The 71,379-nt window shown below is 54.4% G+C and overlaps 1 protein-coding gene and 1 long non-coding RNA gene across 2 annotated transcripts; both read right to left on the bottom strand.

The window, feature by feature from the left end:
• Window positions 1-31,171: 31,171 nt before the first annotated feature.
• Window positions 31,172-45,470, bottom strand: LOC139685247 (uncharacterized). The gene is made up of 5 exons (XR_011700061.1): window positions 45,185-45,470; window positions 44,374-44,609; window positions 43,481-43,525; window positions 36,125-36,233; window positions 31,172-31,488 (listed from the first exon to the last, which is right to left on the bottom strand). It is a non-coding gene; the product is annotated as an uncharacterized lncRNA (long non-coding RNA).
• Window positions 45,471-46,783: 1,313 nt separating this feature from the next.
• Window positions 46,784-63,545, bottom strand: LOC139685249 (PAX3- and PAX7-binding protein 1-like). The gene is given in 14 exon segments (XM_071581906.1): window positions 46,784-46,938; window positions 48,112-48,242; window positions 48,644-48,790; window positions 49,041-49,107; window positions 49,365-49,441; window positions 50,001-50,122; window positions 50,269-50,371; window positions 50,373-50,414; window positions 52,491-52,537; window positions 52,540-52,689; window positions 55,049-55,164; window positions 55,550-55,649; window positions 58,173-58,312; window positions 63,048-63,545. Coding segments are annotated over 12 exon segments (1,239 nt in total). The 5' UTR covers window positions 55,639-55,649; window positions 58,173-58,312; window positions 63,048-63,545; the 3' UTR covers window positions 46,784-46,790.
• Window positions 63,546-71,379: the final 7,834 nt, after the last annotated feature.

The following is a 71,379-nucleotide window of genomic DNA, read 5'->3' as shown; positions in this document are numbered from 1 at the left end:
TGATCTCCTGAGCGGGTCATAAAAGGGAATCATTGCTGTCTCTGGTTTTTATCCTTTGTAACAAGTTTATATGTGTAAACATCTATGTAAGAGGGCAGCAATTGTTAAGAAACAAATTGTCTTGTGTTCTCTGTTTCCTGGTGCTTTATGTGGTTTCTCCTTTTCTTTGGTCACCATAGGGTGATAAATCATTCTAAGACATTTTCTCTAAATGTCACACTAACAGGTTTGGAATGGTTTTGCAGAAAATGATGATTCCTGAAATCCAGAAAGAGTCTGGGACAAGTTGAAAAGCAGATCCGTGCTGTTGGCATCACCAAGACATTAACAGAATGTCCTCCCGTGATGGACACTGAGTACCCCAAGCTGTGGTAGGTGCCACACTTCTTCAGGGTCTGCTGGTGATGCTGTTGGAGGTCTGAAAAGTAGGAGCTTTCACCAGAATAGATCCCTCCAATAAACTCCTTTGGCATTTCTTCAGGCCCACTGTTGTGGTGAGACTCAGCTTGAGGCTTTTCATACCTTTTCATCCTTCACTGCACAAAGGGAAGTGTGTTTTCAAAGCAAATGGCAGAGCTGGTTTGAGCTGTGTTTGAGCCTGGATTTGGCTGAGTAGAGCTCCACTGAAGGGAATTAGGCTACTGTCAGCTTGCATTCCTTCTGGAAAGCTGGGCCCACTTTTGACTTGTAACTGTCCTAGTCAGGAGGCCTGAGAATACTCACAACCTGACAGGCTGTAGTGTCTTAGCCTGAAAGTGGAATCTGGGGGAAAGCTCTGGAGATTGAAAGGCAGTCCAGCAGTCTGGGGGCTCAGGTAGCCCAAATTGAATGACAGTAACCGGATCCAGGACTAGAACTCTTTTTGAATGTACTTAGAGAAAAGCTGTAATCTGGAAAAGAATTGCTATTCTTGGGTTTGTATCACAGCAATTTGAGCTGCTAAAAAATGAGGGCATTGCTGATGCTGTTAATATGAGCAGCTGCATTGTGCCTGGAAAGGACCCAGACCCACAGTCCTAGTGCAGCTTCCCTGGGACAGGGACGGTGCCAGGAGTTAAGCAAGTCCCTGCAAAGGGGTTCCAGGTAATCTGAGCGTTCTTGTGAAGCACAGGCTGTCCTCACCTGTTCACTGTTCCCCTCCCCTCTCCCCCCAGGATTCCTTTGCTGCAGGCCCTCCCTCCTTGGCTTGTTTGAGCTGCCTGAGGATGGCATGACACGACCCCTGACAAGGAGCACTTCATTGACACAGAGGATACTCCAGGCTATCAGACTGCATTCTCCCAGCTGGCCTTTGCTGGGAAGGAAGAACATGATCCTGTGGGGCAAATGGTGAACAATCCCAGGATCCAGCTGGTTCACAGCGTGCCCAGGCAGGGTAGGTGGCTTGGGCTCTGCATCCCTGGGCTGCATTCAGCAGAGAAGAAATGCCTCTGTGAGAATGGTCTCTTGCTAAGGTTTGTTAATCAGCAAAATGAAGTGTGTTGTAGGCAGAAGGCAAGATCTTGCTGTGTCTTCTTGTTCATTGGAACTTGGCTTTTGTAAGGTTTTCCTGGTAACCTCAGAAAGGCCTTATTTTTCACAGCACTTAGTTTAGCAATCAGCTCAAATATATGCTATTTTAAAGATGAAGATTTATCCCCTTGATGGCCTATAACTAATGGTTGTCTCCTGTTCAGTTGCATGGACGTGGGAGATTCAGGCAGCTCATATAAAATTAGACATTTTGAGTGCACAGCTAACTCTTACCCCAGATAGTGTTTGTTTTGTTCAAGATTTGGGTAAGTAAAGATTGTCTGAGAGATGAGCTGTTTCTCCCTCCATAACTGCTGCTCTCAGAGTGTCTGAGCTTGTGCCCTGTGCATGAAGAGCCATGGCAGTGGCTGAGTGTCCCTGAGCCCTCTGCTGTGTCTGTGCTGCTCTGTCTGTGCCTGCTGAGTGTCCCTGAGCCCTCTGCTGTGTCTGTGCTGCAGGTTCTGTGCCTGCTGAGTGTCCCTGAGCCCTCTGCTGTGTCTGTGCTGCAGGTTCTGTGCATGCTGAGTGTCCCTGAGCCCTCTGCTGTGTCTGTGCTGCTCTGTCTGTGCCTGCTGAGTGTCCCTGAGCCCTCAGCTGTGTCTGTGCTGCTCTGTCTGTGCCTGCTGAGTGTCCCTGAGCCCTCAGCTGTGTCTGTGCTGCAGGCTCTGTGCCTGCAAACTCTCCAAAAAAGGAGAAAAATTAATGTAAGTACAAAAAAATCAATTTAAAAAATCAAAATTTAAAAAGGTAAAGCTAACAAGTGTGACAAAAGAGCAACCAAAAATGACATAAAATAAAAAATAAAATAAGAGCTTTCGCTATTGGGCGACGGTGGGAGTGGAAGGCGCGGCTGCAGAGAAAGAGCCGCTCCCCGGCCCGTGCAGCGCCTTCGCCGCTCGGGTCCCGGCGGGCATTCGTGGTGGCGGGGGCTGGACTGCGGTGCAGTTCCCGGCCGTGTCCGCCAGGCGGCGCCGGCGAGGCAGACGGGGGCGGCCGAGGGAGGGATTCGAACCGGCGATTGGGGAGAGAGAGCCGCGTCCCAGGCGGGCGCCTTGACCGCTCGGCCAGCGGGGCGGGGGCGTGGCCAGCGAGGCGGGGGCGTGGCCAGCAAGGCGGGGGCGTGCCCGCCCTGCACGGCCCGTAATGGTAAAAACGGAATAAAAGAAATAAAATTAAAAATAAAATTAAAAATTTGAGGAAACCGACATGAAAAAGGAATGAGTCCCGGAAGCGTCGGTGGAACTCAGAAGGCTTTGCGGCGCCTCGTTTTATTTTGAAGGCTTTGTAATATAAAAAATACAGGAAAGTATGCAAACCAAATCCATAAAAAAAAGGAAGTCCCGGTAGATCCCGGGGGCTGTTTGGCGTCTCTGGTGTTCCTTCTGTGTCCACGAGTGTCCCAGAAGGCTTCCGGGAGATGGTGGGAGTCCCTGGGGGGTCTCCTGGGGGCGTTGGGGGTCCTTGGGGGTTCCCGTAGGACCATGGAGGTACCTGGAAGTCTCGGAGTGGGACGGGGGCGGTGGGGCGGGGAGCGTTTTAAGTCCCTGCGAGAATCGTGGCGGTCCCCGGGAGGTACTCGGGGTCTCCAGTTCTCCCGGGGCAGCCAGAGTCCAGCTGTGTTCTGCAGAGAAGAAATGGAGAGCTGGGGGAGGCCCGAGCAACTTGCAATGTTAAGCTGCCCCGAGGGGCTCCTTGGCTGGGCCCGCCGCCCGCAGCCCCCTCGTTCCCCGGAGCGCCGGGCCAGGGCCGCGCCGCGGAGGCTTCGGGCCCGCTCGGGCCGCGTGTGGCGGGGGGGCGGAGGGGCGGGGGTAATGCCGGGAGCGAGCAGAGAGGGCAGAGCGGCGAAGCCGGAGGCGGCACAGCCCCCAGCTAGCTCCGCCTTCCCGCCGGCAGAACGGCACCCACCGGCGGGCGCGCCTGTCAGTCTCGTCGGATCCAGCCCTCTGCTCGCTCCCCCTCCCCGCCGGCGGCGCGGCACCCCACCGGGGGGACTCTTAGATTTTTCATGTAGTTTTCGTCATATTTTTTGAATGTTAAAGGGCGCGAAGCGCGGTGCCGACCCCCCGTGACCGCGCCCATCCCGCACCGGCTGCACACGCCCCACCGTGACCACGCCCCCGCCCCGCTGGCCGAGCGGTCAAGGCGTCCGCCTGGGACGCGGCTCTCTCTCCCCAAACGCCGGTTCGAATCCCGCCCTCGGCCGCCCCCCGTCTGCCTCGCCGGCGCCGCCTGGCGGACACGACCGAGAACTGCAGCTCAGCCGAGCGCCTTCGTTCCCCCCCCCCGCATGCCGCCCGGGGCCCGAGCGGGAAGTCGGTGGATCGACGGGCGCGGGGGAAACGGCGCTTTTTCTACAGCCGCGGCTTCCACTCCCGCCGTCGGCCACCAACAAAACCTCCTATTTGATTTATTATTTTATGTTATTTGTATTGGTTTCTTCGTTACCATTTTTAGGTTGATTTCGGCTCTTCTCACCTGGTCTCCAGGTTCCCGTGCCAAAGCTCCCACAAGCAGTGCCAGTCAGGAGCCGCCCGGCCTTTACCTCCCCCACACAGACTGTTTGCTGTCAGCACCAGCAGCTTTTTTGGCTGACATGTGCAAAGTCGGCCGGCACCCACGGAATTGCCTTTGCTCCCTTCCTAAAGGAACAAAGCTTCCCGAGTTGCAGCCCCAACAACTCCTTCACCAGATGAGTTTATTGAAACAACTTTTCAGAGCAGGCATTTCTGAGCGTACTCCATCAATCCCAAGAGTTCAGAAAAAACACTGTCCGCTGTCCAAAGGAACTGTGCATGTTACAAAGGGGATGTTTTTACATCCTCATTTAAACCATCACATGAGCATAAATGGCACTCATTATGCAAATTGCTATAACTACCCTAAAAAAAGTAGGGCACACGTGGAAACAGCTCTTTACCCGAGGCTGCTACAGCTGCCCCATGCCTTGGACCCCAAGATCGAGTCACTAGTGTAAAGATGAACGAATCAACAGATTTTCTACAGTTTTCTTCTTTATTGACCTTGAAATTCCATGCTTTTTTGAAAACAATATTCTTACACGGTATTTAGTGGAGAGTGCAGCCTTTGACTATTTACTACAATATAAATGCTTCAAGATTCTTTTCGCCCTCATTGTTCTTGACATCTGTAGCCACGCTAATGTAAGGCATGACAGCAGAAAACCAACCAAAAAAACCTCAAAAAAGAACCCAGCAGAAAACCCTCTAAACCAAATCCCTACACAGAGTGGATTTAATCAACTAACAAAAGAAAAGAAGATCCAGAGTTCAGGGGGAAACCATTACTAGAAAATCGCAGGTATTTGGAAATTAGGAAGTGCTGCCATGAACACGTGCACCATCAGCACACGTTGTCATTGTAAAGAATTCAGCATTGAGTTTGGAGTTCCCTTTTGAAAAACAGTCTTGAGTTGATATTCTGAACGCAAACCACTTTTTACCTGCTCCACTTGGAGTGCAGCCCAGCTGCTTCTTAAAGGTCAGGTTCCATTCCAATGTGCGTACTCTTGAGCTCACAAAATTTTCACACAGTTGAATGTTTTACCAGTCCTTTGGAGCGAGATGATCATTTTATTGTCAAAATAAGTAACCTTGATGAAAGCCAATTGCAACAGTACATCTTTATACCCAGTGTCAAAGCAACGTGATGTTATAAATAATTGCATACAATGTATTACACAGAAGAAGTTATACACATTCCAGGTAACCATGGAGCAATTGACAGCAGTAGAGGACTACTGAGCATGGGCACAAAGTATTTTTCAGAACAGGATTTGTGGAAACTTAAAGGAAAAACTAGCCTCTGGAAAGATGACAATCTTTGCATAACATTTTTGTTTTAAATGAAGTCAATGATTTTTATTTTTCAGATGCTCTTTATAAGAACACAATTTCTATTTAAACAAACATAAAGGCTCTAAACTTAAGACACTCTATATATGTACATAATTTACACATCAGGAATGGTTTTCTTATTTGCTTGAGTCTCTCAGTGCTCCACTTCTTCTCTGCAGAGCACAGCTGCACTCTGCCAGCCCCAGAGACCCGGGGACCGCCAGGAACTTACAGTGTCCTAGAGAAACCCCCAAGAAGCCCCAACATCCTCAGGGACCCAGTGACACAGAACAGGAGTCCAAGAGAAACCAAGGGACCAAGGCTACAGGTGGGCCACCGAGAGGCTTTGCTGCCTCCTCGGAAAGAAGGGCTGAGGCTAGCCTCTGCTCTCTGGCCAGCCTCGAAGCCCCTCCACAAGCCAGGCCAAGTCTGAGAGCATTGCCTTCTGCTGCTGTGAAGTACGGATGGCACCCCACAGCTTGCTACACAGAGCCCCTCTTTCCCTCCTGGGAAGCCTAAGCTACGCTACCTGCTTTTCTAGGGGGACCAAGGGACACACTCGCTCTCTCACTCACACTGACAAAGACAAGACAGAGACACAAAGGGGCAACGTCCCAGGAGAGGGAGCAAGCTCTGAGCAGCAACCTGTGGCGAGCCATTCCTGACGCCCAGCAGCGGGAGAACACGGCCTCAGACTCGCGCTGGCCTGCCCAGACACCTCAAGCCCCTGACTACGCAGGGCGGCTTCAAGGCTGGACAACGAACACAGGCTGTGACATGCCCAGGCTACAGGGGGGTCACCGTGGCCAGCAGCCGCCACCAGGCTCAAGGTGCCAAGGCAAAGAAAAAAAAGCCCTGTTGTTTACACGGTGGGCTGCAGTCCGGAGACCTGCATTCGCCTATCAGGTGAGGCCAAGCGGACTCTCACCCTCCTTCCAAGGTCGCCCCCTCTCTATGGGCAGCCAAAGGAGAACCGTGGCAAAAGGCCAATAACACCAAACCCCGTTTACATGGAGAGTTGCCCAGCACAAAGCCACCCTGAAGGTGCCCACCGCACTCCTATGTGTATGCCTGTCCCGGTGATGGCCGGGAGAGTTTGCCAGAAGAGCATTTCTTGTGCTCCCTCTTGACCTCGACGCTGCTGATCCTCTTCTGAACTCTTTTGCCTCGCCGTCCCACGCTCCTGGCTCTGCTTTCTTCTCGGATGGCTTCCGTCAAGCAAAGAGAATAACACAGTTGAGTCCGAGAAGCTCCAACTCCTTCAAGTCAGTGAAACGGGCACCCAGAGCGAGCTCCCCAAGCCACCATCACCTGCCCACTCCCACCACACCCCCCCACGGCTCCACACAACGCTCCAACTTCCACTGGTGTCACCTCCGCGTTTTCCCACGTCAGCACTGCCGTCCGCACGATGCCGCCGCTCTCTTCTCCCATGGTTTCTGCAAAGGAAGGAGGACACAGGCAGGTGTGAGAAACACCAGCTCCTCCGTAGGAAGTAAACCGGGACCCTACATCCCCAGAGGGAGACCTCCAAGTCACTCCAAACCCACCCACAGAGCCCCCCACTGACACAAACCTCTCCAAACCTCACTTTGAGTGGTCACGGCGATGCCCCGTCTGCTGCTGGGAGCCAGGCCCTCTGGGCAAAGGAAGCTGGGCATACAAAGCACTGGCCAACGAGGCTGCACCTCTGACTACAGAGGGCTCGAGACGCTGCTAGTCTGCAAAGTGCCCGGGACTCCAGGGCACTGGCCCAGACTTACGGGCGGCCCTGGGCCCAAAGGCCTGCGGAGGCTCCTTCTCTCCGCCTCGAGGGCACCCAGACCCGCTCCCCGCTAACGGGGCGGTCGCCCCGCACAGCCTGCCAGCTGAGGGAGCACCGAGGCTCCCAGACCCGGACCCCGATTACGGGCGGGTGCACACCCAGGGAGCCACAGGACTCGGCTTTCCCCTGCACTAATAGCGATAAGATTCCAGTACCAGGAAAAACAGCTAACGGCCTAAGGCCTGGGGGCCTTCCTCCACGGACAGGGAGCTGCACACCTCCCGGCCCTGGACCTCGGAACGGCCAGGGCCAGGAATACCCACCTGATTACAGGGGCTCCCTCCAACCGCCCGCCGAGCACTGGGGTCGTACAAAGCCCCGCTTACAAGGCTGCCCCTTCTAGGCTCGGCACCCCCAACAATGCCCTCCACGGCCTAAGGTCGCGAGGACAGGGCCCCAGCCCTGAAGACAGGGCGGGCACATGCTGGCACGTCACCAGCAGCACTGGCACAGACCCAGGCCCTGGCTACAGGCGGGTCACCGAGAGGCTTTGCTGCCTCCTCGCAAAGAAGGGCCGAGGCTGGGCCGTGTCTCTGTTTGTGGGTTTTGAGGGCACGCCCCGGTTGTTGCACACAGCTCCTCTTTCCCTCCTGGGAAGCCTACGCTACGCTACCTGCTTTTTTAGGGGGACCAAGGGACACGCTCGCTCTCTCACTCACACCGACAAAGACAAGACAGAGACACAAAGGGGCAGCGTCCCAGGAGAGGGAGCAAGCTCTGAGCAGCAACCTGCGGCGAGCCATCCCTACCGCCCACAAGCAGGAGACAACGGCCTCAGACTCGCCCTGGCCTGCACAGAGGCCTCAAGGGCCTGACTACGCTCAAGGGCTTCACGGCTGGCCAAAGAACAGCGGCTGTGACGCGGCCCAGCTACAGGGGGTCACAGTGGCCAGCAGCCGTCAGCAGGCACAAAGGAGCCAAGGCAAAAAAAAAAGCCCTGCCCCGTTTACAGGGTGGGCTGGGGTCGGGACACCTGCATTCTCCTATTGGGTGTGGCCAAGGGGACTCTCCCTCTTCCTTACAGGGTTGTCCCCCTCTTTCTGGGCAGCCAAAGGAGAACCGTGGCAAAAGGCCAACACTACCAAAGGAAAGACCCAGCCCTGTTTACAGGGGGGGTCACCCAGCGCAAAGCCAGCGGGGGCACCCTGAAGATGCCCTCCGCACTCCTACGTGTATGCCTGACCCCGTGATGGCAAAGAGGTTCATTTGCCCAGAAGGCCTTTCTTGTGCTCCCTCTTGACCTCGACGCTGCTGATCCTCTTCTGAACTCTTTTGCCTCGCCGTCCCACGCTCCTGGCTCTGCTTTCTTCTCGGATGGCTTCCGTCAAGCAAAGAGAATAACACAGTTGAGTCCGAGAAGCTCCAACTCCTTCAAGTCAGTGAAACGGGCACCCAGAGCGAGCTCCCCAAGCCACCATCACCTGCCCACTCCCACCACACCCCCCCACGGCTCCACACAACGCTCCAACTTCCACTGGTGTCACCTCCGCGTTTTCCCACGTCAGCACTGCCGTCCGCACGATGCCGCCGCTCTCTTCTCCCATGGTTTCTGCAAAGGAAGGAGGACACAGGCAGGTGTGAGAAACACCAGCTCCTCCGTAGGAAGTAAACCGGGACCCTACATCCCCAGAGGGAGACCTCCAAGTCACTCCAAACCCACCCACAGAGCCCCCCACTGACACAAACCTCTCCAAACCTCACTTTGAGTGGTCACGGCGATGCCCCGTCTGCTGCTGGGAGCCAGGCCCTCTGGGCAAAGGAAGCTGGGCATACAAAGCACTGGCCAACGAGGCTGCACCTCTGACTACAGAGGGCTCGAGACGCTGCTAGTCTGCAAAGTGCCCGGGACTCCAGGGCACTGGCCCAGACTTACGGGCGGCCCTGGGCCCAAAGGCCTGCGGAGGCTCCTTCTCTCCGCCTCGAGGGCACCCAGACCCGCTCCCCGCTAACGGGGCGGTCGCCCCGCACAGCCTGCCAGCTGACGGAGCACCGAGGCTCCCAGACCCGGACCCCGATTACGGGCGGGTGCACACCCAGGGAGCCACAGGACTCGGCTTTCCCCTGCACTAATAGCGATAAGATTCCAGTACCAGGAAAAACAGCTAACGGCCTAAGGCCTGGGGGCCTTCCTCCACGGACAGGGAGCTGCACACCTCCCGGCCCTGGACCTCGGAACGGCCAGGGCCAGGAATACCCACCTGATTACAGGGGCTCCCTCCAACCGCCCGCCGAGCACTGGGGTCGTACAAAGCCCCGCTTACAAGGCTGCCCCTTCTAGGCTCGGCACCCCCAACAATGCCCTCCACGGCCTAAGGTCGCGAGGACAGGGCCCCAGCCCTGAAGACAGGGCGGGCACATGCTGGCACGTCACCAGCAGCACTGGCACAGACCCAGGCCCTGGCTACAGGCGGGTCACCGAGAGGCTTTGCTGCCTCCTCGCAAAGAAGGGCCGAGGCTGGGCCGTGTCTCTGTTTGTGGGTTTTGAGGGCACGCCCCGGTTGTTGCACACAGCTCCTCTTTCCCTCCTGGGAAGCCTACGCTACGCTACCTGCTTTTTTAGGGGGACCAAGGGACACGCTCGCTCTCTCACTCACACCGACAAAGACAAGACAGAGACACAAAGGGGCAGCGTCCCAGGAGAGGGAGCAAGCTCTGAGCAGCAACCTGCGGCGAGCCATCCCTACCGCCCACAAGCAGGAGACAACGGCCTCAGACTCGCCCTGGCCTGCACAGAGGCCTCAAGGGCCTGACTACGCTCAAGGGCTTCACGGCTGGCCAAAGAACAGCGGCTGTGACGCGGCCCAGCTACAGGGGGTCACAGTGGCCAGCAGCCGTCAGCAGGCACAAAGGAGCCAAGGCAAAAAAAAAAGCCCTGCCCCGTTTACAGGGTGGGCTGGGGTCGGGACACCTGCATTCTCCTATTGGGTGTGGCCAAGGGGACTCTCCCTCTTCCTTACAGGGTTGTCCCCCTCTTTCTGGGCAGCCAAAGGAGAACCGTGGCAAAAGGCCAACACTACCAAAGGAAAGACCCAGCCCTGTTTACAGGGGGGGTCACCCAGCGCAAAGCCAGCGGGGGCACCCTGAAGATGCCCTCCGCACTCCTACGTGTATGCCTGACCCCGTGATGGCAAAGAGGTTCATTTGCCCAGAAGGCCTTTCTTGTGCTCCCTCTTGACCTCGACGCTGCTGATCCTCTTCTGAACTCTTTTGCCTCGCCGTCCCACGCTCCTGGCTCTGCTTTCTTCTCGGATGGCTTCCGTCAAGCAAAGAGAATAACACAGTTGAGTCCGAGAAGCTCCAACTCCTTCAAGTCAGTGAAACGGGCACCCAGAGCGAGCTCCCCAAGCCACCATCACCTGCCCACTCCCACCACACCCCCCCACGGCTCCACACAACGCTCCAGCTTCCACTGGTGTCACCTCCGCGTTTTCCCACGTCAGCACTGCCGTCCGCACGATGCCGCCGCTCTCTTCTCCCATGGTTTCTGCAAAGGAAGGAGGACACAGGCAGGTGTGAGAAACACCAGCTCCTCCGTAGGAAGTAAACCGGGACCCTACATCCCCAGAGGGAGACCTCCAAGTCACTCCAAACCCACCCACAGAGCCCCCCACTGACACAAACCTCTCCAAACCTCACTTTGAGTGGTCACGGCGATGCCCCGTCTGCTGCTGGGAGCCAGGCCCTCTGGGCAAAGGAAGCTGGGCATACAAAGCACTGGCCAACGAGGCTGCACCTCTGACTACAGAGGGCTCGAGACGCTGCTAGTCTGCAAAGTGCCCGGGACTCCAGGGCACTGGCCCAGACTTACGGGCGGCCCTGGGCCCAAAGGCCTGCGGAGGCTCCTTCTCTCCGCCTCGAGGGCACCCAGACCCGCTCCCCGCTAACGGGGCGGTCGCCCCGCACAGCCTGCCAGCTGACGGAGCACCGAGGCTCCCAGACCCGGACCCCGATTACGGGCGGGTGCACACCCAGGGAGCCACAGGACTCGGCTTTCCCCTGCACTAATAGCGATAAGATTCCAGTACCAGGAAAAACAGCTAACGGCCTAAGGCCTGGGGGCCTTCCTCCACGGACAGGGAGCTGCACACCTCCCGGCCCTGGACCTCGGAACGGCCAGGGCCAGGAATACCCACCTGATTACAGGGGCTCCCTCCAACCGCCCGCCGAGCACTGGGGTCGTACAAAGCCCCGCTTACAAGGCTGCCCCTTCTAGGCTCGGCACCCCCAACAATGCCCTCCACGGCCTAAGGTCGCGAGGACAGGGCCCCAGCCCTGAAGACAGGGCGGGCACATGCTGGCACGTCACCAGCAGCACTGGCACAGACCCAGGCCCTGGCTACAGGCGGGTCACCGAGAGGCTTTGCTGCCTCCTCGCAAAGAAGGGCCGAGGCTGGGCCGTGTCTCTGTTTGTGGGTTTTGAGGGCACGCCCCGGTTGTTGCACACAGCTCCTCTTTCCCTCCTGGGAAGCCTACGCTACGCTACCTGCTTTTCTAGGGGGACCAAGGGACACGCTCGCTCTCTCACTCACACCGACAAAGACAAGACAGAGACACAAAGGGGCAGCGTCCCAGGAGAGGGAGCAAGCTCTGAGCAGCAACCTGCGGCGAGCCATCCCTACCGCCCACAAGCAGGAGACAACGGCCTCAGACTCGCCCTGGCCTGCACAGAGGCCTCAAGGGCCTGACTACGCTCAAGGGCTTCACGGCTGGCCAAAGAACAGCGGCTGTGACGCGGCCCAGCTACAGGGGGTCACAGTGGCCAGCAGCCGTCAGCAGGCACAAAGGAGCCAAGGCAAAAAAAAAAGCCCTGCCCCGTTTACAGGGTGGGCTGGGGTCGGGACACCTGCATTCTCCTATTGGGTGTGGCCAAGGGGACTCTCCCTCTTCCTTACAGGGTTGTCCCCCTCTTTCTGGGCAGCCAAAGGAGAACCGTGGCAAAAGGCCAACACTACCAAAGGAAAGACCCAGCCCTGTTTACAGGGGGGGTCACCCAGCGCAAAGCCAGCGGGGGCACCCTGAAGATGCCCTCCGCACTCCTACGTGTATGCCTGACCCCGTGATGGCAAAGAGGTTCATTTGCCCAGAAGGCCTTTCTTGTGCTCCCTCTTGACCTCGACGCTGCTGATCCTCTTCTGAACTCTTTTGCCTCGCCGTCCCACGCTCCTGGCTCTGCTTTCTTCTCGGATGGCTTCCGTCAAGCAAAGAGAATAACACAGTTGAGTCCGAGAAGCTCCAACTCCTTCAAGTCAGTGAAACGGGCACCCAGAGCGAGCTCCCCAAGCCACCATCACCTGCCCACTCCCACCACACCCCCCCACGGCTCCACACAACGCTCCAGCTTCCACTGGTGTCACCTCCGCGTTTTCCCACGTCAGCACTGCCGTCCGCACGATGCCGCCGCTCTCTTCTCCCATGGTTTCTGCAAAGGAAGGAGGACACAGGCAGGTGTGAGAAACACCAGCTCCTCCGTAGGAAGTAAACCGGGACCCTACATCCCCAGAGGGAGACCTCCAAGTCACTCCAAACCCACCCACAGAGCCCCCCACTGACACAAACCTCTCCAAACCTCACTTTGAGTGGTCACGGCGATGCCCCGTCTGCTGCTGGGAGCCAGGCCCTCTGGGCAAAGGAAGCTGGGCATACAAAGCACTGGCCAACGAGGCTGCACCTCTGACTACAGAGGGCTCGAGACGCTGCTAGTCTGCAAAGTGCCCGGGACTCCAGGGCACTGGCCCAGACTTACGGGCGGCCCTGGGCCCAAAGGCCTGCGGAGGCTCCTTCTCTCCGCCTCGAGGGCACCCAGACCCGCTCCCCGCTAACGGGGCGGTCGCCCCGCACAGCCTGCCAGCTGACGGAGCACCGAGGCTCCCAGACCCGGACCCCGATTACGGGCGGGTGCACACCCAGGGAGCCACAGGACTCGGCTTTCCCCTGCACTAATAGCGATAAGATTCCAGTACCAGGAAAAACAGCTAACGGCCTAAGGCCTGGGGGCCTTCCTCCACGGACAGGGAGCTGCACACCTCCCGGCCCTGGACCTCGGAACGGCCAGGGCCAGGAATACCCACCTGATTACAGGGGCTCCCTCCAACCGCCCGCCGAGCACTGGGGTCGTACAAAGCCCCGCTTACAAGGCTGCCCCTTCTAGGCTCGGCACCCCCAACAATGCCCTCCACGGCCTAAGGTCGCGAGGACAGGGCCCCAGCCCTGAAGACAGGGCGGGCACATGCTGGCACGTCACCAGCAGCACTGGCACAGACCCAGGCCCTGGCTACAGGCGGGTCACCGAGAGGCTTTGCTGCCTCCTCGCAAAGAAGGGCCGAGGCTGGGCCGTGTCTCTGTTTGTGGGTTTTGAGGGCACGCCCCGGTTGTTGCACACAGCTCCTCTTTCCCTCCTGGGAAGCCTACGCTACGCTACCTGCTTTTCTAGGGGGACCAAGGGACACGCTCGCTCTCTCACTCACACCGACAAAGACAAGACAGAGACACAAAGGGGCAGCGTCCCAGGAGAGGGAGCAAGCTCTGAGCAGCAACCTGCGGCGAGCCATCCCTACCGCCCACAAGCAGGAGACAACGGCCTCAGACTCGCCCTGGCCTGCACAGAGGCCTCAAGGGCCTGACTACGCTCAAGGGCTTCACGGCTGGCCAAAGAACAGCGGCTGTGACGCGGCCCAGCTACAGGGGGTCACAGTGGCCAGCAGCCGTCAGCAGGCACAAAGGAGCCAAGGCAAAAAAAAAAGCCCTGCCCCGTTTACAGGGTGGGCTGGGGTCGGGACACCTGCATTCTCCTATTGGGTGTGGCCAAGGGGACTCTCCCTCTTCCTTACAGGGTTGTCCCCCTCTTTCTGGGCAGCCAAAGGAGAACCGTGGCAAAAGGCCAACACTACCAAAGGAAAGACCCAGCCCTGTTTACAGGGGGGGTCACCCAGCGCAAAGCCAGCGGGGGCACCCTGAAGATGCCCTCCGCACTCCTACGTGTATGCCTGACCCCGTGATGGCAAAGAGGTTCATTTGCCCAGAAGGCCTTTCTTGTGCTCCCTCTTGACCTCGACGCTGCTGATCCTCTTCTGAACTCTTTTGCCTCGCCGTCCCACGCTCCTGGCTCTGCTTTCTTCTCGGATGGCTTCCGTCAAGCAAAGAGAATAACACAGTTGAGTCCGAGAAGCTCCAACTCCTTCAAGTCAGTGAAACGGGCACCCAGAGCGAGCTCCCCAAGCCACCATCACCTGCCCACTCCCACCACACCCCCCCACGGCTCCACACAACGCTCCAGCTTCCACTGGTGTCACCTCCGCGTTTTCCCACGTCAGCACTGCCGTCCGCACGATGCCGCCGCTCTCTTCTCCCATGGTTTCTGCAAAGGAAGGAGGACACAGGCAGGTGTGAGAAACACCAGCTCCTCCGTAGGAAGTAAACCGGGACCCTACATCCCCAGAGGGAGACCTCCAAGTCACTCCAAACCCACCCACAGAGCCCCCCACTGACACAAACCTCTCCAAACCTCACTTTGAGTGGTCACGGCGATGCCCCGTCTGCTGCTGGGAGCCAGGCCCTCTGGGCAAAGGAAGCTGGGCATACAAAGCACTGGCCAACGAGGCTGCACCTCTGACTACAGAGGGCTCGAGACGCTGCTAGTCTGCAAAGTGCCCGGGACTCCAGGGCACTGGCCCAGACTTACGGGCGGCCCTGGGCCCAAAGGCCTGCGGAGGCTCCTTCTCTCCGCCTCGAGGGCACCCAGACCCGCTCCCCGCTAACGGGGCGGTCGCCCCGCACAGCCTGCCAGCTGAGGGAGCACCGAGGCTCCCAGACCCGGACCCCGATTACGGGCGGGTGCACACCCAGGGAGCCACAGGACTCGGCTTTCCCCTGCACTAATAGCGATAAGATTCCAGTACCAGGAAAAACAGCTAACGGCCTAAGGCCTGGGGGCCTTCCTCCACGGACAGGGAGCTGCACACCTCCCGGCCCTGGACCTCGGAACGGCCAGGGCCAGGAATACCCACCTGATTACAGGGGCTCCCTCCAACCGCCCGCCGAGCACTGGGGTCGTACAAAGCCCCGCTTACAAGGCTGCCCCTTCTAGGCTCGGCACCCCCAACAATGCCCTCCACGGCCTAAGGTCGCGAGGACAGGGCCCCAGCCCTGAAGACAGGGCGGGCACATGCTGGCACGTCACCAGCAGCACTGGCACAGACCCAGGCCCTGGCTACAGGCGGGTCACCGAGAGGCTTTGCTGCCTCCTCGGAAAGAAGGGCCGAGGCTGGGCCGTGTCTCTGTGGGTTTTGAGGGCACGCCCCGGTTGTTGCACACAGCTCCTCTTTCCCTCCTGGGAAGCCTACGCTACGCTACCTGCTTTTCTAGGGGGACCAAGGGACACGCTCGCTCTCTCACTCACACCGACAAAGACAAGACAGAGACACAAAGGGGCAGCGTCCCAGGAGAGGGAGCAAGCTCTGAGCAGCAACCTGCGGCGAGCCATCCCTACCGCCCACAAGCAGGAGACAACGGCCTCAGACTCGCCCTGGCCTGCACAGAGGCCTCAAGGGCCTGACTACGCTCAAGGGCTTCACGGCTGGCCAAAGAACAGCGGCTGTGACGCGGCCCAGCTACAGGGGGTCACAGTGGCCAGCAGCCGTCAGCAGGCACAAAGGAGCCAAGGCAAAAAAAAAAGCCCTGCCCCGTTTACAGGGTGGGCTGGGGTCGGGACACCTGCATTCTCCTATTGGGTGTGGCCAAGGGGACTCTCCCTCTTCCTTACAGGGTTGTCCCCCTCTTTCTGGGCAGCCAAAGGAGAACCGTGGCAAAAGGCCAACACTACCAAAGGAAAGACCCAGCCCTGTTTACAGGGGGGGTCACCCAGCGCAAAGCCAGCGGGGGCACCCTGAAGATGCCCTCCGCACTCCTACGTGTATGCCTGACCCCGTGATGGCAAAGAGGTTCATTTGCCCAGAAGGCCTTTCTTGTGCTCCCTCTTGACCTCGACGCTGCTGATCCTCTTCTGAACTCTTTTGCCTCGCCGTCCCACGCTCCTGGCTCTGCTTTCTTCTCGGATGGCTTCCGTCAAGCAAAGAGAATAACACAGTTGAGTCCGAGAAGCTCCAACTCCTTCAAGTCAGTGAAACGGGCACCCAGAGCGAGCTCCCCAAGCCACCATCACCTGCCCACTCCCACCACACCCCCCCACGGCTCCACACAACGCTCCAACTTCCACTGGTGTCACCTCCGCGTTTTCCCACGTCAGCACTGCCGTCCGCACGATGCCGCCGCTCTCTTCTCCCATGGTTTCTGCAAAGGAAGGAGGACACAGGCAGGTGTGAGAAACACCAGCTCCTCCGTAGGAAGTAAACCGGGACCCTACATCCCCAGAGGGAGACCTCCAAGTCACTCCAAACCCACCCACAGAGCCCCCCACTGACACAAACCTCTCCAAACCTCACTTTGAGTGGTCACGGCGATGCCCCGTCTGCTGCTGGGAGCCAGGCCCTCTGGGCAAAGGAAGCTGGGCATACAAAGCACTGGCCAACGAGGCTGCACCTCTGACTACAGAGGGCTCGAGACGCTGCTAGTCTGCAAAGTGCCCGGGACTCCAGGGCACTGGCCCAGACTTACGGGCGGCCCTGGGCCCAAAGGCCTGCGGAGGCTCCTTCTCTCCGCCTCGAGGGCACCCAGACCCGCTCCCCGCTAACGGGGCGGTCGCCCCGCACAGCCTGCCAGCTGACGGAGCACCGAGGCTCCCAGACCCGGACCCCGATTACGGGCGGGTGCACACCCAGGGAGCCACAGGACTCGGCTTTCCCCTGCACTAATAGCGATAAGATTCCAGTACCAGGAAAAACAGCTAACGGCCTAAGGCCTGGGGGCCTTCCTCCACGGACAGGGAGCTGCACACCTCCCGGCCCTGGACCTCGGAACGGCCAGGGCCAGGAATACCCACCTGATTACAGGGGCTCCCTCCAACCGCCCGCCGAGCACTGGGGTCGTACAAAGCCCCGCTTACAAGGCTGCCCCTTCTAGGCTCGGCACCCCCAACAATGCCCTCCACGGCCTAAGGTCGCGAGGACAGGGCCCCAGCCCTGAAGACAGGGCGGGCACATGCTGGCACGTCACCAGCAGCACTGGCACAGACCCAGGCCCTGGCTACAGGCGGGTCACCGAGAGGCTTTGCTGCCTCCTCGCAAAGAAGGGCCGAGGCTGGGCCGTGTCTCTGTTTGTGGGTTTTGAGGGCACGCCCCGGTTGTTGCACACAGCTCCTCTTTCCCTCCTGGGAAGCCTACGCTACGCTACCTGCTTTTTTAGGGGGACCAAGGGACACGCTCGCTCTCTCACTCACACCGACAAAGACAAGACAGAGACACAAAGGGGCAGCGTCCCAGGAGAGGGAGCAAGCTCTGAGCAGCAACCTGCGGCGAGCCATCCCTACCGCCCACAAGCAGGAGACAACGGCCTCAGACTCGCCCTGGCCTGCACAGAGGCCTCAAGGGCCTGACTACGCTCAAGGGCTTCACGGCTGGCCAAAGAACAGCGGCTGTGACGCGGCCCAGCTACAGGGGGTCACAGTGGCCAGCAGCCGTCAGCAGGCACAAAGGAGCCAAGGCAAAAAAAAAAGCCCTGCCCCGTTTACAGGGTGGGCTGGGGTCGGGACACCTGCATTCTCCTATTGGGTGTGGCCAAGGGGACTCTCCCTCTTCCTTACAGGGTTGTCCCCCTCTTTCTGGGCAGCCAAAGGAGAACCGTGGCAAAAGGCCAACACTACCAAAGGAAAGACCCAGCCCTGTTTACAGGGGGGGTCACCCAGCGCAAAGCCAGCGGGGGCACCCTGAAGATGCCCTCCGCACTCCTACGTGTATGCCTGACCCCGTGATGGCAAAGAGGTTCATTTGCCCAGAAGGCCTTTCTTGTGCTCCCTCTTGACCTCGACGCTGCTGATCCTCTTCTGAACTCTTTTGCCTCGCCGTCCCACGCTCCTGGCTCTGCTTTCTTCTCGGATGGCTTCCGTCAAGCAAAGAGAATAACACAGTTGAGTCCGAGAAGCTCCAACTCCTTCAAGTCAGTGAAACGGGCACCCAGAGCGAGCTCCCCAAGCCACCATCACCTGCCCACTCCCACCACACCCCCCCACGGCTCCACACAACGCTCCAGCTTCCACTGGTGTCACCTCCGCGTTTTCCCACGTCAGCACTGCCGTCCGCACGATGCCGCCGCTCTCTTCTCCCATGGTTTCTGCAAAGGAAGGAGGACACAGGCAGGTGTGAGAAACACCAGCTCCTCCGTAGGAAGTAAACCGGGACCCTACATCCCCAGAGGGAGACCTCCAAGTCACTCCAAACCCACCCACAGAGCCCCCCACTGACACAAACCTCTCCAAACCTCACTTTGAGTGGTCACGGCGATGCCCCGTCTGCTGCTGGGAGCCAGGCCCTCTGGGCAAAGGAAGCTGGGCATACAAAGCACTGGCCAACGAGGCTGCACCTCTGACTACAGAGGGCTCGAGACGCTGCTAGTCTGCAAAGTGCCCGGGACTCCAGGGCACTGGCCCAGACTTACGGGCGGCCCTGGGCCCAAAGGCCTGCGGAGGCTCCTTCTCTCCGCCTCGAGGGCACCCAGACCCGCTCCCCGCTAACGGGGCGGTCGCCCCGCACAGCCTGCCAGCTGACGGAGCACCGAGGCTCCCAGACCCGGACCCCGATTACGGGCGGGTGCACACCCAGGGAGCCACAGGACTCGGCTTTCCCCTGCACTAATAGCGATAAGATTCCAGTACCAGGAAAAACAGCTAACGGCCTAAGGCCTGGGGGCCTTCCTCCACGGACAGGGAGCTGCACACCTCCCGGCCCTGGACCTCGGAACGGCCAGGGCCAGGAATACCCACCTGATTACAGGGGCTCCCTCCAACCGCCCGCCGAGCACTGGGGTCGTACAAAGCCCCGCTTACAAGGCTGCCCCTTCTAGGCTCGGCACCCCCAACAATGCCCTCCACGGCCTAAGGTCGCGAGGACAGGGCCCCAGCCCTGAAGACAGGGCGGGCACATGCTGGCACGTCACCAGCAGCACTGGCACAGACCCAGGCCCTGGCTACAGGCGGGTCACCGAGAGGCTTTGCTGCCTCCTCGGAAAGAAGGGCCGAGGCTGGGCCGTGTCTCTGTTTGTGGGTTTTGAGGGCACGCCCCGGTTGTTGCACACAGCTCCTCTTTCCCTCCTGGGAAGCCTACGCTACGCTACCTGCTTTTCTAGGGGGACCAAGGGACACGCTCGCTCTCTCACTCACACCGACAAAGACAAGACAGAGACACAAAGGGGCAGCGTCCCAGGAGAGGGAGCAAGCTCTGAGCAGCAACCTGCGGCGAGCCATCCCTACCGCCCACAAGCAGGAGACAACGGCCTCAGACTCGCCCTGGCCTGCACAGAGGCCTCAAGGGCCTGACTACGCTCAAGGGCTTCACGGCTGGCCAAAGAACAGCGGCTGTGACGCGGCCCAGCTACAGGGGGTCACAGTGGCCAGCAGCCGTCAGCAGGCACAAAGGAGCCAAGGCAAAAAAAAAAGCCCTGCCCCGTTTACAGGGTGGGCTGGGGTCGGGACACCTGCATTCTCCTATTGGGTGTGGCCAAGGGGACTCTCCCTCTTCCTTACAGGGTTGTCCCCCTCTTTCTGGGCAGCCAAAGGAGAACCGTGGCAAAAGGCCAACACTACCAAAGGAAAGACCCAGCCCTGTTTACAGGGGGGGTCACCCAGCGCAAAGCCAGCGGGGGCACCCTGAAGATGCCCTCCGCACTCCTACGTGTATGCCTGACCCCGTGATGGCAAAGAGGTTCATTTGCCCAGAAGGCCTTTCTTGTGCTCCCTCTTGACCTCGACGCTGCTGATCCTCTTCTGAACTCTTTTGCCTCGCCGTCCCACGCTCCTGGCTCTGCTTTCTTCTCGGATGGCTTCCGTCAAGCAAAGAGAATAACACAGTTGAGTCCGAGAAGCTCCAACTCCTTCAAGTCAGTGAAACGGGCACCCAGAGCGAGCTCCCCAAGCCACCATCACCTGCCCACTCCCACCACACCCCCCCACGGCTCCACACAACGCTCCAGCTTCCACTGGTGTCACCTCCGCGTTTTCCCACGTCAGCACTGCCGTCCGCACGATGCCGCCGCTCTCTTCTCCCATGGTTTCTGCAAAGGAAGGAGGACACAGGCAGGTGTGAGAAACACCAGCTCCTCCGTAGGAAGTAAACCGGGACCCTACATCCCCAGAGGGAGACCTCCAAGTCACTCCAAACCCACCCACAGAGCCCCCCACTGACACAAACCTCTCCAAACCTCACTTTGAGTGGTCACGGCGATGCCCCGTCTGCTGCTGGGAGCCAGGCCCTCTGGGCAAAGGAAGCTGGGCATACAAAGCACTGGCCAACGAGGCTGCACCTCTGACTACAGAGGGCTCGAGACGCTGCTAGTCTGCAAAGTGCCCGGGACTCCAGGGCACTGGCCCAGACTTACGGGCGGCCCTGGGCCCAAAGGCCTGCGGAGGCTCCTTCTCTCCGCCTCGAGGGCACCCAGACCCGCTCCCCGCTAACGGGGCGGTCGCCCCGCACAGCCTGCCAGCTGACGGAGCACCGAGGCTCCCAGACCCGGACCCCGATTACGGGCGGGTGCACACCCAGGGAGCCACAGGACTCGGCTTTCCCCTGCACTAATAGCGATAAGATTCCAGTACCAGGAAAAACAGCTAACGGCCTAAGGCCTGGGGGCCTTCCTCCACGGACAGGGAGCTGCACACCTCCCGGCCCTGGACCTCGGAACGGCCAGGGCCAGGAATACCCACCTGATTACAGGGGCTCCCTCCAACCGCCCGCCGAGCACTGGGGTCGTACAAAGCCCCGCTTACAAGGCTGCCCCTTCTAGGCTCGGCACCCCCAACAATGCCCTCCACGGCCTAAGGTCGCGAGGACAGGGCCCCAGCCCTGAAGACAGGGCGGGCACATGCTGGCACGTCACCAGCAGCACTGGCACAGACCCAGGCCCTGGCTACAGGCGGGTCACCGAGAGGCTTTGCTGCCTCCTCGGAAAGAAGGGCCGAGGCTGGGCCGTGTCTCTGTTTGTGGGTTTTGAGGGCACGCCCCGGTTGTTGCACACAGCTCCTCTTTCCCTCCTGGGAAGCCTACGCTACGCTACCTGCTTTTCTAGGGGGACCAAGGGACACGCTCGCTCTCTCACTCACACCGACAAAGACAAGACAGAGACACAAAGGGGCAGCGTCCCAGGAGAGGGAGCAAGCTCTGAGCAGCAACCTGCGGCGAGCCATCCCTACCGCCCACAAGCAGGAGACAACGGCCTCAGACTCGCCCTGGCCTGCACAGAGGCCTCAAGGGCCTGACTACGCTCAAGGGCTTCACGGCTGGCCAAAGAACAGCGGCTGTGACGCGGCCCAGCTACAGGGGGTCACAGTGGCCAGCAGCCGTCAGCAGGCACAAAGGAGCCAAGGCAAAAAAAAAAGCCCTGCCCCGTTTACAGGGTGGGCTGGGGTCGGGACACCTGCATTCTCCTATTGGGTGTGGCCAAGGGGACTCTCCCTCTTCCTTACAGGGTTGTCCCCCTCTTTCTGGGCAGCCAAAGGAGAACCGTGGCAAAAGGCCAACACTACCAAAGGAAAGACCCAGCCCTGTTTACAGGGGGGGTCACCCAGCGCAAAGCCAGCGGGGGCACCCTGAAGATGCCCTCCGCACTCCTACGTGTATGCCTGACCCCGTGATGGCAAAGAGGTTCATTTGCCCAGAAGGCCTTTCTTGTGCTCCCTCTTGACCTCGACGCTGCTGATCCTCTTCTGAACTCTTTTGCCTCGCCGTCCCACGCTCCTGGCTCTGCTTTCTTCTCGGATGGCTTCCGTCAAGCAAAGAGAATAACACAGTTGAGTCCGAGAAGCTCCAACTCCTTCAAGTCAGTGAAACGGGCACCCAGAGCGAGCTCCCCAAGCCACCATCACCTGCCCACTCCCACCACACCCCCCCCACGGCTCCACACAACGCTCCAGCTTCCACTGGTGTCACCTCCGCGTTTTCCCACGTCAGCACTGCCGTCCGCACGATGCCGCCGCTCTCTTCTCCCATGGTTTCTGCAAAGGAAGGAGGACACAGGCAGGTGTGAGAAACACCAGCTCCTCCGTAGGAAGTAAACCGGGACCCTACATCCCCAGAGGGAGACCTCCAAGTCACTCCAAACCCACCCACAGAGCCCCCCACTGACACAAACCTCTCCAAACCTCACTTTGAGTGGTCACGGCGATGCCCCGTCTGCTGCTGGGAGCCAGGCCCTCTGGGCAAAGGAAGCTGGGCATACAAAGCACTGGCCAACGAGGCTGCACCTCTGACTACAGAGGGCTCGAGACGCTGCTAGTCTGCAAAGTGCCCGGGACTCCAGGGCACTGGCCCAGACTTACGGGCGGCCCTGGGCCCAAAGGCCTGCGGAGGCTCCTTCTCTCCGCCTCGAGGGCACCCAGACCCGCTCCCCGCTAACGGGGCGGTCGCCCCGCACAGCCTGCCAGCTGAGGGAGCACCGAGGCTCCCAGACCCGGACCCCGATTACGGGCGGGTGCACACCCAGGGAGCCACAGGACTCGGCTTTCCCCTGCACTAATAGCGATAAGATTCCAGTACCAGGAAAAACAGCTAACGGCCTAAGGCCTGGGGGCCTTCCTCCACGGACAGGGAGCTGCACACCTCCCGGCCCTGGACCTCGGAACGGCCAGGGCCAGGAATACCCACCTGATTACAGGGGCTCCCTCCAACCGCCCGCCGAGCACTGGGGTCGTACAAAGCCCCGCTTACAAGGCTGCCCCTTCTAGGCTCGGCACCCCCAACAATGCCCTCCACGGCCTAAGGTCGCGAGGACAGGGCCCCAGCCCTGAAGACAGGGCGGGCACATGCTGGCACGTCACCAGCAGCACTGGCACAGACCCAGGCCCTGGCTACAGGCGGGTCACCGAGAGGCTTTGCTGCCTCCTCGGAAAGAAGGGCCGAGGCTGGGCCGTGTCTCTGTGGGTTTTGAGGGCACGCCCCGGTTGTTGCACACAGCTCCTCTTTCCCTCCTGGGAAGCCTACGCTACGCTACCTGCTTTTCTAGGGGGACCAAGGGACACGCTCGCTCTCTCACTCACACCGACAAAGACAAGACAGAGACACAAAGGGGCAGCGTCCCAGGAGAGGGAGCAAGCTCTGAGCAGCAACCTGCGGCGAGCCATCCCTACCGCCCACAAGCAGGAGACAACGGCCTCAGACTCGCCCTGGCCTGCACAGAGGCCTCAAGGGCCTGACTACGCTCAAGGGCTTCACGGCTGGCCAAAGAACAGCGGCTGTGACGCGGCCCAGCTACAGGGGGTCACAGTGGCCAGCAGCCGTCAGCAGGCACAAAGGAGCCAAGGCAAAAAAAAAAGCCCTGCCCCGTTTACAGGGTGGGCTGGGGTCGGGACACCTGCATTCTCCTATTGGGTGTGGCCAAGGGGACTCTCCCTCTTCCTTACAGGGTTGTCCCCCTCTTTCTGGGCAGCCAAAGGAGAACCGTGGCAAAAGGCCAACACTACCAAAGGAAAGACCCAGCCCTGTTTACAGGGGGGGTCACCCAGCGCAAAGCCAGCGGGGGCACCCTGAAGATGCCCTCCGCACTCCTACGTGTATGCCTGACCCCGTGATGGCAAAGAGGTTCATTTGCCCAGAAGGCCTTTCTTGTGCTCCCTCTTGACCTCGACGCTGCTGATCCTCTTCTGAACTCTTTTGCCTCGCCGTCCCACGCTCCTGGCTCTGCTTTCTTCTCGGATGGCTTCCGTCAAGCAAAGAGAATAACACAGTTGAGTCCGAGAAGCTCCAACTCCTTCAAGTCAGTGAAACGGGCACCCAGAGCGAGCTCCCCAAGCCACCATCACCTGCCCACTCCCACCACACCCCCCCCACGGCTCCACACAACGCTCCAGCTTCCACTGGTGTCACCTCCGCGTTTTCCCACGTCAGCACTGCCGTCCGCACGATGCCGCCGCTCTCTTCTCCCATGGCTTCTGCAAAGGAAGGAGGACACAGGCAGGTGTGAGAAACACCAGCTCCTCCGTAGGAAGTAAACCGGGACCCTACATCCCCAGAGGGAGACCTCCAAGTCACTCCAAACCCACCCACAGAGCCCCCCACTGACACAAACCTCTCCAAACCTCACTTTGAGTGGTCACGGCGATGCCCCGTCTGCTGCTGGGAGCCAGGCCCTCTGGGCAAAGGAAGCTGGGCATACAAAGCACTGGCCAACGAGGCTGCACCTCTGACTACAGAGGGCTCGAGACGCTGCTAGTCTGCAAAGTGCCCGGGACTCCAGGGCACTGGCCCAGACTTACGGGCGGCCCTGGGCCCAAAGGCCTGCGGAGGCTCCTTCTCTCCGCCTCGAGGGCACCCAGACCCGCTCCCCGCTAACGGGGCGGTCGCCCCGCACAGCCTGCCAGCTGAGGGAGCACCGAGGCTCCCAGACCCGGACCCCGATTACGGGCGGGTGCACACCCAGGGAGCCACAGGACTCGGCTTTCCCCTGCACTAATAGCGATAAGATTCCAGTACCAGGAAAAACAGCTAACGGCCTAAGGCCTGGGGGCCTTCCTCCACGGACAGGGAGCTGCACACCTCCCGGCCCTGGACCTCGGAACGGCCAGGGCCAGGAATACCCACCTGATTACAGGGGCTCCCTCCAACCGCCCGCCGAGCACTGGGGTCGTACAAAGCCCCGCTTACAAGGCTGCCCCTTCTAGGCTCGGCACCCCCAACAATGCCCTCCACGGCCTAAGGTCGCGAGGACAGGGCCCCAGCCCTGAAGACAGGGCGGGCACATGCTGGCACGTCACCAGCAGCACTGGCACAGACCCAGGCCCTGGCTACAGGCGGGTCACCGAGAGGCTTTGCTGCCTCCTCGCAAAGAAGGGCCGAGGCTGGGCCGTGTCTCTGTTTGTGGGTTTTGAGGGCACGCCCCGGTTGTTGCACACAGCTCCTCTTTCCCTCCTGGGAAGCCTACGCTACGCTACCTGCTTTTTTAGGGGGACCAAGGGACACGCTCGCTCTCTCACTCACACCGACAAAGACAAGACAGAGACACAAAGGGGCAGCGTCCCAGGAGAGGGAGCAAGCTCTGAGCAGCAACCTGCGGCGAGCCATCCCTACCGCCCACAAGCAGGAGACAACGGCCTCAGACTCGCCCTGGCCTGCACAGAGGCCTCAAGGGCCTGACTACGCTCAAGGGCTTCACGGCTGGCCAAAGAACAGCGGCTGTGACGCGGCCCAGCTACAGGGGGTCACAGTGGCCAGCAGCCGTCAGCAGGCACAAAGGAGCCAAGGCAAAAAAAAAAGCCCTGCCCCGTTTACAGGGTGGGCTGGGGTCGGGACACCTGCATTCTCCTATTGGGTGTGGCCAAGGGGACTCTCCCTCTTCCTTACAGGGTTGTCCCCCTCTTTCTGGGCAGCCAAAGGAGAACCGTGGCAAAAGGCCAACACTACCAAAGGAAAGACCCAGCCCTGTTTACAGGGGGGGTCACCCAGCGCAAAGCCAGCGGGGGCACCCTGAAGATGCCCTCCGCACTCCTACGTGTATGCCTGACCCCGTGATGGCAAAGAGGTTCATTTGCCCAGAAGGCCTTTCTTGTGCTCCCTCTTGACCTCGACGCTGCTGATCCTCTTCTGAACTCTTTTGCCTCGCCGTCCCACGCTCCTGGCTCTGCTTTCTTCTCGGATGGCTTCCGTCAAGCAAAGAGAATAACACAGTTGAGTCCGAGAAGCTCCAACTCCTTCAAGTCAGTGAAACGGGCACCCAGAGCGAGCTCCCCAAGCCACCATCACCTGCCCACTCCCACCACACCCCCCCCACGGCTCCACACAACGCTCCAGCTTCCACTGGTGTCACCTCCGCGTTTTCCCACGTCAGCACTGCCGTCCGCACGATGCCGCCGCTCTCTTCTCCCATGGCTTCTGCAAAGGAAGGAGGACACAGGCAGGTGTGAGAAACACCAGCTCCTCCGTAGGAAGTAAACCGGGACCCTACATCCCCAGAGGGAGACCTCCAAGTCACTCCAAACCCACCCACAGAGCCCCCCACTGACACAAACCTCTCCAAACCTCACTTTGAGTGGTCACGGCGATGCCCCGTCTGCTGCTGGGAGCCAGGCCCTCTGGGCAAAGGAAGCTGGGCATACAAAGCACTGGCCAACGAGGCTGCACCTCTGACTACAGAGGGCTCGAGACGCTGCTAGTCTGCAAAGTGCCCGGGACTCCAGGGCACTGGCCCAGACTTACGGGCGGCCCTGGGCCCAAAGGCCTGCGGAGGCTCCTTCTCTCCGCCTCGAGGGCACCCAGACCCGCTCCCCGCTAACGGGGCGGTCGCCCCGCACAGCCTGCCAGCTGAGGGAGCACCGAGGCTCCCAGACCCGGACCCCGATTACGGGCGGGTGCACACCCAGGGAGCCACAGGACTCGGCTTTCCCCTGCACTAATAGCGATAAGATTCCAGTACCAGGAAAAACAGCTAACGGCCTAAGGCCTGGGGGCCTTCCTCCACGGACAGGGAGCTGCACACCTCCCGGCCCTGGACCTCGGAACGGCCAGGGCCAGGAATACCCACCTGATTACAGGGGCTCCCTCCAACCGCCCGCCGAGCACTGGGGTCGTACAAAGCCCCGCTTACAAGGCTGCCCCTTCTAGGCTCGGCACCCCCAACAATGCCCTCCACGGCCTAAGGTCGCGAGGACAGGGCCCCAGCCCTGAAGACAGGGCGGGCACATGCTGGCACGTCACCAGCAGCACTGGCACAGACCCAGGCCCTGGCTACAGGCGGGTCACCGAGAGGCTTTGCTGCCTCCTCGCAAAGAAGGGCCGAGGCTGGGCCGTGTCTCTGTTTGTGGGTTTTGAGGGCACGCCCCGGTTGTTGCACACAGCTCCTCTTTCCCTCCTGGGAAGCCTACGCTACGCTACCTGCTTTTTTAGGGGGACCAAGGGACACGCTCGCTCTCTCACTCACACCGACAAAGACAAGACAGAGACACAAAGGGGCAGCGTCCCAGGAGAGGGAGCAAGCTCTGAGCAGCAACCTGCGGCGAGCCATCCCTACCGCCCACAAGCAGGAGACAACGGCCTCAGACTCGCCCTGGCCTGCACAGAGGCCTCAAGGGCCTGACTACGCTCAAGGGCTTCACGGCTGGCCAAAGAACAGCGGCTGTGACGCGGCCCAGCTACAGGGGGTCACAGTGGCCAGCAGCCGTCAGCAGGCACAAAGGAGCCAAGGCAAAAAAAAAAGCCCTGCCCCGTTTACAGGGTGGGCTGGGGTCGGGACACCTGCATTCTCCTATTGGGTGTGGCCAAGGGGACTCTCCCTCTTCCTTACAGGGTTGTCCCCCTCTTTCTGGGCAGCCAAAGGAGAACCGTGGCAAAAGGCCAACACTACCAAAGGAAAGACCCAGCCCTGTTTACAGGGGGGGTCACCCAGCGCAAAGCCAGCGGGGGCACCCTGAAGATGCCCTCCGCACTCCTACGTGTATGCCTGACCCCGTGATGGCAAAGAGGTTCATTTGCCCAGAAGGCCTTTCTTGTGCTCCCTCTTGACCTCGACGCTGCTGATCCTCTTCTGAACTCTTTTGCCTCGCCGTCCCACGCTCCTGGCTCTGCTTTCTTCTCGGATGGCTTCCGTCAAGCAAAGAGAATAACACAGTTGAGTCCGAGAAGCTCCAACTCCTTCAAGTCAGTGAAACGGGCACCCAGAGCGAGCTCCCCAAGCCACCATCACCTGCCCACTCCCACCACACCCCCCCACGGCTCCACACAACGCTCCAACTTCCACTGGTGTCACCTCCGCGTTTTCCCACGTCAGCACTGCCGTCCGCACGATGCCGCCGCTCTCTTCTCCCATGGTTTCTGCAAAGGAAGGAGGACACAGGCAGGTGTGAGAAACACCAGCTCCTCCGTAGGAAGTAAACCGGGACCCTACATCCCCAGAGGGAGACCTCCAAGTCACTCCAAACCCACCCACAGAGCCCCCCACTGACACAAACCTCTCCAAACCTCACTTTGAGTGGTCACGGCGATGCCCCGTCTGCTGCTGGGAGCCAGGCCCTCTGGGCAAAGGAAGCTGGGCATACAAAGCACTGGCCAACGAGGCTGCACCTCTGACTACAGAGGGCTCGAGACGCTGCTAGTCTGCAAAGTGCCCGGGACTCCAGGGCACTGGCCCAGACTTACGGGCGGCCCTGGGCCCAAAGGCCTGCGGAGGCTCCTTCTCTCCGCCTCGAGGGCACCCAGACCCGCTCCCCGCTAACGGGGCGGTCGCCCCGCACAGCCTGCCAGCTGACGGAGCACCGAGGCTCCCAGACCCGGACCCCGATTACGGGCGGGTGCACACCCAGGGAGCCACAGGACTCGGCTTCCCCCTGCACTAATAGCGATAAGATTCCAGTACCAGGAAAAACAGCTAACGGCCTAAGGCCTGGGGGCCTTCCTCCACGGACAGGGAGCTGCACACCTCCCGGCCCTGGACCTCGGAACGGCCAGGGCCAGGAATACCCACCTGATTACAGGGGCTCCCTCCAACCGCCCGCCGAGCACTGGGGTCGTACAAAGCCCCGCTTACAAGGCTGCCCCTTCTAGGCTCGGCACCCCCAACAATGCCCTCCACGGCCTAAGGTCGCGAGGACAGGGCCCCAGCCCTGAAGACAGGGCGGGCACATGCTGGCACATCACCAGCAGCACTGGCACAGACCCAGGCCCTGGCTACAGGCGGGTCACCGAGAGGCTTTGCTGCCTCCTCGCAAAGAAGGGCCGAGGCTGGGCCGTGTCTCCGTTTGTGGGTTTTGAGGGCACGCCCCGGTTGTTGCACACAGCCCCTCTTTCCCTCCTGGGAAGCCTACGCTACGCTACCTGCTTTTCTAGGGGGACCAAGGGACACGCTCGCTCTCTCACTCACACCGACAAAGACAAGACAGAGACACAAAGGGGCAGCGTCCCAGGAGAGGGAGCAAGCTCTGAGCAGCAACCTGCGGCGAGCCATCCCTACTGCCCACAAGCAGGAGACAACGGCCTCAGACTCGCCCTGGCCTGCACAGAGGCCTCAAGGGCCTGACTACGCTCAAGGGCTTCACGGCTGGCCAAAGAACAGCGGCTGTGACGCGGCCCAGCTACAGGGGGTCACAGTGGCCAGCAGCCGTCAGCAGGCACAAAGGAGCCAAGGCAAAAAAAAAAGCCCTGCCCTGTTTACAGGGTGGGCTGGGGTCGGGAGACCTGCATTCTCCTATCAGGTGTGGCCAAGGGGACTCTCCCTCTTCCTTACAGGGTTGTCCCCCTCTTTCTGGGCAGCCAAAGGAGAACCGTGGCAAAAGGCCAACACTACCAAAGGAAAGACCCAGCCCTGTTTACAGGGGGGGTCACCCAGTGCAAAGCCAGTGGGGGCACCCTGAAGATGCCCTCCGCACTCCTACGTGTATGCCTGACCCCATGATGGCAAAGAGGTTCATTTGCCCAGAAGGCCTTTCTTGTGCTCCCTCTTGACCTCGACGCTGCTGATCCTCTTCTGAACTCTTTTGCCTCGCCGTCCCACGCTCCTGGCTCTGCTTTCTTCTCGGATGGCTTCCGTCAAGCAAAGAGAATAACACAGTTGAGTCCGAGAAGCTCCAACTCCTTCAAGTCAGTGAAACGGGCACCCAGAGCGAGCTCCCCAAGCCACCACCACCTGCCCACTCCCACCCCACGCCCCCACGGCCCCACACAACGCTCCAACTCCCACTGGTGTCACCTCCGCGTTTTCCCACGTCAGCACTGCCGTCCGCACAATGCCGCCGCTCTCTTCTCCCATGGTTTCTGCAAAGGAAGGAGGACACAGGCAGGTGTGAGAAACACCAGCTCCTCCGTAGGAAGCAGACAGGGACCCTACATCCCCAGAGGGAGACCTCCAAGTCACTCCAAACCCACCCACAGAGCCCCCCATTGCCACAAACCTCTCCAAACCTCACCTTGAGTGGTCACGGCGATGCCCCGTCTGCTGCTGGGAGCCAGGCCCTCTGGGCAAAGGAAGCTGGGCATACAAAGCACTGGCCAACGAGGCTGCACCTCTGATTACAGAGGGCTCGAGACGCTGCTAGTCTGCAAAGTGCCCGGGACTCCAGGGCACTGGCCCAGACTTACGGGCGGCCCTGGGCCCACAGGCCTGCGGAGGCTCCTTCTCTCCGCCTCGGGGGAACCCAGACACCCTCCCTCCTAACGGTGCTTCGTTGGCTGTTTGAAGAGAGAGGGCAACCCAGGAAGGAGGGTGAGAATCCCGTTCTTCACCCCCGATGGGAAAATGGACATCTCTCAACCCCAGCCCACCCTGAAAACAGGGCACGGCTTTCTTTATTGCCTTGCCACCTTTTGTGGCTGCTGGCGCCTGTCGTCCACTGTGACACTTTGTAGCTGGGCCATGTCATGTCCTCTGCTCGTTGGCAGCTGTTAAGCCCCTCCACATTGCCAGGCCCTCGTGGCCTCTGCACAAGCCAGGCCATGTCTAAGGCGGCCACCTGCTGCTGTGCAGTACGGATGGCACCCCACAGCTTCCTACAAAGAGCCCCTCTTTCCCTCCTGGGAAGCCTAAGCTACGCTACCTGCTTTTCTAGGGGGACCAAGGGACACGCTCGCTCTCTCACTCACACCGACAAAGACAAGACAGAGACACAAAGGGGCAACGTCCCAGGAGAGGGAGCAAGCTCTGAGCAGCAACCTGCGGCGAGCCATTCCTGACGCCCAGCAGCGGGAGAACACGGCCTCAGACTTGCCCTGGCCTGCCCAGACACCTCAAGCCTCTGACTACGCAGGGCGGCTTCAAGGCTGGACAACGAACACAGGCTGTGACATGCCCAGGCTACAGGGGGGTCACCGTGGCCAGCAGCCGCCACCAGGCACTAAGGCACCAAGGGAAACAAAGCCCTGCTCCGCTGACACGGTGGCCTGCAGTCAGGATACCTCCATTTGCCCCTGGGATGTGGAGAAGGGCTCTCTCACTCTCCTTACAGTGTTTCCCGCTCTCCCTGGGCAGCCAAAGGAGAACCGTGGCAAAAGGCCAAAAACACCAAAGGAAAGACCCAGCCCTGTTTACGGGGGGGTCGCCCAGTGAAAGCCAGCGGGGCACCCTGAAGGTTCCTGCTGCACTTCAACATGTGTGTCTGTCCCGATGACGGCAGGGACAGTTGCTTGCCCAGAAGGCCTGTCTTGTGCTCCCCCTTGACCTCAATGCTGCTGATCCTCCTCTGCACTCTTTCCTCGATGTCCATCTCCATCTGTTTCTCGACAGCTTCTGCAAGATAAAGAGAAGAGGGTTAGCCCTGAGGTCTCTCTATTAACCTCTACTCCTGTACAAGGACTTAAGTCTTGGAGCAGTACTTGTTTTCATTATATATTGTCTCCTGAACCCACACCAAAATTTTAATGTGATTCATCCTCTTTTCTTTTGTTTTCCTCCCTTTTCAGCCTTCTAACCCGTTTGCTGCTTGAAAAATCTGTGGCTGGACTCGGCATGAAGTACTTATTACCATTCTTTTTCTCTTCTTACAGGAAAATTACGTCCAAGATCCTTTGTTAAACTTTGACTCCATGATTGGAAAGAACGTAAAACAGTATTCCTAATTTATGGAGTCATTCCCTAGGATGGTGAATTTTTTTTTCAGAAAAATCTGTCTCCTTCACCCCATCAGCAAGTTTAGTTTCTACAACTAAAAGAACTGCACACATCCAGAATGCTAGTTTAGCACAGCCTGCTTAAATGTCCATTCTTTCTCCTACCTAAATTGTCTTGCCAACTTGCAGATGCCTGCTATGAAAATGCTACCAATGTCTTCCCTGAAGTACTTCTGATTTTGTCTTTAAATAGGATGGCCCCACGCTTATATCCCTCCAAGATGTTTATTCTGTCCCTAATAGTTATGCCAGATTGCTCTGAAAAATGTTTTTTTTGTCCCCCATAGGCACTCTCTTTTTTTTTTTACATGTTCCCGTTTCAGGAAAAGCCCAGTAAGTCAATTTTTCTCTCAGAGATCTTCTTTCTGGCCTGACACTTTACATAATGATTTTCCTTTCAAATATCTCAAGTGTCCTTTTGCAGTTTTCTCAGCTTTATCAAACTCTGTGGCAGCTGAGTTCCCTCATGAAGCCTCAGTTCAATAAGCTTTTCCCTCAGAATTGTCACGAAACACCCTGCTGCGCTCTGATGCTGTAGTCCAACACTCCCTAGTCTCCAACAGTCCAAAATGAGCCCCAGGGCGACTCTACAAGCTTTTATCGGAGCTTTTCAAAGCACCTTTCGCCTGCCCTGCCTCAGGGCTGAGGGGAGCGGCGGGGAAAGGGCACAGCTACGGCACGGCCGAGACCCCCACACCGCCCTCACGGCACCTGTCGCTGTCCGTGTAGCCCTCACAGCCCCCCAGGAGCGTGGAGGACACCCAGTGTGCAAAAAGTAAGTGACATAAAAGCCAATGCTAAAGCAAAACAAGCTGCTAAAACCATGAAAAGCAAAGAGCAGTCCTAGTTCCAGAAACAAACAAAAACCTGGTAAACAGATACTGTATCAAAAGTCAGATTTCAAAGAAAAATACAAAATTTATAATAGTAACAAAAAAGTTAATTAGTTTCTACATACAAAGTTAGTTTAGCACTTTGCAAAACTGAGCATAAAAAAACACACTAAAAATTAAAAACCTGAGTAAGTAAAGCCAAACCTGTTCACAACAATAAAACAAGTTACATTTCAATGGAAAACATCTTTGAGAAATAACCCAAATACTAGAACCAAAATACAACAAAGAGCAATAAACTGATGCCAAAGGGGTTTTCTGATTTTTCATTTTTATAGATTTTAGAAATATTTGTAACTGTAGCAAATGTAGTGTTCATACTTGTAACAGCTCATGTTCATTGTTTATACATCCCAACCCCTACCACAGATCAGGAGCTCAAATTCTTTTAGCTATTTAGGCTCTCTTCGAGGTACAAGAGCTGACAACTATCAGAAAGGTCTGCAAAACAAGACCAAACATAAATCAACAACCTTGAGTCTAAGAACACTGGAAAAACTCCAAAGCCCGAGGAAAAAGAGCTGATGAAGAACAGGGGGTCCCAGTGACCCCAGTCCCCAAATCCTGGGGGATGGCACAGGGGTGGGACTGGGGCTGGACTGAGAGATGTGTAAACTGGGCATTGGGTGGGCAATATTATAAACCCCATGGAAATCAGTGTTCTAGGAAGAAGGGGGCAGCACGAAGATGTCATCATGTATTCCTAAAAGCCCCAAGCCTGGCCATTAAAGAATGTACCTTTTGATCTTATCCTACATTAACTGGGCTCCAAGTCCTGTTTCTGGGGGCACTCACGGCAGCAAAACAAAAGATGCCTATTAAGTAAAAGTCAGCAAATTGACTTTTAATTTCCTAACGGGGGGGGAGATTTCTGTTACCTTTTAGTTTTCACGGATCTCTTTCCTAAGTGACCAGAAACATTCCTGTGCAAAATTAACCAATCAAGAAAATTTATTAAAATTCTATTAAATAAAATAACATTATGTGTTAGCAAACTGTATTTATGTACCTTTAGTGATTGTGTATGTTAAGAATTTTTCAGGAGACCCACTACAAGAAAGATGAAATAGATTGTTTCAAATGTTGCTAACCCTGTTCCCAGCAGTCTGGATAAAAGAAAACCCTCCCTGAAAACTCCTAAGAAAAAATAAACCTCAGAACCCGTAAGACCGACAACCCTCAAATTTCACTCGACACAAATTGCTGAACTTTTGGCAACTATTATGACTTTAACACAAACTTTTGTTTTGAAATAGACACAGTCTAAAGACTTTATTCAGTATTTTAGCAGTGTATGTATTTTATGTGAGCTATAGCTGTGTACATGTTAGAATTTTGTGTGATTATACGTTGTGTCATGATACACCTGAATTGCAGAACTAGCACAGATATTCACCTGTTTAAAGAAATGCTGGGGCACTTAAGAAAACCTCAGCACATGCTAAAGCAAATTAAACATGATACTGAAAGCATTGAAACTGTCTCAACCAAAGTTAAACGAGTAAAAACCCACCACTGGTAAAGCATTTTTATAAGCTATTTGCCCACTGCCTCATAAGCTATTTAAGTCCCTGGTACCCCCAGTCATAACTACAGCAACAGCAATACTCTTGCTAGCACTGCTCAGTGTGTAGCTATAGTGCAAATAAAGCAATAAAGACAAAAATTGTAAGTGATACCAGCAATACACATGTATATTAAACCCCAATAGTACTGAAACTGAACAAAAGACTTTGTATACTTTGAAACACTGGGGGGACTGAAAGAGAAAAGAGACCAAAAGCCCCTAGTTTTGTGAAATTTCTATTTCTGCTCTGCAAAGTGTTGTTTGCACAGCAAGGCCACTGAACAGCATGAAGTCCTAGAGCCACCATGTTCAAGTACAAATTGTCAGGAGCCCAGTGTAGCAAGGTTAGGAGTCACACATTCCACTAACCTAGACATCTCTATAGGATGAGGTGGTAAAGAGCCAGGATTTTGTAGAGTTACAGCCAAGGGTTTACGAGTTTTACAGACCCATGTTGTCATCGAACAAAGAAAGGCAAAAGTCCAGCAGTGATGAAGACGCGTCAAGACCACCCCGAGGGATGAAGTCAGGAGACCCCAACCCAAATTCGAAGCCAAAAGAAAGCTCAGCCCAAGACTCCGCCTAGTCATTAATATGGAAATTAGAAGGTGTCACTATAGACTTAAGACTATAAAAAAGCTTATTTTCCATAAACAAGCTAGGCAAGTTTTTGCCCAGCATGAACTGCCTTGTCTCCAACGTTGTCAATAAATGCCTTTGCTGATAAAAGTAAAAATTTTCTCTTAGCAGTTATTTTTGTGACGTTTTCGCTTATCTGGAGTCATCGAGTACTTTTCTGATTATAATTTTCTTTCATAAAAATCTTTTTTTACCCAACCTGTAGTTTTACTTTGTACAACGAAATCAACTACATGAATGCTAATTCAGCAGAGCCAAGTAACACCCTCTTTCTTTTTAATACTTTAATCTTCTTGCCTGCTCATAAGTTCTCTGCTACAAAAATGCTGCCTATGTGTTTCCTTAAAGTTCTTCTGATTTTCCCCCAAAAATGATCACCCCATGCTAACATCCCTCTAATGTGTTTATTTTGTCCCTGACATTTACCTCATATTTCTCCCAAAACTGATACCTGTAGATTAGCTCATGGTTTACCCTCTCAATAACCCCAGTGAAACAGCCTGCTTTAGTCTAATGCCGAAGTTCAAAACTTTTTACCCTTCCAACTGCACAACATCTACCCTGGGGAACCTTTCAGGGCACCTTTTTCTCACTGTGTCCCTCACACCCCTCAGGGACACAGGAGACGCCTGTTTACCCCTCAGGGTACCCTTTTTCCCCTCACAGATTCTTAGGGGTATGCAGGGGACACCCACCTCCTACTCAGGGACACGCACAGCGACCCGTGTTTCACCCCCCCAAAATGCTCCTCACTCAGCTTTTGTGTCCAACAGCCCACAACCTCCCCCAGACAGACTTCACAAGTTTTTATCCACCTTTTCAAAGCGCCCTTCACCTGCGGCCGCCTCAGGGACCTGTCTGAGGGCTGCGGGAACGGCGGCCCCGCCCTGCCTGAGGCGGGAAAGGAGGCTCAGCTGGCCCAGCGGGGCTGCCCTGCCTCCCTCAGGGCACCATCACGGACCCCCGGGGACCCCCCTGGCTCCTCAGGGACCCTTCAGGGCACCTTCTTCAAAACCCCTCTGTTATTGTCAAGACATCTCATAATTCACCTCAAAATGTGCTCTATTCAGTTTTTCCCTCAAAGATCGTCAGTCTGTTCTTGGCGTTTTACCTCAAGACATCCTGTATTTGAAACTGCAAAGTTCCCTCAGCTTTACCTGTACGAAGTTCTCTGTCTCCTCTGGCGTTCCCCAGCATCTCTACCGACAGACCCTCTGCCTCTGTGCCGTACTGCCTCTCACGCTGCTCCTGAACGCACTCTCCCTCCTGAAAATGCCAAAAATCCGACCTGAGGCGACTCCAAACCCCTTTTTTGAGCCCCTCACGGGTGGGCGGGACTGCGGGGCTGAGGGGAGCGGCGGGACCGCCCCCCGGGCGGGCGGGAAAATGGGACCAGCTGCAACAGAGCGGCCCCGCCCGGCCCCGCGTCCCGCTGGGGGCTCCTGCGGCCTCTCGGTGACCACCAGGGGGCGCCTGCGACACACCGGACACCTGCCTGTCCCCTCAGGGACCCCCACAGAGCCCGCAGTGACACACGGGGCACCCCCGTCCCCTCAGGGACACCCACAGAGACACACGGGGCACCCCTGTCCCCTCAGGGACACCTACAGAGACACACGGGGCACCCCTGTCCCCTCAGGGACACCCACAGAGACACACGGGGCACCCCCGTCCCCTCAGGGACACCCACAGAGACACGCGGGGCACCCCCGTCCCCTCAGGGACACCTACAGAGACACACGGGGCACCCCCGTCCCCTCAGGGACACCCACAGAGACACACGGGGCACCCCCGTCCCCTCAGGGACACCCACAGAGACACACGGGGCACCCCCGTCCCCTCAGGGACACCCACAGAGACACACGGGGCACCCCTGTCCCCTCAGGGACACCCACAGAGCCCGCAGTGACACACGGGGCATCCCTGTCCCCTGAGGGACACCCACAGAGCCCGCAGTGACACACGGGGCACCCCTGTCCCCTCAGGGACACCCACAGAGCCCGCAGTGACACACGGGGCACCCCTGTCCCCTGAGGGACCCCCACAGAGCCCTCAGTGACACACGGGGCACCCCTGTCCCCTCAGGGACACCCACAGAGCCCTCAGTGACACAAGAGGCACCTGCCTTGTCCCTTCGATCCACAGGGCACCCCGGCCCCCTCAGGGACCACCACAGATCCGGCGGAACCCAGGGGACACCCCCTGTCCTGTCATGGACCCCCACAGAGCCCCAGGAACACACGGGGCACGCCCCCGCTCCTTTTAGTGTCCCACCCCTTACCCTGTGTCCCTTTTTTTTCCTCTCATTCCCTGTCCCCTCTGTCGCATTCCCCCGTCCCTCCTGTCCCCTCTATCACACTCGCTGTGCCCCTCTCTCTCCCTGTCTCCTTCCCAGTCCCTCCCCTGTCTCCTCTCACCCCGGCAGCTCCGGGCGCGGGGCCCAAACAGGAGACGCCTGTTTACCCCTCAGGGTATCCTTTTTCCCCTCACAGATTCTTAGGGGTATGCAGGGGACACCCACCTCCCACTCAGGGACACGCACAGCGACCCGTGTTTCACCCCCCCAAAATGCTCCTCACTCAGCTTTTGTGTCCAACAGCCCACAATCTCCCCCAGACAGACTTCACAAGTTTTTATCGACCTTTTCAAAGCGCCTTTCACCTGCGGCCGCCTCAGGGACCTGTCTGAGGGCTGCGGGAACGGCGGCCCCGCCCTGCCTGAGGCGGGAAAGGAGGCTCAGCTGTCCCAGCGGGGCTGCCCTGCCTCCCTCAGGGCACCATCACGGACCCCCGGGGACCCCCCTGGCTCCTCAGGGACCCTTCAGGGCACCTTCTTCAAAACCCCTCTGTTATTGTCAAGACATCTCATAATTCACCTCAAAATGTGCTCTATTCAGTTTTTCCCTCAAAGATGGTCAGTCTGTTCTTGGCGTTTTACCTCAAGACATCCTGTATTTGTAGCTGCGAAGTTCCCTCAGCTTTACCTGTACGAAGTTCTCTGTCTCCTCTGGCGTTCCCCAGCATCTCTACCGACAGACCCTCTGCCTCTGTGCCGTACTGCCTCTCACGCCGCTCCCGAACGCACTCTCCCTCCTGAAAATGCCAAAAATCCGACCTGAGGCGACTCCAAACCCCTTTTTTGAGCCCCTCACGGGTGGGCGGGACTGCGGGGCTGAGGGGAGCGGCGGGACCGCCCCCCGGGCGGGCGGGAAAATGGGACCAGCTGCAACAGAGAGGCCCCGCCCGGCCCCGCGTCCCGCTGGGGGCTCCTGCGGCCTCTCGGTGACCACCAGGGGGCGCCTGCGACACACCGGACACCTGCCTGTCCCCTCAGGGACCCCCACAGAGCCCGCAGTGACACACGGGGCACCCCTGTCCCCTCAGGGACCCCCACAGAGCCCGCAGTGACACACGGGGCACCCCTGTCCCCTCAGGGACACCCACAGAGCCCGCAGTGACACACGGGGCACCCCTGTCCCCTCAGGGACACCCACAGAGTCCGCAGTGACAAACGGGGCACCCCTGTCCCCTCAGGGACACCCACAGAGCCCGCAGTGACACACGCGGCACCCCTGTCCCCTCAGGGACACCCACAGAGCCCGCAGTGACACACGGGGCACCCCTGTCCCCTCAGGGACACCCACAGAGCCCGCAGTGACACACGGGGCACCTCTGTCCCCTCAGGGACACCCACAGAGACACACGGGGCACCCCTGTCCCCTCAGGGACCCCCACAGAGCCCACAGTGACACACGGGGCACCCCTGTCTCCTCAGGGACACCCACAGAGCCCGCAGTGACACACGGGGCACCCCTGTCCCCTCAGGGACCCCCACAGAGCCCGCAGTGACACACGGGGCACCCCTGTACCCTCAGGGACACCCACAGAGCCCGCAGTGACACACGGGGCATCCCTGTCCCCTCAGGGACCCCCACAGAGCCCGCAGTGACACACGGGGCATCCCTGTCCCCTCAGGGACCCCCCCAGAGCCCGCAGTGACACACGGGGCACCCCTATCCCCTCAGGGACACCCACAGAGACACACGAAGCACCCCTGTCCCCTCAGGGACCCCCACAGAGCCCTCAGTGACACACGGGGCACCCCTGTCCCCTCAGGGACACCCACAGAGCCCGCAGTGACACACGGGGCATCCCTGTCCCCTCAGGGACACCCACAGAGCCCGCAGTGACACACGGGGCACCCCCGTCCCCTCAGGGACACCCACAGAGACACACGGGGCACCCCCGTCCCCTCAGGGACACCCCCAGAGACACACGGGGCACCCCTGTCCCCTCAGGGACACCCACAGAGCCCTCAGTGACACAAGAGGCACCCCTGTCTCCTCAGGGACACCCACAGAGCCCTCAGTGACACACGGGGCACCCCTGTCCCCTCAGGGACCCCCCCAGAGAGCCCGCAGTGACACACGGGGCACCCCTGTCCCCTCAGGGACACCCACAGAGCCCGCAGTGACACACGGGGCATCCCTGTCCCCTCAGGGACCCCCACAGAGCCCGCAGTGACACACGGGGCATCCCTGTCCCCTCAGGGACCCCCCCAGAGCCCGCAGTGACACACGGGGCACCCCTATCCCCTCAGGGACACCCACAGAGACACACGAAGCACCCCTGTCCCCTCAGGGACCCCCACAGAGCCCTCAGTGACACACGGGGCACCCCTGTCCCCTCAGGGACCCCCAGAGAGCCCGCAGTGACACACGGGGCATCCCTGTCCCCTCAGGGACACCCACAGAGCCCGCAGTGACACACGGGGCACCCCCGTCCCCTCAGGGACACCCACAGAGACACACGGGGCACCCCCGTCCCCTCAGGGACACCCCCAGAGACACACGGGGCACCCCTGTCCCCTCAGGGACACCCACAGAGCCCTCAGTGACACAAGAGGCACCCCTGTCTCCTCAGGGACACCCACAGAGCCCTCAGTGACACACGGGGCACCCCTGTCCCCTCAGGGACCCCCCCAGAGAGCCCGCAGTGACACACGGGGCATCCCTGTCCCCTCAGGGACACCCACAGAGTCCGCAGTGACAAACGGGGCATCCCTGTCCCCTCAGGGACACCCACAGAGACACACGGGGCACCCCTGTCCCCTCAGGGACCCCCAGAGAGCCCGCAGTGACACACGGGGCATCCCTGTCCCCTCAGGGACACCCACAGAGCCCGCAGTGACACACGGGGCACCCCCGTCCCCTCAGGGACACCCACAGAGACACACGGGGCACCCCCGTCCCCTCAGGGACACCCCCAGAGACACACGGGGCACCCCTGTCCCCTCAGGGACACCCACAGAGCCCTCAGTGACACAAGAGGCACCCCTGTCCCCTCAGGGACACCCACAGAGCCCTCAGTGACACACGGGGCACCCCTGTCCCCTCAGGGACCCCCCCAGAGAGCCCTCAGTGACACACGGGGCATCCCTGTCCCCTCAGGGACACCCACAGAGTCCGCAGTGACAAACGGGGCATCCCTGTCCCCTCAGGGACACCCACAGAGACATACGGGGCACCCCTGTCCCCTCAGGGACACCCACAGAGCCCTCAGTGACACACGGGGCACCCCTGTCCGCTCAGGGACACCCACAGAGAGCCCGCAGTGACACACGGGGCATCCCTGTCCCCTCAGGGACACCCACAGAGTCCGCAGTGACAAACGGGGCATCCCTGTCCCCTCAGGGACACCCACAGAGACACACGGGGCACCCCTGTCCCCTCAGGGACCCCCACAGAGCCCACAGTGACACACGGGGCACCCCTGTCTCCTCAGGGACACCCACAGAGCCCGCAGTGACACACGGGGCACCCCTGTCCCCTCAGGGACACCCACAGAGCCCGCAGTGACACACGGGGCACCCCTGTCCCCTCAGGGACTCCCACAGAGCCCGCAGTGACACACGGGGCACCCCTGTCCCCTCAGGGACACCCACAGAGACACACGGGGCACCCCTGTCCCCTCAGGGACCCCCACAGAGCCCGCAGTGACACACGGGGCACCCCTGTCCCCTCAGGGACCCCCACAGAGCCCGCAGTGACACACGGGGCATCCCTGTCCCCTCAGGGACACCCACAGAGACACACGGGGCACCCCTGTCCCCTCAGGGACCCCCACAGAGCCCTCAGTGACACACGGGGCACCCCTGTCCCCTCAGGGACACCCACAGAGCCCGCAGTGACACAAGAGGCACCTGCCTTGTCCCTTCGATCCACAGGGCACCTCTGCCCCCTCAGGGACCCCCACAGAGCCGGCGGAACCCAGGGGGCACCCCCTGTCCTGTCATGGACCCCCACAGAGCCCCAGTCCCACCGTGCGTTTTTCCCCACAGCCCCTTTAAGTGTCGTCCTCTCCTCCCATGCACGAAGTCCCCACAGACTTCTCCACAGTGTTCCCCCTCCCATACCAACCCGTGGGGTTCCCCCGCAGACACCCCCATGGGGTCTCCTCCGTACTCACCCGTGGAGTGTCCCCCATACGTTCCCATGGGGTTACCTCGCAAGTTTCCCCCTCATACCCACCCGTGGGGTCCCCGGGGTTGACCACGCACAGCACGGTGGGGCGGCAGCGGCCCCGCGCGTCCCGCAACTCCCTCCGGGGCACGGCCACATCCAGCGCCCAGCCTCGGGATTCATCCAGAGGGTACGGGATGGCCATGGCTCCTGCCAGCCCCGCGGTTGCCCCGAGCAGGGGAGATCCGGCACCGGCACCCGGACCCCCCGTGGGCAGCGCCAAGCCGGGATCCACAACCAAGGGGACCTTGGATCACATCTGCGAAAACCTCTTACCCCAACGGGACCCCATAATTTGGGTGGCCCCCCAGCACCCCATACTCAAACATTTTGATGCTCCCGTACTCCAGGTGGGTATCCCCCCACACCCTGTGCCCACATTTGGCTGCCCCTCATACCCCGTACCCTACATTGGGTGCCCTCCGTACCCCAGGTGGGTGCCCCCCCGTGCCCGAAGTGGCTTCCCGGGGGCAGTACCATCCCCGTGTCCTTCTCCAGCCCCTACAGAAGCGATCGGGCACCAGGCACAGCTCCTGCAGGGGCACTGGGGGGCACTGCTGGGATCGGGGAGACGGGGGGAAAGGGGAGAACTGCTGGGATAGCGGGGCAAGGGGGGAACGGAACGGGGGGGCACCGGGGTTGGGGCAAAGTGGATGCCTTTTTTTCCAGAGGGTCCACACACACATCTGAGGGTCCCTGGAGAGCCCCCGGCACCAGAGAAGCCACACACACATTGTCCAGTGTCCAGGAGAGCCCCCTGTCCTCCGTATCCCCTGTCCCCCGTGTCCCCTGTCCCCAGTGTCCAACACCAATAGGGGTCCCTACTCCCCCACACTGTTCCGTGGCCCTGAGGTGACTTCTGTCCCCAGGATGACCCCTGTTCCCAGGAGTCCTCATATTCCAAGATCGCCTTAACCTCAGTACCCCGGTTTCCCCAGGACACCCCTCTCCCCGCAGGGCCGTGCATTACTCCACTCTTCCCTCGCCCAGGACAGCCCTAGTCCCTTCCCAGGACATTTTCTTTTCCTCCATCTACTCTTTTCCCCTCTATTTACCTGTCCTTCCTGTCCCCCCGTTTTTCCTTTCCTTCCTTGTCCCTCTGTCTTCTCTCCTCTCTGTCCCCCCTGCCCCCTAAGTTATCCACCCCTGTCCCATCCTATCCCCCCGTGTCCTCCCAGTCGCCTCTCTATCCTACCCCTTTGTCTCCCCCCATCCGTGTTTCGTCCTTCCCTTCCCCCCGTACCTCTTCTACCCGTCTCTCCCCCTCTTCCCGCCTTTCATCCCCTGCACCTCCCGTACCGTGTTCCCCTCTATCACACTTTTCCGTCCCCCCGTCCTCTCTGTCCCACCAGCCACTCTCACCCCCTGTATCTCCTCTGTCCCCTCTATCGCACCCACTGCCCCTCTCTCTTCCCCTGTCCCCCCGTCCCGCCCCTGTCCCCGGTCCCGTCCCCTGTCCGCACTCACCGCGGTGCGGCTCCGGGCGCGGGGGAGGATGTGGATGCGGGGGAAGGCGCGGGACCCCCCGGCCAGGCGCTGGCAGCGCGAGCGCGGCACAGGGACCGACTGCCCGTGCAGCCGGGGGACAGTGGGATTGGGATAGTGGGGCTGGGACAATGGGGATGGGCTTGGGATAGGATGGAATGGGGTGGGGTGGGGTCGAATGAGATGGGGTGGGATGGGATTGGGATGGGATGGGGTCGAATGGGTGGGGTAGAAAGGGTTTGGATGGAAGGGAATTAGGTGGATTGGAATTGGATTCAGTTGGCTTGCTTGAATAAAGAGCTGATAAGAGAAGGCTGTTAACACCTCGTCAACACAGCAGGAGGGCAGAAACCTGGGTAAATGGGCAGTCCGAACAGCTTTTGTTTAAATTATCTTCTATAAAATTCTTATATTAGAAAATCTGTGTTAAACCAATAACTGTCTGTAATAGATATTTGAAACCACCTGTATAAAAATCACCCCATTTTTGTACACGGTAGACACGTACTTTGTTTAGGTATGAGCTCCCTGCGTGACTCCAGCCATGGGCAAGCTGTAATAAAATTTTGCTTTACCATTAATATCTAGATTTTCTTTAAATCACAGTCCCACCCGTGCGTTTTTCCCCACAGCCCCTTTAAGTGTCGTCCTCTCCCATCCATGAAGTCCCCACAGACTTCTCCGCAGTGTTCCCCCCATACAAACCCGTGGGGTTCCCCCGCAGACCCCCCATGGGGTCCCCTCCATACTCACCCATAAATTTTCTCGGGTACCCCGTGGGTCTGGGCACCCTGTAACTCAAATGGTCACTCCATAGTGCTGGGAACCCCATAACTCAAACAGGCACCCCACAACTCTCTCAGGCACCCCACAGGATGTGCTGGGGCACCCCAAGGGTCTGGGCACCCCATATATGGTTTGGGGTAACCCCAAAACTCTAATAGGCACCTCATAAATAATAAGACACCCCATGGGCATTCTGGGCACCTTAATGGTCTGGGCATCCTATAACTCCAGTGGGCACCCCATAGACTGTGCTGGGCACCCCACGGATCTGGGCATCCCACATATTGTTTGGGGGCACTCCACAGATCACCCAAAACCCAATCCTGGGACGCCCCCAAATCCAACACCCCCTCCATTAGGACCCACTTCCCGAACCGTGCCTGGGTGTCCCCAAACACCCCAAAAGTCACATCCCCACCCCGCAGGACCCTCCCCAAACCCCAGCTCTCCACAAGCCCTGCCCAGGGACACGGAGGTGACATTCCCAGGGCTATTCCCAGTGCTATTTGAGGATCGGGCACCCCCTGTCCTGTGAGAGACCCCCCCAGCGCCCGCAGTGGCACACAGGGCCCACATCTCCCTCTCAGGGACCCCCACAAACCAACACAAACGTACCTCACTTCCAAACACGACTGGCTTGTATTTTACTGCATTTTCTTTGGACGACAGCTACTACTGAAATGTTATCCAGGCCTAACTCGGGTAAAGAATCCGTGTAAGTGTCTTAAATGCTTCTCAGCTTGCTGACTTTCTCATGTCTTCAAGAATACTTACTCTTTTACATACTGTGACTACTTATGTGTTAAATTATTTAAGAATAATATATGTGAACACTTCCTCTGCGACGACAGCTGTGTAAGGTAAAATGAAACAACACGTTTCACAACTAGAAAATTTTAAAGTTTTATCCACCAGAAGATACTTTTGCAGACCTACCACTTTATTCGAAGTGCATTCAGTCCTGTCTTACGAAAATATCTCAAAAGCTTTAGGATATTAGTCATACACAAGGAGACCTCTTTCCCCCATTCTGCCAGGACAAAGACAGGAGACACAACACTTCACAAGTTACACAGAACTATACAGAGAACTAGAGGTACCACGCCCAGGGACCAAGCGGCAAACGACTGTTTTTGTCTGGCTTTAATGCCTTCATCCCTCTTCTGACAAAAGACAGGGCTTTTTACCAAGGGTTTACGGTGTTTTGCTAAAACTCCAAAGGTGCTTAAGAACTTCTGAGATAAGACAATGAACAATGAACGCACGTTGAGGTCTTTGCCCAGTGCTTAAAAACTAACGAGTTCTTTTGTGAGCCTCTGTACACCTGGCACTCATCATCCCTGCCTCTCCTCCGGGCTATGAAACTTCCCAAAACCAAATGGAATGGCAGGAAAGCTCCGAAATTCCCCCAAAACTCTATTCCTACCTTGGTCTCGTTGCTTTAGCTTCAGCAAAATCCTGGTTTTGACATTTCCAAATAAAAATAAAGTCCTTTTCTTCCTGGAGCCCACCTCCAAAATTCAAACGCGACCTTCAGAACAGAACATCCCCATGAATTGCTGCCACAAGCAGTGCCAGGCAGGAGCCGCCCGGCCTTTACCTCCCCCACACAGACTGTTTGCTGCCAGCACCAGCAGCTTTTTGGGCTGACATGTGGAAAGTCGGCCGGCACCCACGGAATTGCCTTTGCTCCCTTCCTAAAGGAACAAAGCTTCCCGAGTTGCAGCCCCAACAACTCCTTCACCAGATGAGTTTATTGAAACAACTTTTCAGAGCAGGCATTTCTGAGCGTACTCCATCAATCCCAAGAGTTCAGAAAAAACACTGTCCGCTGTCCAAAGGAACTGTGCATGTTACAAGTGAAATGTTTTTACATCCTCATTTAAACCATCACATGAGCATAAATGGCACTCATTATGCAAATTGCAACAGTTCCCCTAAAAATAATTAGGGCACAAACGGAAATCGTTCTTAACCCAAGGCTGTTACAGCTGCCCCATGCCTTGGACCCCAAGACCAAGTCACTACTGTTCTGATATAAATCAACAGATTTTTAAAAAATGTTTTCTTGTTTCTTTACATTTACCTTTGATCCTTGTTTTTTTAAAAGAACATTCTTATATGGTATTTAGTGGGAAGTGTAACATTTGAATATTTACTAAAATATAAGTACTTCCAAGCTTTTTTCACCTTCATTCTTCTTGACATCTTTAGCCACACTAATCTGAAGAAGCAGGTTCCATGGATTACATTAGAAAACCAACCAACAAAACCCTGAAAACCACCACAACCCCCCCACCCCAAAATGGGACACAAAGTGGATTTGAGCAACTTACACGTGTCTGGACTTCAGGAAGTGCTGCCATGAACACGTGCACCATCAGCACAAGTTCTCATTCTTTGACTGTATTAAAATAATTCAGCATTGAGTTTGGAGTTCCCTTTTGAAAAACAGTCTTCTGAGTTGATATTCTGAATGCAAACCACTTTTTACCTGCTCCACTTGGAGTGCAGCCCAGCTGCTTCTTAAAGGTCAGGTTCCATTCCAATGTGTGTACTTTTGAGCTCACAATTTTCACACAGTTGAATGTTTTACCAGTTCCTTTGACCAACAGTACGATCATTTTATTGTCAAAATAAGTAATTTTTAGCAAATGAAAAGCTTAATGCAACAATACATCTTTATACCCAGTGTGAAAGCAACATGATGTTATAAATAAATGCATACAGTGTATTACACAAAGTATATTATACACATGCCATGTAACCATGGAGCAATTAACAGCAGTACAGGACTACTGATCATGGGCACAAAGTATTCTTGTAAACAAGATTTTGAGAAACTTGGAGAAAAAGGTGGCTTCTGGAAAGATGAAAATCTTGGGATTCCATTTTTGTTTTAAATGAAGTCAATGATTTTTATTTTTCAGGGTGCTGTCTATAAGAATGCACTTCATATTGAAACAAAGATCAATACTATACAGTTTAAGAAACTTTACATATGTACATAAATTACACATCAGGAATGGTTTTTAAAGCTCAAAATGAGTTGTGGGAAAAGTCTCTTTTCCCTCTATTAAAATCTTTACCTCTTTCACATTGTGATCATTTGCAACTGTCTCGGCGTGATTCAGGGCTCGGGTACTCGCCAGGAGCTTTATGACCTGCTGGATGTGCTCCCTAAAAGGAGGGAGGAGAAGTCAGTAAAGGGGTAGAACAATCAATGACATGGATTAATATCCCAACAGAAGGCTACATCATGAAAGCCATATCATAAATATTCCTGCCTCAGATTTATTAGAGTTGCTTAATTAGGGCAACAGCAGCAGATTTGTTTAATGCTGGGAAAAGGCAGGACAGAAGACAGAAATTAAATTAGAACTTCCCATGAAAATAAGGCTAACTGCATGTTTCTCTCCCAATACAAACTTTTACCAAGTTTGTACTTACACCTGGTAAAAAAGGTTCTTTCAAACCTAGACACAGACTACCAAAAGAGAGAGTTCAAAAATTTCAATGAACTTCACACACAAATTGCTACACTGATACACAAGAGTATAACAAGACTGGAAGATTCTTTATTCCTGTGCTGTTGCCAAACCATTACAGGCCAGCAGTGATGTGTCTAATCTGAACTTCTAATTAAGCTCATTATGGGACTCAAGCAAAGTGACTCTTGGATCTAAGGCCAAAAAGTTCATCCAGCTGGTTGTGTAAATGAAATCAGAAGGTTTGTACAGTATAGGAAAGACAGTTTGCAATTCAGAAGCCATTATGCAGGAATCAGCAGGGCTCACAGGGTGAAATAGTCCACATGCAGTAGCTGCAAAATTTGGCAGAATAAAAGGTGGTTTTGTTTGGAAGGGACACCTTCCACAGCCCAGGTTGCTTCGAGCCCCATCCAACCTGACCTTGGACACTTAAAAGGATGGGGCAGCCACAGCTTCCCTGGGCAACCTGTGCCAGTGCCTCACCACCCTCACAGGGAAGAATGTCTTCCTAAAATCCAACCTAAATATCTCCTCTTGCAGTTTAGAACCATTGCCCCTTGAGTGGACATGATCTGCCCATATAAAAAGTCCCTCTCCTTCCATTTTACAAACCCCCTTAAGAGTCTGTGACACTGAGCAGTGGTACAACAGGTATCATCAGTGTTTCAGTATTTCCAGGAGGTGCTGTGTCCAGACACTTTAAATATATCCCCATGTACCACACGGTAACATTTTGGAAGTCTCCTTTTAAAGAAGTTTCCAAAGACACTCCACAGGATGGAGACAGTTACTCATGTTTGCATGTACAGGCAAAATAAAACAAATGACAAGAACTGCAATTGCTTTAACTCAAGGTAATTACCTTGCATTTCTCTTCTCTACATCAGAGCAACCAATGCTGTGTCTGTAAATTGTATCAGCCAGGTGAGCAAGGTATCTACAGGAGTTTTCTAGCTGGGAAATAGTCTTGTCTCCTCTTAGATTACTGAACCACTGTTAGGAAAGCAAGCAATTACCCAGGCAGAACAGGAAAAGAAAGTTAAATACAATGTAAGAAAATTCTTACAAACTATGTAACATGATTGGGGAAATCTGCCAGCTGAGACTGAGGTGACAAGACCCAACTGAGTGAAAAAATGAGAGAACTACCAAAAAAGTATCCAAAATCCAAGCAGTGTGACACTGAAACCCACAAAATACCTACACGAAATACAGGTATAAGCCAGAGAAGTTTCTTTCTTTAGTTTGTGTGTTAAAAAATACAAAATCCCTTTTTCACTGACACTACAACTTTTGAAATACCAAACCCGAGATTTCATAGGCAACTTCAAGTTTTAACCACATTTTCCTTTAATTGCAATCGGTGATTTTAAACATTGTTTGATTTTACTTACACTTTGAGCCTTCTTCATGCTGTCCTCTCCATACTCTGAGTTTTGAAAAGCCATAAGAATGTGCCTGTTCAGCAGCCCATCTATGCACAGCTCCTGGAGAGTTTGATTTGAAAGGATCCCATACCACTGGAGAAAGTTTCCTAATAACTGAAAATAGGCATTTCAAGACTTACTGAAACCAGAAAGTTGATCAAACACATGAACATTTAAAAAATATTTAATATTTTAAAATATCTTGCAAACCTATTCAGAATACAGTCTCCCTCACAGTGCATTACCAAAGACTAAGGATCCTCATTTAGAGATTACAGCAGCTTCCATCTACCCTTTTCCACAAATTTGAGAAGTATTTTATTGCTGCACTGTCTCAGACCATTTACCAGATGTATTTACTCACCTTACCAGAGGACCAAAACTGACGTTGGAAAAACAAATATGGACCCGAGTTCTTGTTTTCTAAGATGCTGCAAAGTAAAGAGATTTCTTAATGAGCAACCAAGACCACATCTCTGTCTGCAATTTGCTGGTTTCCAGCACACAATTCATTTCCATAAATACTCCCTTCCATCCTTCTTGTCTTTGCTAAATTCTACCAGGAGGATAACAAAAAGATGTCCTGTATCCAGGCACTGAACCACACTGGGAAAAACCCTGTTAACTGTGGACAGAAGGCAGCAACTTGCTAAGGAAAATCTAACACCATAGTTGAAAGTAAACTTACTTTTTTGGATAGAAGGGCATGAATACATCAGCATCTAGTGTTCTCCTCATTCTTAGCAATAATGCCTTCAAAAGCATCTGAAACAGATCATTTTATTTTTAGATGTCCAAGGCACTGCTTAGTAGTTAAAAATCGGAAATTGATTTTTAAAACAATAAAGAACATTTGTGAGCCCAACAGTAAGGGCACACATATTTAAGCACCCATCCAGTCTTAAGGGAAGAAGCCTGTAATAATGAAAACATCTGAACTTTGACAGGTTCCATTAAAGCCTGAACTCTTAACATCAGTTGCTGCACTCACAGAAGGCAAAGTAAAACTACCCAATTTCCAGGCACTGCATTTGAAAAGATTGCAGAGATCTTAAGAAAGAAAACACAGTATTTGTAGCAGACCCTTAAAGCAAAACTGGAGACCAACAAGTCTTACATTTGGTGTATCTTTTTATCTCCAGTATCTATTCTGGGGAGGTTTCACTGAGTTCCTTCTCTTAATCTATCACCATACTTGACTGTTCACAACCAAGCTGCCGAGCATCAAATAAACTGAAAACTTCTCTTTCTTCCTCTGTTTTCCAGCATTAAGTATAGTAAAAATATATTCAAATTCCTTAACTTATGCAAAAACCCAACTCACTTGTGTGTTTTTGTTTTCTGCATTCACCACTGAGGGGTATCCATCTACTGGTTTCTGTACAATTGCCACCATTCTACATGTCTGTGTGGTAGAAAAAGGATCCCAGATATTTTCTGAAATCACTGTAAGAGAGTAAAGAATTACCCCCCCTTGAACATACTCAAATACAGGTATTGATCATTCATTTATTTACAAAACAGTAAAATCTGAAAGCACAAACAAGCACGAGATTCCACAACCCCTTCCCCACCATTTTCCAAACCTATACCTGTTAATTTAGGAAGAACAACTCGCTCTACAATGGTAGGCAACAGTGAAATCTCAGCATCATCTTTCACTTGCTCCTGCTCTTCACAGCCGTAAAACAGCAAAGGATTCAAACCACAACATTGTTTCAAAATCTCGACACTTGCCCTAATAAGAGAATTTGAGTTCGATACCTAAAAAGAGATTTGAGTCAACACATACAAGAAGCAACACGTATGCAAGGATCATACACTCACAAAACAAACTCTAAAACACTCAACCAGATGAACCAATTCACTCTCTTAGCCCACAGTCACCGATAGAATGAAAACCTAAAATAGCAGAAACCTGATTGTTTTCACAGTTGTTGCCCCACAGATTTTAACTTGTACTTACACCAAAAAGAAAACCCCAGAGATCAGGGTACAAGTGGGAATTACAGTTCAGTTGTGCAGAACTACAAAATTATACTTTCTGGATTCAAAACATCTCTTTATGAGCACCTTGTATTTTTTCTAACTTAACAAAGTGCTTACCAGGACCAGCAACAGTCAGGAGGGAACACAGTTAGACTTGAGAATTCTGTACCATGTCTCTAACTAACCTGAGTTTTGTTTTGTCAGCCTGGAAACTCACTGAGAAATGACAAGGCAGAAGGGACAATGTGCAGAAACGGTTTTAAATTTAATGAGGATATATTTCAGATGTTCCCTGGTTTGATTAATGAAGTAAATCATAATAAATTAACAAATTAATTAAATACTCTGGATTCCCTCTGAAGAGGACTCACGCTTCCCTCCCTCTGCAATCAGAGCAGAGGTGACAGAAAACTCCCTTTTAAAAAATTTCTCTTAGCAGTTAAGAAAACACTTCTGAAAAAAAAAAAAAAAAAGAAGAGAGCAGAAGTCAAAAGGTACCTGAACTGTTTGTCCTGGTGGCAGCTCATGTAAGCACAACATGCAGGCTGCAGAACGAACATGGGCCAGGATACTGGGCTGCAGCAATGTCTGCTTTTCCCTTGCTCCCCACCTGGTAACTGGGTAATGCAGACTAGGAGGGAGACTGGGATATTGCCAGCCAGAGTTCCACAGGGCATGAAGGTGCAGGGGTGTCAGAGACTGAAACGGTTAATGATTTATGCATTCTAAGAAACTTTGCGGGCTTTTGACTTTTGCATTATACCCCTGATGGGCAGTTGGGGCCATCCCTGCAGTGCTCGAGCCCTTTTAAGGTGCAGATAAAGGAATTACAGGAGCAATTAGGAAAAGAACTCCCACAGTCGACTGATGAACGTGAAGCAGTTCGGGGGAAAAGAAAATAAATCTGTTGCTTCAACATTACAAAATGAGGAAATAAAAAATTAAAAGCTTGCAATGAAAAACTGTGAATTACATCAATTAGGAATACCCCAGACCGGTTGATGTTAACAAACCCCTGTATCCCTCTGAAGAACTAACAGAATTTAAGCAAGGCCATTCAGAGAACATAGTCAAAATACAGCAGTAAGGACCGTGAATCAGAAACTGAATAGCATCAATCACCCCCTGAGGGCAGCTGCCCCCAGCAGTCCAACACTGGGGTCCCCTCAGCCCCACCACAAACCTGTTTAACCAGTCCACAGCGGCCAGATGTGTCCTTTTTTGCAGACGTCTGCCAGCAGAAAAAATGAAACCGATAAAGGCTTCTACAGCTGCTATGACTGGTTCTCATTGTCCTTTGAGAACATGAAGTAACAGCAAGACTGAAAAGTTATGCTGGTTATTTTTCTTTTGGGTTGTTTGCATGTTCTTTATCTTTAAAATGTTGTGATCCAGGTTACCCCTGTCTCCCTTCCCAGGAGCGGGTCCTGACAAGGTGACAGAAAGGAAGATATATAACCTAGAGACTTCGGTTGCAACTCAACATAAGAACAGGCTTCTTAGTTCAACTTCTGAAGACACAGCATATCTAGTCACAATTTTCTCTGAAGTATTGTAGAGCCTAAATGCATTTCCACAGAACCACAGAACGCTTCAGGTTGGAAGGGATCTTAAAGATCACCTAGTTCCAACTCACTGCCATGGGCCAGGACACATTTATTTATGTTGTTGGACCTTTCTGGCTGACAGTGGTATGTGCTGAATTGAACTCTGGCCTGCTGGAAGTCCACAAACTCCACAAAAGCTCTGCCCCAAGAGAGGTGCCTGTTTTAAACTTCAGCCCAAGAACACACCTTCAGCAGAAGCTACCTGAAGAGGACCTCACCTCCAGAGGAGTCCAGATAAGCAGCTTAAGTCTGATTAAAGGGTTAACAGCTTTGGTAAGCAGAGGCCAACATAAGCATCCTTATAAGAAGCAAAGTACTTGGAGCACCAAGCTTCAAACTGTGACTTAATACAATCAATTGAGTAAAAGCTTTCCAAAACATCATCAAAAACTTTGCTGGATTCTTTCAATATACGATCTGGCAGGGGAGAAAAGAAGCAAGAAGTTAATTACTTATTTCCTGTAATACCTCTTTCAAGACATTCTTTGATGCTCCCTGACATAAGCTAACTCCTATAAACCAAACCAAAAAACACCACCTTTAAAAGTTGTTACTTCTGCCTCAAATACACAAAGCAATAGAACCATGAGCACATGAGTACTCTCCAACAGACTGTCTTACTTCAAATACTTCATTAAATGATCTTCATTTACCAGATGCCCGAGTGATGATGAATTGTTCTGTATTCAGAGTGGACTGAACTTCCATGCTGGCCTCGTGCATGGGAGCTTTGAACAGCTCATCTCCAGGTCCCTTCTAATCCAAATTATCTTACATCTTTGATGAGCCAAATGCAAACACAGGAAGGCATCTCAGATAAGACAACGGAAATGGCAGCTCAGACAGAGCAGACACCGTGCTAAACTCCTGCCCAGAACATGCCTGTTAGCACTGGGCAATGATCATAATCCCTTAGCACCTTCTTTACTGTTTTTCTTTTATTTACAGTTCTGATTTACGGTCCAGACCTTTTTCTCTACATATAATTTTCCTTTCATCTTTTCTACTTCCCAGGGTTAGTTTCATTTTGATCAGTCATATTTGCTGCAGCAACAGTTGTTCAGTTACAGCAGCAACCTGTACATAACGAACACAACTGGTACACACGGCAGGTAGAGAAAGAGCTGAGGGAACAGGAGACTTTGTCATATAACCACACTGTTCATATTGGGATCAAGAAAAGACAATAAATATAAAGCTGGCAGGTCCCAAGTGCACCCCTCTGTTCCACAGAGCTCACTGCTGTTTCTGGACTAACATGACCATTATGAATGATTAACAAAAGGTTTTAAAAATACTGTACCTACTGAGAAACTGAAGAAACTCCTACAAAACGCTTTTGCACACATGGAAGTGCCAAATTACCAAGAGGAATTTAGCCACACTGAGTTTTAATCTAGATAATTTAATTTAGCAAAGATAATTATAGCACCTAACAACTCTAAACAGTTGCTCTGTTTATCAAGAAGCTCTCCCTGCACCCACAATTTCAGTAAATCAGCCAGCAACTAAAGAGGTGAAAACTGCACTTCCAAAGGAGCTGACAACTAGACAGTTCATCTAACTGCTTTCTAATCTGTTCATATTTTCAGTCTCTACAGCTACCTACAGCAATGACTTTGACATTTATTACCTTCTCTGTGGGAAGTGACCTTTTTATTTTAAACCTCTCCTATCACTTAATTTTATGATCCCCAGTACTCATATCATCTCATATTCTTCACCTTGAAGCAATCAGAACTGCTCAGTCCCTCCTCAAATGCAACACAAGAAATTCTATGTATCTGATGCTTGCTGCTCTCCTCCTCCTCCTTTCTTCTAATCTGGTTAAACTCTTTAATCAAAGAGAATGGTAATTGTGCCACAAGATTTTTTCTGCAATGTTTGTATTCAACATTGTTTTCTATCATCAGCAAACTTTGCCAGGCTGTAACAAGACTCTACAAAATTTCTGTCATTGCATTGCTAGAATCTCATGCAAAACTCCACAAAATACTTCCAAGTAACCAAAAAAAGTTTCTAAAGCACTAAAGTTTTCAAAATTTCCCAGGCAACACAAACAGGCATTTCAAGAACAATAAACCTTGTTACACACTAGAAGGAAGACTTACTGAAGGTCCCAGAGACTACTGCCTACCAGTGAAATAACATCTACATTAAATAAAAAGAATCACACTAAAATGGAGCATTCAGTTGGCTGCAAGCTGCACCAAGCTGGTGAAAGAGACTGTTCTGGTCACACTTCAGTCTCAGGAATGAACAGCTCCTAAACTTTCTCTAAAATATGATGACATATAGAGACAGGATTACATTTGAATCTTATTCTTTTTTTTCCTGCCAAAGACTCGGTATTTTGTTCTGTAAGGCTGTGAGAATTGGGATTGCTCAGTCTGGAGAAGAGAAGGCTTCAGGCTGACCTAACTGTGGCCTTACAGTACTTGAAGGGAGTCCACAAGAAAGATGGATACAGACTATTTAGAAGAGCATGTAGTGACAGGACAAGGGGAAATGGCTTCTCACTGACAGCGAGCAGGGTTAGATGGGATACTGGGAACAAATTCTTCCCTGTGAGGGTGGGAGGCCCTGGCACAGGTGCCCAGAGAAGCTGTGGCTGACTCACTGCTGGAAGTGTCCAAGGTCAGTTTGGATGCGACTTGGAACAATCTGGGATAGTGGGAGGTGTCCCTGCCCATGGCAGGGGTTTGGAACTAGAGGAGCTTTAAGGTTTCTTCCAACCCGAACCACTTCATGATAAAGCCTAAGTAGCTTTTCTAACCTCGCTCCAAGTTGAAGTTTGTGATATCTGTTGACGTTTCCTCATCATCGCTGGAAAGGCCTTCAAGGTGATCTGCCATCTTCCCAGTTTGCTCTCTTGCTTGTCTACAGCGAGCTCTGAAAAAGATAAACCAGCTCTCACTTCTTTCTTCCCACCTAAACAATGAACACCCCCACCCAAGCTTGTCCTAGCTTTTAATTCAAGGAAAGTCAGGCTGAAAGAACTGACACTATGTCACCACCTCAAATACTCCACTCCATTGCTGCCTCAAACAATAGAAGGAAAATAAACCAGCAGAGACCAGGTAAGCTTATTTTAGTGATATTAAACCAGTATCCTGCAATTGTGCCTTGTTTTGTACACTTGCATGGTAAGTTGGGATGTATAAGAACACCTCTGCCCAGCATACCAGCAGAAGTGTCAGTATGTCACACAGGACAGTTGTATCATCATGTAAGCAGGCAAAGACTCCTCAAAGGACAAGGAATCTCATCCTCTTACCTTCCAGCCTCTCTTTCTGCAGTTCGACGCTTGACTTGTTCTTGATAGATCGCTCTGTCTCGCCCAAAAGGATCAAGATTTGGTGCCATCAGTGCTTTACCTGTAAAATTACATCGATGAAAATTAAAATGCCTACTTGTGATTCCATAAATGTGCTGGAGGCAGTTTCATAAGAGCCTGTTACCTACTTTTAAGCTAAGTGTAAATTGAAGTAAAAAGTCAAAGTTTTCAAAAAAAAAAAAAAAACAGAAGCCTGAATTCATCAAGTGCAGATGTTAAAACAGAAAGCAGTGGAGTTTGGGAAAACTTCCCCTTAAATGTCAAATAGTTTTCACCAGACCTCACTCTTGTCCATCTCACAACAGTGCCAAATTACAAAAAAGTAAACAGTTTTAATGGAAATTGCTTAGATTGACTCTTCTAAGACAAAAAGTGCTCCTTACATATTCACCATGCATCTTTTGAAAAGAAAATTAACAGAAAGGCAGGGAAGAGTGACTGGAGTAAGAACACAACATTTCAGAGTTTCATTGAGTTTCTAAGTTCATATGCTTTAGATTGCCTGAAGTTTAAAACACATGAAAGTCTACAGGAAGATAAATCATCTTCGCTCCTCTTCAAGCTGTGGTTATCTTTCCAGATGTCCCTGGTTATAGAAAACACAGTTAAATCAGCAGCCAGCTGGCAAGAGTGTTTCCAGTTCCTTCTTCCCAGGTAAATTTTAAACACTGGATGGAATGCCAGCCAGTGCTCAAGTCCACCCACTGACACATTAACATTTAAAAAACAGCCTATCCAAACTTCAGGAGTAAATTCACATGTTCTGACTAAATCTATTTACCAATTCATCATTACAGGTACTAATGACCATCTATGTCAGTGTTCCAATTCTATACCAAAACTACTGAGAGCCTTCTCAAAACTACCACATACTATGTAAGAGCTGTCTGTAAAGCCCAACCCTGGCCATGAAACTATTCCCACACCCCCATTAAATTTCAGTCTAAAAGAATCCAATCGAAGCTTCTAGGAACAACATTTCTAGTACATTCAGTTTCTAGTTCTCACAACAGCACTTTCACGGTAAAACTGCAAGGCCTGCACATGATTTCTGGGGTTTCACATACAGGCCTCAAAGAATGTGCCTGCAAACCACTCTGGTAAAGGAACAACCAACTCTGCCACCCCAACACTTTATCATCCTTGGTAAATTCTAGCTAATGGTATTACCAAGATTTCATTTCTGGACCCACTGTGACAGAATAGGAAATGGCTTCTATTATAGGATTTTACATCAGCAAATAGGGCAGACAAGAAAGCCATTTTTAAAAATGGGAAGCTCTCCAAAGCATAAGGAGGGCTCCAATTACTAGGATATTTTACCTGTCTTCTTTATTTTTAATGTACTGAATAAAACCTCATCTGGGAAACTGTGGTAGGTTGAGCTGGCAAAATGCCAACTGCCCAACACCGAGTCAGAATATACCTCGCCCCACTGAGAAAAGGGGAAAAAATGGAAACTTAAAACAAGTTTATGTATTTATACAGAAAAGAGAAAATTAAAAGTAAACTACAATATAACACACATCTACACAAGTCAGAAACAAACAGTAACTCCCCACTCCCAGTTGAACACAGAAATCCCACCATTCTAGCTACAAATCACCCAAGAGAACTCAATCCCCCGAGGGACAGACCCAAGCAGGGAGAAAATGAAGCACAAACATTTCACTCTCGTGAGATCCCAGCAGCAGGTGGTGCTGGGGCTGGCCCAGGACAGCAACACAACACATCTGTCCCAGACCAGCAGCCAGGAGGGACTGGGAGAACTCCTCCTACTCTACTGTACTTATATCCCAGTACCTGGAATGAAACATTTCTTTGGTTGCTCAAGTCAGGTGACACCTGCCCCTCCTAATCTACGTAGGACCAGCTGCTAAACAGAGCCCTACCAAAAGGCCTACCTAAAACCACATCTATTGCCACCCAAGTTAACATTTGTAACTCTCACGAGTTTCACATACTGAAGAGTTACCACTACAAGAAACCTCCTCAGTAAGAATACCCATTCAGAAACTCACAGTAAGCAGGAGCTTGGCTAATCTTAAAGTGCATTTTATACAGGGTCTCTTTGTATTAGTCTGATTAGTCTTCCAGTTCTTTAGCTTTACCAGTCAAGTGTCTGAAATGAAATACTCATGCTGGCTACAAAACAGAGCATTAGACAGAAGTGTAGTCCAGTGCTTCATGACTTTGTACAGAGTTAACTGCAGACATTAAATGACATTTATAGATTCAAGGAGGTTAAAATAAATTTTTAAAAAAGGCCTGACATAAGATGAAAATGGGGGCTCAAATGCTACCACTATTTCCACTGACACCATGCATATACATTCAGTGCTAGGAAAGAGAAAATATAGTTAAGAGAAACAGAGAGGAGAGATGAAGTCAGAGTTAGAGTGGTTTGGAGTTTAAAACAAAACAGATTACAGAACTTTCATCTAAACATGCTGCTACCTATTCCAAGAGTAAGGAGAGACTTTTAAAACAGTCACATGTTAAAGATTTACATTTCAATTAGATCATACTAAGTAAACAAGGTTGTTTAAGGAATAATAAAAACCTTCAAGATGGCCTGACTTGAATGGCTTGAAAACTCCGAAGATTCATCTTTAACATCATCTTGTCGTCTTTGGACAAGGCGGGCAGCTCGTGTTTGTACAGCTGGTGCATGGCGGGCTCAGGGGCGTCAATCAGAGGCACCTGTAAAAACACAACACACTCAGTAACACCGACCCCTTGGGCTGCCCAGCCTCTGGGTGCCTCCTATGGCAAAGCAGAATCAGAGGGAACTGTATAAACACAACACACTCAGTAACACCGACCCCTTGGGCTGCCCAGCCTCGGGGGTGCCTCCTATGGCAAAGCAGAATCAGAGGGAACTGTATAAACACAACACACTCCGTAACACCGACCCCTTGGGCTGCCCAGCCTCTGGGTGCCTCCTATGGCAAAGCAGAATCAGAGGGAACTGTATAAACACAACACACTCCGTAACACCGACCCCTTGGGCTGCCCAGCCTCGGGGGTGCCTCCTATGGCAAAGCAGAATCAGAGGGAACTGTATAAACACAACACACTCCGTAACACCGACCCCTTGGGCTGCCCAGCCTCTGGGTGCCTCCTGTGGCAAAGCAGAATCAGAGGGAACTGTATAAACACAACACACTCCGTAACACCGACCCCTTGGGCTGCCCAGCCTCGGGGGTGCCTCCTATGGCAAAGCAGAATCAGAGGGAACTGTATAAACACAACACACTCCGTAACACCGACCCCTTGGGCTGCCCAGCCTCTGGGTGCCTCCTATGGCAAAGCAGAATCAAGAGGGAACTGTATAAACACAACACACTCCGTAACACCGACCCCTTGGGCTGCCCAGCCTCTGGGTGCCTCCTATGGCAAAGCAGAATCAGAGGGAACTGTATAAACACAACACACTCCGTAACACCGACCCCTTGGGCTGCCCAGCCTCGGGGGTGCCTCCTATGGCAAAGCAGAATCAGAGGGAACTGTATAAACACAACACACTCAGTAACACCGACCCCTTGGGCTGCCCAGCCTCGGGGGTGCCTCCTATGGCAAAGCAGAATCAGAGGGAACTGTATAAACACAACACACTCCGTAACACCGACCCCTTGGGCTGCCCAGCCTCTGGGTGCCTCCTATGGCAAAGCAGAATCAGAGGGAACTGTATAAACACAACACACTCCGTAACACCGACCCCTTGGGCTGCCCAGCCTCGGGGGTGCCTCCTATGGCAAAGCAGAATCAGAGGGAACTGTATAAACACAACACACTCCGTAACACCGACCCCTTGGGCTGCCCAGCCTCGGGGGTGCCTCCTATGGCAAAGCAGAATCAGAGGGAACTGTATAAACACAACACACTCCGTAACACCGACCCCTTGGGCTGCCCAGCCTCGGGGGTGCCTCCTATGGCAAAGCAGAATCAGAGGGAACTGTATAAACACAACACACTCCGTAACACCGACCCCTTGGGCTGCCCAGCCTCTGGGTGCCTCCTATGGCAAAGCAGAACGCTGTGGCTGCTCCAGCAGCACAAACTCTTTCCTTTGCCTCGTCTGCACCATCTGCACTGCCAAAGTGTGGGAAGTGCAGCATTTAATGTTGGCAGCTGTCAACCAGAACAAGAGCATTCTGAAAGCAACTTCTGTAGACTGACTGAGCCTGCACAGCAAGACAACCATTTCAGAGTGTGCAATAAGTCTTTCCAGTTCTTTTGCTTTCTCTACCAAGTGCGTTACATGTTCTATAAGGGTTTACAATTCTCAGACCCCACAGTTTCCTCAATCTTTAAACAAGAAAGTAGAAGTATTCTATACTTAAATGAGAAAATAACCCCACTGTATACACTGAAAAAATCACCCATGAATCCATCCTCCTGAAACCAGCAGCTATTGTTTTGCTCTAACTCTTATTAGCATATGCTGAAATATTATTACTGAAATTGAACCAAGTCCTGCATAACCATGTTATGCCAACTGGAACTCAAATCAGTCAAATGTTTCTCTAGACAATCACTATAACTAAAACAATACAATTGGTGCAACTTATGCATTAAGTATAACCTTAAATGATACACAGGTTAAGTCAGGTCAGACCTGTCACTTTTTTTTTTTTTGTGGACTAAATTTTAGCAGCAACTCTGACAAAAATAGGTAATACTAGAACAGTCCTGCCATTAAATAGCAGGTTCACTAGTCACTGTTGCAAAAATTCATTTCCTGGGACAAGTTAAAATTAGACCATTATAAATATTCAAATGCAAACCAGAGCTTTTCACCATCTCTTCATTTGGAAAGGCAAGTTCTTTTGGCATGAACACTTGGGCCATATCCCTCTTACCTGAGAGGAATGCTCATCACTCCACAGTCTGCCAGCCTTTTAGCTCACAGATTTCACTGCTGCCAACCATCCAGAATTACAGTTTTATTCAAAACAAAAGATAATCAGGAATTGTTTCCTGATGTAACTTAGCATGCAACTCAGCAGCTATTAACAAACTTCCTTCAGTAAAATACAAGATTCTGAGATTATGGCTACAGAGCCATTTCAGCTTGCTGAGACTGATATACACAGCAGAGGAGATATCAGCTGGAAAGAAGTATTAGCTCTTTGTGGGATCAGCTGGGCTCCAGGGACTAAAACTGAAGCTACTCTACACCAACCTAAAATATGTACATGTACACCTTTCTTTTGGAGAAAAAAGCACAGAGAAAGATATGCCAGCACTGGACGTCTATATTCAGAATTTAAGACAATTTTGAAAACAGAAATAATAATTAAAAAATACCAGTTTTACTGTAGTTTACCATATAAATACAGCTGCTTCTCTTAAATATGTAAAGAAAATTCTAGCACTGAAAAGTTTAATGAGACTTTTTTCAAAGCATCCCTAGTGGTATTCTCTAATTGTCAAACAAAAAACCCAAACAGTGATGTATTCAGACATATGAATCCACTCAAAAGTAAAACACAAGAATTAGAAGCCTTTAATCAATACTGTGGTTATTGAGTTGCTGACAATTTCACTGACTACTATAAAGTTACAGGCCTCATTCCCTGTTTTATTTAGTCAATACCTTAAATTCAGTGTTTTTCAGAGGTTTTTTGTCCACTTTCACTGTAAGCAGTGTAAGAGGAAAGCAGAAAGCTCCCTAAACATTTAGATCACAGGGGGAATTTTAACCTACAGCCCACATCTTGGACACAGAGTGTGTTTTGATAATCTGCTTTTGGAGGTAAAGTGACAGTTCATCACTTGTGCTGCCAAAGTAGGCTCGGAACAATTCAGTCTTTCTGTATCCACTGCACATTCCTGCATTCCAAATGCACAAACACCTTACCACTCACTGGCCTTCTCAGAAAGCATAATTTTGACAGTAATTGCTCCTGAAGGAAGTCATGCAAGCATCTTCTGCTCCATATTCTTAGTTAGGGGGAAAAAAAGATATCACAGAGGATTTGACCTTACCAGTGCTTGTTAATCAACTCTGCATTAACAGCTGTGCATGACACTCTCTGCTGTGCCTCACCAATGGGCAAAGTGATTCTAATATTCAGAACACCTTCAAAATACCATATTTAAAGATATGTGTTCATATATGTATATATACATACATATATACACATATTATTACACGTATACATACACATTTTATATGCTTATGTATATATTATAATTATATATATTATAAATAATAACAGCAACACTAAATATGAAGCAGTCAGGGGCACAGGTTTTACCAAACAGCTGAAGGCAATTCAGCTCTACGCTCAAAAGACAACAACAATTCACCATCCTACTGCATCCCATTGAAATAAAAACTGACAATGATTACTTGATTTTTCCCTCCCTCTCTCACCTCCATTTTAGAAAACCTTGTGGTGTCCCGTGGGCTGCTGGTTCTGAATCTGATGGTACCTTTGTCGTGCTGAAAGCACTGAATTCCAAACATTATCTGGCCAAATAATGTCACAATAAATGAAATGCTCCAGCTGGACTGACCCATCAGCTCCTGCTTTTGCAGCTCACTGTGCAGACAAATACAGCAACAGCCTCCTCCTGAAACAGCAAAACTCTGTGAATGCCCCTAAAAAGCAGGAGATGACAGAAGTCACATCTTACAAGTTCAACGGACTGGAATGCCAGGTGAGGTACAGGGAGGGTGAGAAAGTTTCCAAGTGTAGAATCCTTAAAAACCAACTACCAGCAAAGCAAGGGTATGTTGTAGGAAAGCAACTGCAGCTGCTGCTAATTTAACAACCAGGCTCGTTAATTTGCTGTCAAATGGCTGGGATTGATTTATTTACTAGTGGAGCTAGGTAGGCCAAAAACCCTCCTTCAAACCGAACTGAAATTGTTACACAACTTCTTAATAATATGTTTTCCTGGTTATACAAAATCTGTCAGACTCAGGAGTGTGGCTTCCTCAGTGAACAATCAATGGCAACTAATTAGTCACACTAATCAATCACTTGGATGAACTAACTGGTTCACACTTCCCAGGTTTGTTCACAACACAGTCTTCACTTTACAGGACTGCAGACTGGTCTCTCCCAATTCCAGGGACACTGGACAATTAATATCTACCCCATTAACACCCAGAATGCTTTTCTGTTCCCCTCCCACACCCACCGAGCTGGGCAAACAGCAGCTTAAACTGCTTGGTCATTCCGACAGGTTCTATATTTAGAAGCTACTGTGCTACTGTATTCAAGTCAGAAGACAACAGAGAAACAGCCCATGTACTGCCAGCTGAATTCCACCCCTCCTGTGTGTGCCTAATATATATATATATAAATACAGAAATGGGTAATATATTCAGGAGCTCCTACAACATTTACCACAAAGTAAGTAATCCAACCATTGTGAAAATCTTGAGAAAAAACTAATTATGTTTTTGAGTTGGACATACACATGAAAGAAGGATATTTTCAAGTCTGGGTGTCTTTGAACAGCCACTTTACTTTTACAATCTTCTCCCTCAGAGCAGAGTAATACCAAGTGACGCCTGGCAGAAGGAAGTCTATAATAATACAGAAGACAAAAGTCTGTCACTGTGTACACAAAACATTCCAGAAACTAACAAGATCATAGTTCAGCCCTTATTTTTGCTAACCTGACATCCAACAAAAGTAAAAAGCAGCATCTGAGTAAACTTGAAATGCCAGAGTATCTACCAAAGTCCTCTAGACAGAAAATCTGCAAGTTTTTAGGCAATCTAAAGTCACTGACCTCGTACACTGTGAAGTTTCTGACAACCAGCTCAGCATGATGAGAAGTTCTTTTCAATCCTGGAATGACCAAATTTTTAGAAGAGTAGTATGTTCTCAGGGTTTGAAAACAGAGGAAAATGTGCTCTTTGGCAGGAACTATGAGACTCTTTTTTTTTTAAGAGATGAATGTTTTTGCATCCTTACCTTTTCTCTGAAACACTCAAGCAAGTCTTGGACATTCCCTCGCATTTCCTGCAAAAACTTACACTGTTCATCAGTACCCCCAAAGACTCTTCTAGTCTTTCATTGCCTTGGCAGAGTCCTCTCGGCTTTGCTGATGTTTCTCACATTGCTGCCGATGAGCCTTGTGCATTTCTGTTATGGAGTCCAACCTGCAGGGCAATGGATGAACAGTAAATTTACACCCAAAAGCCTGTCTATTGCAGACCATTGAGATATTAAAGACAGTGCAAGTAGAGCCCATGTATGGGAGATACAGCACAGACACTTTCTCCAACCTTCGTTTGTCACTTCCCCCCCCCTCCATCGACAGCAAGGCCGATGGTTGAAATTCATTTGCCAGACTGTGCTGAGCGCATCGCACCGGCCCCTCCCACAGGTTGTCACACGAGTTGATGGCACACAGAACAGAGCGGGCCCTGAAGAAAAGCTGCTGGAAAGGCTGCAGGGAGAGGGAAACTACAGCTCACACAAAGCACTTCTTCCTCTGCTAACGTGATTCACTGTCAGAGGCTGTAACACTGCAAGGGGCACAGACCAATTTCGAAGACATGTAAAGTGCAAGCTGTTGATTACAAATGATTTCTCGTTGCAATTGTGTTGTTCATTCCCGACCTTTTGTGTACCTGACAAGCACATTACAATGGGTAAATAAAAAACCCCACACCAACAAAACCCTGTATACACTAAAAATTAAATTCTTCATCTACTGAAGGGGAAAACTCTGATTTGTAGTTTAAAAGAATGCAGCTTAATGTGCTGAACACCTCATTGGCCTTTCACTCCTTCACTGTAAGACTGTGCAGTGTCCAGAAGATGCAACTCAGATCCCCGAGACCTCCAGGTACCTAAAGGGTCCTACAGGAGCCCCCAAGGACCCCCAACACCCCCAGAGATCCAAAGGGACACACGGGAACCCCCAGGGAACAACAGGGGCCCCAAGAAACACCCAGGGAACTCCAGGGTCTCCCGGCTCTCAAGGGACCCCCAGGGACTCTCAGGCATCTACAGCGGCACCCAAGAGACCCCCAGGAACACCAACCCCAGGGACCCAAAGGGACACACAAGGGCCCCCAGGGAACAAAAGGGACCCCAAGAACCCGCAGAGACCCAGAGGGAACCCAGCACGCAGAGCAGTCCCAGAGACCCCCAAGAATTAAAGGGACCCCAGAGATCTATCCGGACCCTCAGCACCTCCAGGAACCCCCAAGAGACCCGCAGGGACTTCCACCATCCCCAGGAACCCTCATGGGACATCCGTGGATCCACAAGGAACGCCAGAGACCCCAAACACCTCCGGGGACACCCTGGGATCTACAGGGTCTTCCCAGCACTCATGGGAGGGCCAGGGTACTACAAAGACCCCGGGACCTCCAGGGATGCCCAAGGGACCTCCAGGGACCAGGGGAACCACCAGAAACCTCGAGAAAATAAAGGGATACCCAGAGACTTACAAGAACCCCCACAAGGATCCCCCCAACACCTTTAGGGACCCAAAGGCACCCACAGGGACCCCAAGAAAACTACGGGGACCCCAAGAGGCCTCTAGAGATCTACAGCGTCCTACGGAAACACCCTAGTACGTCCAACACTCCCAGATATGCAAAGGCATCCACACGGACCCCCCAGAAAACCCCGGGGAACTCCAGGGTCTGCCGGCACCCAGGAGACCCTCAGGGACACCCAGGGATCTACAGAGACTTTACAGCACCTCCAGGAACCCCCAAGAGACTCCCAGAGAACACCACCACCCCCAGGGACCCCCATGGGATACTCAAGGACCCACAAGGAACCCCAAAGACCCCTCAGGGACTCCTCACAACCTCGGGGACCCTCAGATATCTCCTGAGAGCCCAGGGATCCTTCAGGGTTCTACAGGGATTCCTGGCAATCAGGGGACCCCCAGGGAACTACAAACACCTTCATGGACACCCAGGGCCCCCCAGCGATCTGCAGAGACACCCCCCCACCCCACCCCCCCAAGACCCTCTGGACCTTAAAGAGACACCCAAGGACCTCCAAGGACCCCAATGAACCCCAAAGTCCCCCAACATCCAGGGACACCCAAGACCCCCAGAGACCCCCATGGAACACTTCTGGACCGACAAGGACCCTCAACACTCACAGGGACCGCCAGAGACACCCCAGAGATTTACAGGGACTTGTGGCACTCAGGGGAGCCCCAGGGAACTCCAAAGAACCCCAGGGACCTCCAGGGACACAGAAAAACAGCAACAATCCCCAGGACTAAAGGGATCCCCAAAGACCTACAGGGACCCCAAAGGGAGCCCCAAAAGAAAGGGGATCGCCAGGGACACCACCAGAAATCTTAAGGAACCCCCAGCACTCCCAGAACACCCAAGGGAACCCAAACACGCACTGGGACCCTCATGGGACACTCCTGGACACATAAGGACCCCCAGAGTCCTCCAGGGACCCCCAGCACCACAATGGACCCCCAGGAATCAGCAGGAACGCCCCAGAAACCACCAGGGTTCTAGGGGGTCCTGCAGGATCCCCCGAGGACCCCAAACACCTGCAGAGACCTACAGGGCTATTCTGAAACACGGCAATAAAAGCTACTGTATTGCCGGTAGATAAGGAGTCTTCTGGGTAAATATAAACGGGAAACGCTTACGGAAACATTTACTGCAATGCTGTAAATAAAGAACTCCTCTAAATCACCGAAATCCGCAGATATTTGAGAGTATTTGATGCAGGAAGAATCACAGGCTACTTTCCACAGACAGTAACTCGCCTCCTTTGCCACGGCCGAGTCTCTCGTGCTCCACGTGGGCTTCCAGCGCTGGGACCTTGCGGCTTCTCGCTGCTCAGCCACTTCCTCGCTCGGCTCCAGTTTGCGCTGTTTGTCGCTGGGGCCGGAGCGGAGCCCCCCGGGACCCCCGCCCGGCAGAGCCGAGCTCGGCGCCGCCGCCCGCGCTGCTCCCGCCGGGACCGTGTCCCGGCAGCCTCGGGATTCCTCCGGGGGCCAGGCGGGACTTATTCTTTTTTACTTCTTTCCTTTTCCCATGTATTTGCGTTCCTATTGTATTGTATTGCCTGCAAAATAAAACGAGGCGCCGCAAAGCCTTCCCCCAGGACGGGAAAGCACCCACCGAGCTGCATGCAGAGTATTTGTCCGTGCATGGAGTGCCACTGAGGCCCAGCCCAGCCCAGCCCCTGCCCCGCGGCCCCGGCACTCACGATCTTGGCGGCGGCGCTGCGGGCGATGGTGCCGGCGCCGCGCTCCAGGAACGCCTCTGGAGCAGCCGCACCGGCGGCGGGATGTTCCCCGCGCGCTCCCGCGGCACCGGCTGCGGCAGGTGCGGGAAAACAGCGCCATGAACGCACACGGGATGGCGCTCCCGGGCAGCAGAGAGCGCAGTACCGACGGAGCTCCCTCTACCCAAACGACGGTTCGAATCCCGCCCTCGGCCGGCCCCTCTGCCTCGCTGGCGCCGCCTGGCGGACACGGCCGGGAACTGCAGCGCACTCCAGCCCCCACCACCAACAATGCCCGCCGGGGGTCCCCAAGGGGGGCTTGCCGAGGGGCGACACCTCGGGCGCCGGGGGTCCCCAAGGGGGGGTTGCCGAGGGGGGAGCCCTCGGGCGCCGGGGGTCTCCAAGGGGGGGGGGGGTTCCCGAGGGCCGACATTTTGGGCGCCGGGGGTCCCAAAGGGGGGTTGCCGAGGGCCGACATTTTGGGCGCCGGGGGTCCCCAAGGGGGGTTCCCGAGGGCCGACATTTTGGGCGCCGGGGGTCCCCAAGGGGGGTTCCCGAGGGCCGACATTTTGGGCGCCGGGGGTCCCCAAGGGGGGTTGCCGAGGGCCGACATTTTGGGCGCCGGGGGTCCCCAAGGGGGGTTGCCGAGGGCCGACATTTTGGGCGCCGGGGGTCCCCAAGGGGGGTTGCCGAGGGCCGACATTTTGGGCGCCGGAGGTCCCCAAGGGAGGTTCCCGAGGGCCGACATTGCTGGGCTGTGGGCAATGGGGGTCCCTGAGTGCCCCAGGCACCCCCTGACCACTCTTACCTCCCCTTACCTCCCTGTGACTCCTCTGAGACCCACCTTACCACCTTCATCCACTGTGAGACCCCCCTCATTCCTCTCTGACTTCTCCTGGATCCCTTTGGACCCTCCTGAACTCCCCTGGACCCTCCTGAATCCCCCTTGGACTTTCCTCAACTCTCTTGGACCACCTTGCACCACCCTCCACCCCCCCTTGACACTCCCAAAAACCTTGGACCCCTTGGACCCTCTTGAATCACACTTGGACTCCCGTGGACCCCTCCAAACCCCCTGAAGCCCCCTGGACCCCTCTCAAACCCGCCTGAGACCCCCAGTCCACTCCCTTAAAACCCCCTGAACCCTTCTGGACTCTCCTGAACATTCCTGGACCACCTTGAATCCTCCTAGGGCCCTCATGGACCCCCCCCTCATACCCCCAGGGAAAACCCCTGGACCCTTCTGGACCAACTTGAACCCTCCTGGACTCCCCAAAATGCTTTGGACCCCTCTGGACCCCCCTGGGCCCCCATGGACTTCCCTGGACGTCCCATGTCCCCCCATATCCTTCCCATGTCCTCAGTGTCCCCCCCAAGTTTCCCCCATGTCCCCTGCATCCCCCATGTCCACCCCATCTCCCTCATGCCCTCCCCATGTCCCCTCGATGTACCCCCATGTCCCCCTGATGTCCCCCCCATGTCCCCCTGATGTCCCCCCATGTCCTCCCCTTGTCCTCCCCCCGTGTCCCCCCAATGTATGTCACTCCATGGCCTCCCAAGACACGCAGCTGCCAGCACAGGACACACACAAATCCCTCCGAAATTCTGGAATGCGACATTCCTCTGCAGGGCTGAAAACAAGACGGGGAGGCTTTTTTCCTTTCCGTAGGTGGACTAACGCCCCCAAAACCAGGGAGCTGGGACAGTGGCTGCTCCCTGCACTCTGCTGCACTTTCCACAGCTCCTTCCTTGACTTCCTGGTGGATTTGTGCATCCTCTGAAGGTGGCACTTCTCTGCAAAGCAACTCAGCAAATCCCTTCAGTTTGATTTGTTTCCAGTTTTTTCTCCCTAGCACCACAGAGCTCAAAAAGTAAATCAGAAAACCAGGAAAAAACCCCAAAGAACAAAATGACAGTCTCGTGGAGTTGCATCCTGAACGACCAAGCAGCCTTTTCTAGGGACAGCACTGCTTGCTCCACACGGAGAGGGCCTAGCAAAGGTGGCCTAAACAAGGTCAGATCCACACCCGGTTGGAGAACCGCGGCCAACCAGCATCTTCCATGTGGTCAAACAAAAGCAGAGAATCCAAAGGATACACCTACCTGCAAAGGTGTGCTCAAACTAACACTGGCATGTTGGAACATCAGAACCACGCTTGATACTGGGGAGAGTGGACGTCCTGAGCGTCGTTGTGCTCTAATTGCCCACGAACTGTCACGGCTCAACATTGACACTGCTGCTCTCAGTGAAGTTCGTGTTCATGAGGAAGGGGCAGCCTTAAAGAACATGGTGCTGGCTGCACACTCTACTGGTCAGGCAAACCCAAACCCAAAGACACCTTTCAGGAGTTGGCTTCATGATTAAAAACTCCATTGCCTCCAAACTTGAAAATCTGCCCACAGGTCACTCCGATCGAATTATGTCCATTACCGCTGGCCACGCCCCTGCCCCGCTGGCCACGCCCCTGCCTTGCTGGCCACGCCTCTGTCCCCGGCCACGCCCCTGCCCCGCTGGCCAAGCCCCTGCCCCGCTGGCCACGCCTCTGCCCCGCTGGCCACGCCTCTGCCCCGCTGGCCACGCCTCTGTCCCCTGGCCACGCCTCTGTCCCCTGGCCACGCCCCTGCCCCGCTGGCCACGCCCTTGCCCGGCTGGCCGCGCCTCTGCCCCGCTGGCCACGCCCCTGCCCCGCTGGCCACGCCCCTGCCTCGCTGGCCACGTCCCTGCCCCGCTGGCCACGCCTCTGTCCTTTGGCCACGCCCCTGCGCGGCTGGCCACGCCCCTGCCCCGCTGGCCACGCCTCTGCCTTGCTGGCCACGCCTCTGCCCCGCTGGCCACGCCTCTGTACCCTGGCCACGCCCCTGCCCCGCTGGCCACGCCTCTGCCCCGCTGGCCACGCCTCTGCTCCGCTGGCCGCGCCTCTGTCCTCTGGCCACGCCCCTGCCCCGCTGGCCACGCACCTGCCCGGCTGGCCACGCTTTTGCCCCACTGACCACGCCCCTGCCCCGCTGGCCGCGCCTCTGTCCCACGGCCACGCCTGGGGTCCCCAAGGAGGTTGGCCGAGGGACGGCATTTCGGGCACCGGGGCTCCCCACGGGGTGGTTGCCGAGGGGCGACACCTCGGGCACCGGGGGTCCCCAAATGGGGGGTCCCCAAGGGGCGACGTTTCGGGCGCCGGAAGGCCCCGAAGGGGGGGGTTGCCGAGGGGCGACACCTCGGGCGCCGGGGCTCCCCAAGGGGGTTCCCCGAGGGACGACATTTCGGGCACCGGGGGTCCCCAAGGGGGTTCCCCGAGGGACGACATTTCGGGCACCGGGGATCTCTGTGGGGGTCTCTGGGGTGTCTCCGGAGCATCTCTGGTGGTCTCTGGGGTTCTCTACAGGTCTCTGTGGGATCTATGGGGGTCTCTGGTGGATCTATGAGGGGTTCCTGTGGGTCCCTGGGGTCCTCTGGGGGTCCCAAGGTGGGTCCCTGGGGGTCTCTGGAGGTCCCTGGGGGTCTCGGAGGGGTGTCTCGTGATCTCTGGAGGGGTCTCTGGAGGTCCCTGGGGGGCATCTCGTGATCTCTGGGCGGTCTATGGGGGTCCCTGGGCGGTCCCTGAGGGTCTCTGGGGGTCTCTGGTGGATCTTTGAGGGGTTCCTGTGGGTCCCTGGGCGATCTCTGAGAGTCTCTGGGGGTCTCTATGAGTCTCTGGGGGTGTCTGAGGGTCCCTGGGGGGTCTCTGGGAGTCTCTGGGGGTGTCTGGGGGTTTCTGGGGGGTCCCAGGAGATCCCCAGGGGAGTTCTTTGGGGGTCACACGGGGGGTCTCTGGGGATCTGTGGGGGTCCCTAGGGGGTCCTTGGGGGTCCCTGTGGGGTCTCTGGGGGATCTCTGAGAGTCTCTGGGGGTCTCTGGAGGGTCTCTGGGGGTCTCTGAGGGTGTCTGGGGTTCCCTGGAGGGGTCTGGGGATCTCTGGGGGTCTCTGGGGGAATCTGAGGGTCCCTGGCGTGTGTCTGGGGGTCTGTGGGGGTCCCTGGGGTGTCTCGGCGTGTGTCTGGGAGTCCCTGGAGGTCTCTGAGAGTCTCTGGGGGTCTCTGGGTTCCCTGGGGGTCTCTGGGGGTGTCTGGGGGGTCCCTGGAGGGGTCTGGGGGTCTCTGGGGATCTCTGGGGGTCTCTGGGGGCATCTGAGGGTTCCTGGCGGGTGTCTGGGAGTCTCTGGGGGTCCCTCAGGGGTCTCTGCGGGTCCCTGAGGGGTCTCTGGGAGTTTCTGGGGGCCCCTGGGAATCTCTGGGGGTCTGTGAGGGTCCTTGGGCAGTCCCTGGTGATCTATGGAGGGTCTCTGGCGGTCCCTGGGGGGTCTCGGCGGGTGTCTGGGAGTCCCTGGAGGTCTCTGAGAATCTCTGGGGGGTCTCTGGTGGTCCCTGGGGGTCCGTGGGGGTCTCTGGGGGTCTCTTGGAGTCTCTGGGGTCTCTGGAGTTCCCTGGGGTGTCTGGGAGTTTCTGGGAGTCTCTGGGGTGTCTGGGAGTCTCTGGGGGTCCCTGAGGGGTCTCTGCGGGTCCCTGAGGGATCTCTGGGAGTTTCTGGGGGCCCCT

The sequence above is a fragment of the Pithys albifrons genome, unplaced genomic scaffold (genome assembly GCF_047495875.1).
Source record: "Pithys albifrons albifrons isolate INPA30051 unplaced genomic scaffold, PitAlb_v1 scaffold_46, whole genome shotgun sequence".
NCBI lineage: Eukaryota > Metazoa > Chordata > Aves > Passeriformes > Thamnophilidae > Pithys > Pithys albifrons.
Note: the sequence above shows the minus strand (reverse complement) of the source record. Positions and strands in the feature narration are given on the sequence as shown.